Source organism: Trachemys scripta, chromosome 4 (genome assembly GCF_013100865.1).
Source record: "Trachemys scripta elegans isolate TJP31775 chromosome 4, CAS_Tse_1.0, whole genome shotgun sequence".
NCBI lineage: Eukaryota > Metazoa > Chordata > Testudines > Emydidae > Trachemys > Trachemys scripta.
In genome coordinates this window covers 105,956,728-106,028,816 of record NC_048301.1, presented here as the reverse complement: position 1 = coordinate 106,028,816, position 72,089 = coordinate 105,956,728, and the positions used below count along the sequence as shown (strand labels likewise).

General features: G+C 43.3%; 1 protein-coding gene and 1 non-coding gene across 3 annotated transcripts; both read right to left on the bottom strand.

Moving 5' to 3' along the window:
• Positions 1-31,458: 31,458 nt before the first annotated feature.
• Positions 31,459-31,566, bottom strand: LOC117877502. Its single transcript, XR_004645727.1, has one exon. It is a non-coding gene; the product is annotated as a U6 spliceosomal RNA (small nuclear RNA).
• An 11,942-nt stretch (positions 31,567-43,508) lies between these two features.
• Positions 43,509-46,354, bottom strand: ASCL2 (achaete-scute family bHLH transcription factor 2). 2 transcript variants are annotated; one of them, XM_034770433.1, is made up of 2 exons: positions 45,069-46,354; positions 43,509-44,362 (listed from the first exon to the last, which is right to left on the bottom strand). In XM_034770433.1, exon 1 carries the CDS (start codon positions 45,820-45,822, stop codon positions 45,094-45,096), a length of 729 nt encoding a protein of 242 aa, XP_034626324.1. In that variant the 5' UTR covers positions 45,823-46,354; the 3' UTR covers positions 43,509-44,362; positions 45,069-45,093. The 2 variants fall into 2 exon arrangements, with proteins under 2 accessions (XP_034626324.1, XP_034626323.1); XM_034770432.1 differs by having other exon boundaries at positions 43,509-44,365; positions 45,069-46,353.
• Positions 46,355-72,089: the final 25,735 nt, after the last annotated feature.

Below are 72,089 nucleotides of genomic sequence, written 5' to 3'. Positions count from 1 at the left end.
TGATTCTCAATGAATTATTCAGCCTGCTCTAACTGTAACCAGCCTGGCTGAGCACTAGACTGGGACTCAATAAACCTGAGTAAACTCAGGGTTCTTCCTGGTTCTGCCACCAGCCTGCTGGATGACCTTGACCAAATTGCTTCACCTCTCTGTGCCTCTGTTTCTCAATTTATAAAATGGGGATATTGATAGTGACCTCCCTTCGTAAAGCACTTTGGGACCTATTCATGAAGGAGCTAGGTATTATTAATAAAGCCAATTTGGTCAAAGCATCACCCCTACTTTTTCCTCTTGATTATAAGCCACCTTTCTCTATAGTCCCCATGGGCTCCATGTGGAAAGGGGAGAGAGCATTTGAGGTCACCCCTTACATGCTGCGATCTCTGCTTTGCCAGGGCTCCCTTGCCAGCAAGCACTACTAATTTGGTCATTGTTGGTTTTTTGGAGTCTGAGCACCTAAGGAGCCACATACCAGCTGGGAATGGAGAGAAATTATAGCAGTGCTCTGCCCTTGAAATGGCCATTCCCAACCCAGCACTGTGTTGGGGATGGGAAGCAGTTGGCACAAGACCTATCTACGCCAACTTTATGGGGAATTCTCAGCTAGCTAGCTACAGCCAGATTCCAGCTCCGATGCGCTACCTGGGAGTAAGAATCTGGCTCCACTTATTACACCCCAGAGGAGTGACTATAATAAAGCCTTCTCACTGAGCTTTCTTTTTGTGTAGGCTTTGATTAATTTTAAGAGCAGATGGCAATATGAAGGGACATGACTGGTGAAGACATGGCTATAGAATAATCCAGGGACAGTTGGAGAATTCTGACTGGTTCTTATGGATGTTGTGCAGCTTCTAGGTGTATAATTTCATGGGTCTGGCTATTTTTCTTATTTTTAGATATGTTTCATTTCCTAATCGCAACAAAACCCTCCAGGCTGTACGTTTGAAGAGGATTACTGCATGTCTCAGATGGTAAAGTCACCCCCGTTGGCCTTATGCCTTATAACACCACCTGAGGCATGGTATAATCATCCAGCAATGCACTGCTTGTCAAGTCGTATTGCTTACACACAACATGCTGTGTTTTACACATCATGAGCGAATTTCCTTTAGCGAGATCAATGGTGTTCTAAAACACTGCACTCAGAAACAAAATCTTTTCTCACACTGGAAGCGTGAAGCCAAAGCTCCTTTCAATACATAACATTTTTAAATAAGGTCAAAACTCATGTCATGGAGTGAGTTTCATCAGGACTGTAGCAACATAGAATTGCTTTGGCCAATCAGAAGTCACCTACGGGGACTTTCTGGTAGCATTCAATTAACCATGCAGGGTTCTGTTGTGTCTTCAAGGTACAGTCCCACACTGGAGGAGATATGGAGGCACAATCTCCAGTAAGATGCCTGAAAGGCATTATTCTTGAAACTAGCACAATGCCTCCCAGGGCTCCAGGGAGCACAGAAAAAGTGCAGCCCCTGTGTATCTGTTCCCATCTCTACCCAGTTGGTTGAGTGCAAAGGGAAGGTGAGGGCCCCGAAGACCTGCAGCTGTGCCTGCCCGTTGTGCAAGGGCCCAAGGGAAAGGAGGATCCTTTCAAGCTTCTTCTTCCCCCTCATTGCACATCTGGGTGGGACCTAATCTGGTCTTCTGTGTGCCAGAGCTAGCACACTGACTGGCTAACTATGTGTTGGTTTCAGTCCAAACAATGTGTACAGTCACACACTGATCAGCTACCTGCCCTCAGAGCTGACCATAAATATGCACACAATCAGCCTGATCCCATAAGGTGCTTCTGGGACAAGTAGCCGTTTGACTCCTTTTCTGGGTACACGCCTTTCGAGGAGAGATGTCTCTCTCTGCTTTTGCACTGTGGGTGGACAATGCTGTGAGGCATTTCAAGGTGGTTGCTCTTTCATACGGAGAGACTCACACCATGCTCTCTCCTGGAGAACTTGCATTTGTTCTTTCTTGCCTGGTTGTTTTTCCTTAACACAAAAAGCCATTCAGAGTGAAATTTCATATAGCTTTGTATGTAGAAAACAGACCATGCTGAAGACCCTCCACTGACACTGAAGTCAGGATCAGGCCTACTGTTTTAAAGCCAATTGTATCCAAATACCATGTTGTCATTAGATAAATAATTCGGTATGATAATATTAGCTGTAACATCCATTACTCTGTGAAACTGTATCCAAGGTATAAATGCCTCAGCTTTCAGTACTGAAGCTTTAATAGTCCAGGTTACAGTCATTATCTTGTAAACAGGAAGCATCCTAGTCACCTTCAGAGTATTTCCATCCTTTTCACAGCACACCTAAGGAAGGTGGATATATAACCCCTGCTGCAGAGACTGCCAGTGTAGGAAGCCATCTTGTAGTAATTGCCCACTCAAAAGCCTCATTGAATTTAATGGGGATTTTGAGTAGCAAGGAATATGGGGTCAGGGTGAAATTGCCCAAAAAGAAATTTGGACTTGGAATAAGAGATGGGAGAGCACGAATATCGTCTGAACTCCCTCCCCATCCTGCCCTGAATCTGTTCTCCTGCCCAGTGGTGATGATGCCTACAGCAGTAAAGAGAGGAGGGAACAGCAGGACCTTTATTCTGTCTGCCTACAAACAGAGAAAGAAAAGGGGAGATTTTTCCTTCTACTAAAGCCCCTGAGGTCATTGTACTACAAGAAGCTAAGGGATTAGAACCCTCCTCTCTAAAGCCTGCACTAACTAACATTCCCCACATCACCACCAAGAGGCTATGTAAACCCTAGCCAAGGACCACTGTGGCTATTAGGCACTGCAGGAAGTCCACCCAAGTGGTCAAGAGTGACACCACCCTGTGGCCCTCTGATTGGCCGTGCATACTATTTAACCCTGGAATGTGGCCCAGGAAGTTATTTAAGCACCCACATAGATTTTGGCTTGTTGTGACACCAGACCATACCTTGCATCTGATACCCAATCTCTGACCCCAGCCTGCCTCCCACCCTGATTCTTGCCTCCTGATTCCAGCCTGATATTACCTCTGACCCTGACTCTTGCTTATCAATCCCAGCTCTAGCGATTGCTCTGATCCCTGCTCGCTGACTACCACTTGGTGGCTTTCCTTGACTGGTGGACACCAGCCCAGCTGTGACTGCTAAGCCAGACCACTTATGCCCCAGTTCCTTACATACAGGAACCATTAACTCCCTGTAGACAGCTGGGGTGAAATTCCCTCAGGGGCATAGGCAGTGCATGGGACAGCTTATGGCTACACCGGCCTCCCTGCAAGCTGCAGCACAGCGGGCGATCCAGGAGTGGGACCAGGGGCAGTACAGAAGTCCCCATAATGGATGCCCCTACAGGGATTCTGGGTTGCTCTGAGCTGTGGAGTAGCCCATAGGTAGCCTTAAATAACAGTCTCTGGCTATGCTAACTTATGCTGAGAACAGACTGCATCGGTCCCTGGAGCTGCCAGAATCCTGGCACTCCCAGGATGGCATAAAGCTGCTGTAGCTCACCTAACAATCCCCTCCCATCCCTGGGCTGTACTTTTCTGTGCTCTGCATCCTAGAGATACTGTACAGAACTGCACCCAAGGCATCCAATAGCTGTTACCATGTCCATCCAGGTGCCCTCACATGCTCTCAAACCCCACCCCACCTGCTGGGGGAAATTTTGCTCCTTTGTTTTCTCTCTTTCTTGTTTCTCAAGTGCTTGCTTCTCCCCTTCTGAATCCCCTGGGAGATGAAGCTGCTGGATGGCAGATGGCGGCAGGCCAACACCATCCCTGCAGTGAGATGTGCATCCCAGTTCTCCTTTCCTTAGAGCCAGAGCTGCTGAGGGAGGCTTCTCCACACCCCATCACCTCTTGATTATTCCTCTTGTTTTTAGGCTCACATTCTCCTAATTCGATGTTTTCTGACTGGTCTGCTTATATTAGAAACGCCCTATCTGGAAGCAGAGAGCAAGGGAAACAGTTTATATTAGGGAAATGGAGGCAGTATGTTTTCCTGGTTTTTCCTTGGCTGCTATTTGCTACGCTCTGTGCTGGGGCCTTTGCAGAGGGTAAGGTTATTTCCGCAGTCCTTCAGAGTGGCAGATATTTTCTCTAGAGATTAGAAAGAGGTTCATAAAAAATATCCCAACAAATAAATACACCTTGCACACAGGGCCAGGCTGTTTCTTCTCATCTTCATTATGAGCCTGATCCAAGGGCCTCTGAAGTTTAACAGAAGAGCCTCTACTGACGTCAGTGGATACTGGATCAGACCCTGTTTTAGAGCCAGCTTGTGTAAACTGCACCTTCTGCTGACTGAGAATCAGTGTGTACCTGCACCATGAATGGTTTCAGCTGCCTTGCGTATCCTTCTGGTCTGATTCTCTATATCAGGAGTTCTCAACCCTTGGACTGCTGGCTGCTGTATATGGGCAATGGGTCAAGTTGCTGGTATAGGGTTGGTGGGGGTTGCTGATGCTATAGAAGAGCTAGCTGCTAGGAGGCTGGCAGTGGAGTCTGAATGGAGGCCAGTGCTAAGTTGGAGCTGGTGTGTGAGGTGGTTATTGGTAACAGCATGGAGCTGGGGGCTGGAAGTTCTAGACAATGATTGAGTCGGGCTAATATTAATCACAATTTCCAATTTTAGTGGAAAGGATATTTTGTCAGAGTTTGGAAATTCTCTGAGCCGCTCTCACCACAGTCTACCCAGGGTGGGCAGCACACAACACATTTCTGGGCTGTACCCCCATAAGTTAGGCTATACTGCTCCACACACAAAGTGCAGAGAGCAATCTGTAATGACTGCAAAATTCATACTTCTATTAATATGTGCCTATACCCTCTCTCCTCCCCCCATCTCCTTGTTCCACTGGGGGAAGGGAGGGAGAGAGGAGAAGAAGACAACAATGCCCATGATGTGATATAGGGCTCCAAAAGAGGGAAATGATTGAGGCATATCCATAAATGATTTTCTTTTGAAGCCAAAGAAAGGGCAGTTTAACTAATCTCTCCCTCTCCATGTGCAAGGTGGACAAAAAACAACAAAGCAAAACAGAAAAACAACCCTGCAACAGACAATTGAGACAGTTGGACAGATGTTAGCTGAGCACACTTTACCAGATGAAGGCGGCTTTGCAAAGGACTTTAACTCGCAGAGTCCTAAGCATTCCATGTAAAAGGTTGCCAGGCTTGTTGCGACCTGTTCCAGGTGTGTAAGTGATGCCCTGCTTTATGCCTTTCACAGCTCAAAGCCCGAGGCTTAGGGGCGAGCGGGAAGGAGAAGAGAGAGGGAGAGGTTAGTGTGCTCAAATTAAATGGAGCAGAAAGAGAGAGCTGGAATCCGCACTGCCTCAGGCCCCTCTACCGAACAGGTTCAACCTGATACCAAGACAGCAGAGGCACTGGGAGAAGCCAGAGTGATCTTCCGATATCTAGACACAGTGTTGTGCTAATATTCAAGAGCATGCAGAGGGAGGCTCAGGAAATCAAGTTTGAGAAGCCAGCATTAAATTAATAAGGAACTGATAAAAGGGAGATTGGCGGTGGGAGAGCATTTCAAATGAAGGGACAAATTCACTCTTAATAAGACTCAGAGGCTATTGAAACCTGCCAGGGTCCAGCCCAGAATAGGGGAATCACAAAAGTGGCAAAAGTCACCTATTATTAGTATTATTATTTATTTGTATTGAAATAGGCTCTAGGAGCCCCAACAAGGGCCAGAACTCTACTGTGCTAGGATCTGTACAAATACAGAACAAAAAGATGGTTCCTGAGCCAGAGAGTTTACAATCTAAGTGTTAGCTTCCTCCCCCTCTCCCTCCACATCCCACCCTTGGGTCCTCTGCTAAACTGATCTTGGATGCGATGATGACTTGGCCCCCATATCTTTACTTTCAGGATGCACAATAATACACCACTGCAATAAGGGTTAGCCAAAAACAGGATTTAGAGAGATCCGCTCTAGGGAGGATCCTTGGGCATTCTTTCTCCCAGAAAGCTTTAGATAAGCAATGGGGGAAATAAAAAAGTCTTTGCCACTTTCTTTCTTTTTTTCAATGAGACTTCATACACAATCCACAGCTTTCCATACTCCCCTGTAGATTAGGACTCGCTTCATCTCTGAGAATATCCAGCAAGCAAAAGGATTATTTGCTCTTTTTTGAATCTAGTTACTGAGGAAAGAGAACACAACATTTCCCTGCCCTTGTTGATTTTGAGAATTAGAGTCAGGGCTAGAGTGAAGAATTCTGGTCCTTTGGGGAGAATACATTTGTATTTGTCTCAAAGCGGAAAATTATTATCACTTTTTACCATTTAATATGTGGTGCTAGCCTCATTCATGATGCCATCCTATTTTGCAGCTGCAATTCCCATTGGTTTGGATGAGATGTTCCTCTCTGCACTTCCAGAATGAATGTTAAGTGGATAAGATGGTTCTTCTCCTATGATCTTAACATTTGTTGCTGTGTCTCAGCAAGATGCAGGGTAGCAAACTGGTGGCGGGTGTATGCTAGTGAGTTAAATAGTGACACCCATAGAATTCAGTCCCCATTGTGGCTCTGTTTTGGTCCGTTGCTTAATTGCAATGTCTTAGGATTGTTATTTCTTGTTGTCTCCACTCACTGTGAAATTGCAAATTGACATCCTGCTTCTGGTCCTACTACCAGGCTGTGTCTTCTCAAAAGCTGCCGCTGGTGGTATCAAATCACTGCCTTAAGTAGCTTCACATTCCTAGGTCTCCATTTGAACATGGGGTGTAGGGATTTTGGAACCCCTTTGAAAGCATCTGGATGCCACCAGCATTCCAAGGAGAGCATTCCTGAAAAGCATGAGATGCCTCCTTGTCCCTCACCACTCTCTCATGAATAGAATGCCTGCACTTGGGCGCTTGCTTCTCCTTAATCTTCCAGCAGGAGAGGCCTCTCTTTCAACTTACAGAAATACTATATTCCCACCCCAAGACGAGCGCTGGTATCCAGCGATGTCAGCTATTTGATCTGAAATGGTCTCCTGGAATGCTGGAGCTTGCTTCAATTCCCCAGCCTCAAGCTGAATTTAGTCCTCACTGCTAGTACTTAGTGTCCTTGACTGTGACCAATGCATAGAATTTCAGCGTTTTTTTCCCTCTATGAGCACCACAAACTACATGTGATCAAAGTGAAGACCTCTGTGGTGCATCTAAAGAGTGATGTGGCATCAAGCAATGTAATTTCACTCCTTTGGGAAGTGCTGTTAGAGAATCAATTGGACTGCAATGAAAGGTCTCCTCTCCTAGTGGCAGCTTACAGTGTTTTTAGCTGGTAAGCTCTTCAGGGCAATGACTGTGTCCTTGGATACACTTATTCAACATCTATCACAATGGAGCCCCAGACCTGGGCATAACTGCAATATAAATGTGAAATAGCCATAATAATTAACCCACATGCCACAACAAAACTTTCTCCTCATTATGTTAATTTTGTTTTTTCACAACTTTAACTCCTGTATGCTGCAACTTTCTCAGCTCTTCTTCCTCAGACCCATATTTTACCCTCTGCACTGAGGATTGCAAATCCTTCCCATGCTACTTTGAAAGTCTCTCTTGATGCAGTTTCCCATCAAACGAATGGTGGTCAACCGCTTGCAGACTGCACTTACGCCTGCCTTAAAAAAAATAACACCTCTCTGTGCATTCTCTAGAGTGTATGGATCTGTAGCTGGCACAGGCAACCAAGAAATAACCAAGCCTTTCTGGAGAGGCTCATATGGAAAACTAAAAAGAGATTAGCAACATTGGTAGGGGGGAAAAGACAGAAAGTCATTAACCTGCTCGATTAGTTTCTGGACTGCAAAACAAAATTTTAGACAGAGATGACTACCAACAGCAAGACCTTGTGCAATTGTCCTGTATGTTTGTTCACCAGACTGGGACTCAAAGACACATGCCCCAGCTGTATTGGTGTATGACCCAGAGCCGTCTGGGTGAAAAGTGGCATATGGGAGAAAGACAGGCTTCTGTTCAGGATACTAATGCCATGAGATCAGGTGTAACTACTTCTTAACTTTGAACCTAATCCTGTTCCAGATCTGAATGGTGTAGTTTCTCCTGCAGAGTACTAAGAACCCCCTAAACATGTAACACAACCCTGCCATATGGATCAACAACCTATTTTGGAGCATCACCTGAAAAAGAGACATTCAACTGTTGTTTAATACAGCTCGTCATCTTCAAGATGGGGATGAAGTTGGGATAATGTATCTTGGTCAAAAGTTTCATACTTACCTATTTATGGGTTTAGGCACCTAAATCCATACTTAGACTCCAAAATAAGTGGTCTGATTCCAGAGATCCTGAGCACACTCAGCTCACACTTAAATCAATGGGAGTTTATGGGTACTAAATTCAGAATGCATATGTTCATAGGTTCCCTTTCTAACATTTTCTGCAGAGCGCTAAACCCAAGACAGCTTTCAGCAGACATGCAGTAGCAGAGTAGTTTTCTCCACATTTAAAAAAGAAACCTGTAGAATTAACATGAGTTTAGAAAACGTAATAGCCATACTGGGTCAGACCAATGGTCCATCTAGCCCAGTATCCTGTCTTCTGACAATGGCCAGTGCCAGATGCTTCAGAGGGAATGAACAGAGTTATCCATCTCCTGTCATCAAATCCCACCTTCTAGTAGTCAGAGGATTAGGGACACCCAGAGCATGTAGCTGCATCCCTGACCATCTTGGCTAATAGCCATGGATAGATAACTGATGAAAATTTATTAGTCACAGAAAAAGAGAGTGAAACAGTAGGATTATTTTGGTTCAAAGAAAAGACAGAGGGACCGTGACAGAGTTATATAAAATGCTGAGTGGGATCAAGATGGGTAATCTGGCCCTCTTTTTTACTTTTTCTTACAATACATGAAAGGGACAACCAGTGAAATTGAAAAGCCACGCATTTTAATATGGTAAAAGAAACAATACTTTTTTACACAATGTATAATTAACCCATGGAATTCAGTGCTGCAAAATATAACTGAAGCCAAGTGCTTAATGGCATTCAGAAATGGATTAGTCATTAGACAATGAGTACATCCACAGTTGCTTTATGATATCGGGTAATCATTTGCTTTTAAAAGGGGATACAAACCCTCATTCTTCAAGGCATAAGCCTGCGACAAACTGATGGGATTTAGGAAGAAGAAAGTTATTCCATAATTGTCCCTTAGAAGTTCCTTGCATCTGCTGCTGGCCACTGTTGGAGACTGGACTAGACAGACCATTGGGCTGAGCCAGCATGACACATCCTATGTTCTTCTGTTCCTAATCTTGCATTGCTCTCCTGGCATCTCTAATACTTATAGCTGGGACTTTCAAAGGAGCCTAAAGGAATCAGGCATCCAACCCCACTGGCTTTCAACAGGCGGCACCTAACTCCTTTGGGCCACTTTGAAAGTCCCAGCCTATGCATCTTTAGTGGTTGGCACTCACACAAATTTCTCTTTCTGGCTGTTTCAGGTGACTATTACAAACTAATTATGGCTGTGCTAGTGTGAAGACACCTTCAGTCTTTTCATTTACAAAGATCTGAACTGGATCTAAGCCTGTTTGTCTGTTTTTATAAGATCACCCATTACCATGCTATCTGATCACTTTCCTTGAAAAGTAAACACCAGCATGTGCTCTCCCTGGAGAGGAAAAGAGCTGGAACTGGATTTCTGTACCACTTTGCTAGCGCCACTGTGGAGCTCTTGGGGCTGCTTTTCACAAGGATTTCCCAGATGTAATGTTTAATGGTCTCCAACCCGCACATGCCTAACTGGTTCTCCTCTGCCCACCCTGTCTCATAACTCGCTGGTCGGGTATGGACGGAGTCTGTAACTTCCCAAGGGAGTAGCAGTGAAAGTGGAAAAGCAAACAATGAAACCTCACCCAAGTGGCTACAGTGAAATGATGGCACAATGCATCAGTGTGAGAGAGCCTCAACCATCAAGACTCGCTGGCAACCCCAGCTCTGCTTGATGAACACGTGAGCAGACAGTTTCCTCCTGGCTCGTCTTCTTAACAAAGGCTCACCCTGGGATCTGCCCAGAATAGGGTGACCAGATGTCCCGATTTTATAGAGACAGTCCTGATTTTGGGGGCTTTTTCTAAGGGTACGTCTACACTACCCACCGGATCGGCGGGTAGCAATTGATCTATCGGGGATCGATTTATCACGTGTAGTGTAGACGCGATAAATCGATCCCCGATCGCTCTCCCGTCGACTGCTGAACTCCAGCTCGGCGAGAGGTGGAAGCAAAGTCGATGGGGAACGGCGGCCGTCAATCCCGCACTGTGAGGACGCGAAGTAAGTAATTCTAAGTCGATCTAAGATACATCGACTTCAGCTACGCTATTCTCGTAGCTGAAGTTGCGTATCTTAGATCGATCCCTCCCCCGCCCTGTGTAGACGAGGCCTTATATAGGCACCTATTAGCCCCCGCCCCGTCCCAATTTTTTACATTTGCTATCTGGTCACCCTAGCCCAGAGCCAGGCCTGGCAGACAGATAACTGCACTAAGGGAGAGGAAGATCTCTCTTTTACATCCTCAGCAGTATTCTTTCCACCCTCTTCTCCCAGCACCTTCCTACCCAGCTGTCTGAATGGTTCATCCCCTCTCCACCAGTACTAATCTGGTCGTTTAAAAGAAGACTCTGAATTCTTACACTGAGGCCGTAAGGGCCTGAGGCCTTTGTTTACTTCTATTTAATCTCATTTATCCGCAAATTCCCCACTATACTCAAGGCTAACCTTTCACATATACACCCCACTTTAGAGCTGGATTTGCTAAGGGGATCTATTCAGGTTGAGGTGTTAGTGTGTGGATTATTGATGCATGCCCCTCTGTACGTTCAGCATAGGTGAAAGCTCCGTGTCTTTATTAAGGGCTGAGTAATTGTGTGTGTGGTTGAGCCGTAAGTCTAAGCTCTTTATCCATGACAACCCTGTATTGCTCCTAAATTGTGCACTGCATGCCGTGTGTGTCTATGGGGGCTCCCTGTGCTTTCCACATAACGGAGCATTCTCTTGATCAGGTTGTGATCTCCATTACACAAATAAACATTCAGAACATCTCCACTGAAGTCGGTGGCAGGACACTGTATTTACAACAGTACAACTGAGATCAGAATCTGGCCAAGGGATCAGTATCTGTGTTTGCCAGCTATGGCACACAGTGTATCGCTGTGTAACAGTGCGCTTGGCACCTGTGATAACTTCATGGCCTCTAGCATATCAGGCGCAATGTCCACATGGTCTAGGTCAGTGGTTCTCTCTGGGGATACTCAGAGGTCTTCGAGGCATTACTCAACTCATCTAGATCAATGTTTCTCAACCTGGGGGTTGCAGCCCCATGGGGGTCATGGGACAGGTTTAGCGGGGAGGTTGCAAATGCAGGGCCAGCATTAGGGGTTGGCAACCAGGGCAATTGCCCGGGGTTCCACACCACAGGGCGCTCCACAAAGCTAAGTTACATGCTTCAGCCCTGCCTCCTGGGACTCGGACTTCAGACAAGGCTCACAAGTGAAAAACAGGCTCAAGTCTCACGCTGAAATATAAGTACAATCTTTATATCCCAATTGATTTATTTTATAGTTATATGGTCAAAATGACAAAGTCAGCAATTTCTCAGTAATAGTGTGTTGTGACACTTCTGTATTTTTATGTCTGATTTTGTAAGCAAGTAGTTTTTAAGTGAGGTGAAACTTGGGGGTACACAAGACAAAACAGACTCCTGAGAGGGGTACAGTAGTCAGGAAAGGTTGAGAACCCATGGCCTAGGGTGACAGCAATGTGTTCTCCAAAACCGAGCAGGTAGGAGTTACGCTCCCACATAATGACAATTCTCCGTAGGTGTAATATCTCTTTGGCCCTCGCTGTCAATGCTGGACCCGACCCAGGCCATAATGGCACCCTGGGTTAACTCCCCCACAAGTGAAGAGGAAGCAGACCATCATGCCCCTATGCACTTGCTACCTATGTGCATTGTCCCCACATCTTGTCTTTAGGTGCATGCTACTGGGACTGCAACTGCCACGGTACAGATTTACTCTGAGCCTGGAACGGAGTGTTCGTTGTGCTGTCGGGTGTGTGTTTTGGGAGATGAACAAAGTTCAGTTTTATTTGAAGCATTTAATAAGCACCAGCCTCGCTAATGACTCCCTCCCACTCTATTAATCGCATGTATGAAGGCCCAGCCCTTGACCCTTCATGAGCAGATGGATCTGAAAGGCATCTCTGTGCTTCCGCACAGCCCTAGTGAGGGAGGGTGGGTGCGCGATTTCCCCACACTCCAATCTCTGCTGCTTTGAAGAAGTACATCTGTAATCTTTACAAGGCCTTGGAGATATGGGAGCTCTGGGTACACACACAGCAATGCTAGCCAGCTGTTGTGATTTTTTTAATGTTCTTTCCCGCCAAATCCCCACCCCCTCCTAGAGACCCAATCCAAGTTAAAGTAATTTCCTTCGCAGTAAAGATTTACAGAGTTTACCTGCAGCCAGAAAGCCAGCGAAACTCAAGGTCCTGGGTTCCTTCCAAAAGCAATCGGAAGAGAGCTAACAAAAGAGAGAGAGAGCGGCGCTATTGTTCTGGTTCCCTATAAAGTCCACTTTCAAAATGAAACAGGAATTGCTAACTGGAGAAGTGAGGACAAGAAACTGGCCCTTGGAGCAGAGAGAGAGAGAGAGGGGAGACTCCCCAGATTATTATTATTTATTATCATTCCACTAAGACCCGAAAGCCTCAACAGAGATCAGGGCCCCTTGGCTATTCATTGCAGGAACACAGAGTAAGAGGCAGTCCCTGCCCTGGTATGTCATCAAAGCTGACCGCAGTGGCCTCTTCCACAACTAGTCACTGAAATGTCTCTTTATTACACAGCAGAATGGTGATATGAAGGCATCTTAGGTGCCAACCCATAGCATGAGTCATGGAAGGCTGAGTGGGGAGGTAAGAATTTAGCAGAAAACTAGGGATCTCTACCCAACACCATGTGCACACTCACATTCGAGATGGGGCCTGAATCAGAAACCCCAGGCTGAAGACTGCAGTCCCAAATGCTGGCACTTGTTCCTGTCACTCCAATTGGCCGAACACCCATTAAATGTAAGGAAATTGGAACCTTATCTTGTGGATACATTCATATGTATCCAAAACACATCCAAACACATAGGTACCATACACACATCTACAGGCATTTATACTCTTTGGGACAATGGTGACAGCAGAAAGCCTCCTGATTGTGGAACTAGTGTGGGACAAAGGAACGGTCATTGCAGAGTTGTGGAGCGGATGTCACTGCACAGAATCTTTGGAGTAGGGGCACACAAGAGGGGCAGAGCAGCTCAGCAGGCCTGGGGGGAAGGATCCCATTCCTGCTGATCCCCTGCTCATTTTAGCTCCCAGCCCAACTAGTCAGGCTAGAAGCTGGCAGGAGGGATTGCTATACACATATATGTACACTAAATATAAAGCATACATGCACACACTTGCATGTTGGTTTTGCCTTGGCATCATTCTTTCTAATTGTTATTCTGAAATCTTCCCAGGATACTTGGAATGGGGGATTATTATTGTTTAGTTAACTGCTTTACTTCTATGGAAGCTGTAATAGAAGATCTGATATATTGGGTTTTCTCACAAAAGCAGGAAATTGTCTGTAACCTGAAATAGTACAGTCAAATGCTGTAAGAGAATCTCCTCCATGCACACACCTCTGACTGCCTGGCCTCAAATCCCACAGCTGACCCTCTCTGCAGGAAGGTGCCTGGTTTTATGCTGGCCCTTTAAGAACGTTGTACCTGTGCCCAGCCAGTAATGCAGGAATGATAGCAGAGGTGCAAAAGTCCCTTCTGATGATTAATACACCTTGTGTACAAAGAAGCTCTGTGGTGAATGGAGGCCGGAGCCGGGATTAATTGCATACCTTGGAGTGGAAAGATTTATGTAAGGAAACAGATTTGGCAGGCTGCCATACCAAAGGCTGTGTCTACCTGACAAAGTCTCCACACCTGTCGTGCTCCAGCAGCAAAAATATTATTTCATAACATTTGAAGGGAGATTTTTAATAGTTAGGCTCTCCCTCACCCCCACCCCCTTCCACTGTGCTATGTCAAAGCACAGCTTTTTTTTTTCAGTTTCTTTGTAGGTTTCTTTGCGTGTGCCTTTGAGATGAGTCAGCAGGCTTCATCAAAGAAGTTTTGATAACTTTGGAGGTATCCACCCACTCACCTGGAGGTCAGGTATCTGACTGCCTGGTGTATGGCAACTGCTGTATGGCACAAAATGGGTGTATCTAACATTTTTAATGTTGCCACTATAGAAATGTAGGCTATTTTCAAAGACATCTAAGGGATTTAGATGACCAGGTCCCATTAACTGAGTGTCCAAATCCCCTATAAGGCTTTGAAAATCTCCACACAACCCCGTAAGAAGGCTGCTGCCAGGAACCTTGTCATCACCGTGAAAGACATTGATTGGCTAACACAGCAACCTCGTTTATGGAATTATCTCCGTCATAGGGGTGTTGTGCATGGAGTCAGTGTAATTAAAGTGTCCGGAGGCAAGCTGGTGGGGAAAATAACAATTGAGTTTATTAAAAGATGAAAGAGTCTGAACATAATTGAAATTGCATGAGCAGACAAGAGCTATCTCCTGTATTGCCTGACTCCACCCATGAAACCACACAAACCAGGTTTTAGGGTGCCAGTATCCTGTCATCAGTAAGCACTCACGCCAAAACACTGGCAGAGCATAACCTGAGGGCATGTCACACTGTTGCCAGTTGTCTGGGAGAGAAATAGCCACCCACAAAGACTTGCATATTGTCCCTGGTCTTGTATACGCATGTGCTGAAGTGGGGAAAATAAGGAACTTCCCCCACTTACAAACACAGAAGAGGTCACCCTTGTATTGTCCCACAGAGCTCTCTGGCCACTGGTAGGGAATTAGGCAGCACCATACCAAAGGATGATAGATCCTGCTATGTCCAGCCCTGAATTCCCCAGGAAGATCCACTCCATCCCTGTGGCTACCTGGTCCCTGCCACAATCTAATGCTTTTCATGGGTGCTATTTACAAAACAAGCTGGTAACTTCTGTCAGGAAGCCATCATCTGAGATGTCAACCCAGGTACCTTTCTGATTTCTACACAGGCTAGAGATGCTTAGTGAGATACAGTACCCACAGGTAGCTGTGTGGGTTGATTTTCCTGTCCCTCATCTCTTTTTCCCTGCCGCTTAACTGGCATGGTTAGTGGCAGGTGTAAAGCACCACATTAGAGGAGGCATTAGAACTGCCACTCTTTTTCCACATGGTGGTAGATTTGACAAAGTGAGGGATGGACGTTTGAAGGGAATTCTGCAAAAATGTGAGTGGAAACTTGGCCTTTGTCCTTCTCTCACACTCACAGTTCTCCCTACTTGTCTCCTTTTCAACCCTCATCATCTATTTTGGGCTCAGTTCAGCTTCCTCATCCTGCATGAACAGGTGAATGAGCCAATCAAAATCAATGGGACCAGCTCGAGAGGAAGTCAAGCAGGATTTGGCCCTCCATGCGTAATACCTATTGTGGCTGTGTATGGGACAGACTGTCAATCACTGGTAAAGGTTCAAGGAGAAAGGTATCAGATTTCACCTTAAATGTGAATTTTGTTTTCTGCCACCCTCATTTCCTATCCACCCCTCCTCCTTTTTTCACCTTTTATGATTTTCAGCTTGTTCTGTTTGCTGTGTCTTTCTTATATTATGGCTGGACTATCGACTAGACTATGGTTTTCAGTGCGCATCCTGGAAACAGGACAGGCAGTGTCTATGCAGAGAAATTGTCTCTTCACAGGAAGCACTTTGTGGAGTGCATCTATGGTACTGAAGGGCTCTGCAAGGGCCCACCTATAATTGTCCCTGCCCCAGAAAAGCCCATTAGCCACCTCAAGGAGCCATTTTTACCTCACAAAGGGCCTGATTGGAAACTCATTGGCTCCAATGGAAATGGGATCAGGCCCTAGAGTCCTTGAAAGACTCTTGGGTTGTTTGAGAAAGAGAAATAAAAAACAGTTCTGTTTAACCCTAGACATTGAAAAAGCTCAGCTCTGTATACCACCCCTTCCATGAATGGGTCTCTGTGTCATACAAAGGGTCAGCATGTGTATGTACACCACAATGTGCAGTAGTAAAATAGGCTTACCCTAGGGATGAAGGGTCAAAGGGTGATTTCTGTAGTATAGTCTAGCAGATAGGGCACTGAACTGAGACTCAGGAGACCTGGATTCTAGTCCTACCTCTGCCACAGACCTGCTGTGTGTCTTTGGGCAAGTCATTTTAGGTGCGTCTTCACTGCAGAGTTAACCTGGGTGATTGACACCCAGGTGCAAGTAGCCGTACTATAAAGCCCTAGCTGAGGTATTGTATCCTCACTGGAGCTGCACTTCCCTGTGTGTATTGTAGTACTTCTCAGAGCATGTCCCATGGTTCTTTGAGTGGCTCCATGATTCTTGCCCAGTGAATTTTGGGACTTCTGGGCATATGGGGGGAATTGTGGGAAGATGTTGGAGGACTAATGGCACCCACATGATTTAGCCTGTGTCTTCATTGTGCAAAGCTGGCAAAACTGACAGTGAAGAATTACAAAGGGATCTCACTAAACTGGGTGACTGGGCAACAAAATGGCTGATGAAATTCAGTGCTGATAAATGCAAAGTAATGCACATTGGAAAACATAATCCCAACTATGCATAAAAAATGGTGGGGTCTTAGTCAGCTGTTACCACTCAAGACCGAGATCTTGAAGTCATTATGGATAGTTCTCTGAAAACATCCACTCAATGTGCAGCAGCAGCCAAAAAAGCGAACAGAACGTTAGGAACCATTAGGAAAGGGATAGATAATAAGACAGAAAATATCATAATGCAACTATATAAATCCATGGTGCATCCACACCTTGAATATTGCATACAGTTCTGGTTGCCCCATCTCAAAAAAGATACATTAGAATTGGGAAAAGTACAATGAAGGGCAACAAAAATGGTTAGGGGTATGGAACAGCTTCCATATGAGGACAGATTAAAAAGACTGGGAATTTTGCAGAGTTGTTCAGAGCACTCATCAAAGAGAAGCTATTAATAATCTCTGGATTCTGTTTTCTCCTCTGAGGAGTGTATCCAGAATCAAGTTCAGATGGGCACAGAAATTCTGGTGTATGACCCAGAGAATAGAAGGGATTGTTCCAGACCAGAATGAAGATCCTTTGCCTGAACTGAGATGCACTGACTATTTCAAGTCAGGATCAAGATTTGTCAGAGAACTGAGTGGAACCCAGTCTTCGACTATTATAGCAAAGATGTGAGGTTGATTTAATAGAATTATTAGGGGAAAAGAAAATGAGAGAGACTAAAATTATGGACAGATTCTCTACTGGTCTGAACTAGCATAGCTCCATCAGAGGCAGTGGAGCTATTACAATTCACAGCAGCAGAGGATCTGGCCCTTTGTTAATTTTAAAACACAAACACACACACAGCAATATACACCTCAATGTATGCAATAGTGACTGTGAACACATTTATGGCACAGTTCAAAATGCTCTGAACGCCCAGGGTAAACACAAGGCATTCAAATAAGAGAGAAATATTTGAGACTGATAAAAACACAGTTCAGAAACGATGGCGTGTTCAGACATTGGGGCGGTGATTTTAATCGATTTGGATATTAATTGGATTTCGTTTGATAATTTGCATACTGATGAATGAAGTACAAGACTGAAAAGAACTCCATGGGCACACAAAGCAAGCACATAAAACTTCATTTCTTATATGAGACAAAGCATTTCAGTGATTATAAGCAAATGAGAGGGGGCAGGGAGAAAAAAGACATTTATAGAGGGCAGAGTGTAAAACTGCTCTTCTACCTATGTAGCAAAATCTCTCCAGCCAGTAACAGCAAAGGCGTCACTCCGATTAAAACAATCCCATGGCTTGATCTGTATTGAAAATATTTGCAGTTTCACAAGCTCCTCTGGTGCTATGATTGGATACTTGAACTGCTCAGACAATCAGGCAAAACCAATCAGGTTGCCTGCCTGTTTAAAGGAGAAATTCAAAAAATGACAATGGACTGAAGACAAACACAAGAAAGAAAGAAAGAAAGAAAGAAAGAATTTTGTTTAGCAGAGATGTAAACTTTGGCCCTATTCACTTAACAGTTGAAAATGTGTTAGGCAAAAACTGAGTTTAATAGCAACAAGCCTTGTTGAAATACAATTGTTGCTCACACATTCTAGCATGCTTTCCCTGACGGGTGTAGTCAGGGAATTTTTCTGAACCATGATATAAAACTGCTACATAAGTAAGGCCCTTTGTTTTCTGTTTTTACCAAAAATTTCCTGAGTTTTACAAAGCTATTACTTGGTTTTTACTGATTTTCATCAGAATTTTGCACCACTCAAGTACTTGAAAATACTGATTATGTTTTAAAAAATCCAAAATATGACATAGGTACAGGTGTTTATGTTAATATTAAGTTAGCCTAAATGTAAATGCAAGGCTGCCTGTTAAAGTAAGGCAATGTACTGAAAGGTACACACCCATGCCCATGTGCATGAATATGTACATACTGTTAATGTACAGTTCGTGAAACAAACCACAGCATTAAACTGCTTTTACTTTCAATACTATTACTTTTCTCTATTTGTTGCTCTTCTCTGTCCTCCCATCCCCGAGTATTAAACCTGGAATTTACCCAGAAAACTGTTATCTTTTCTGCCAATTTTCACCCATATTTTAATTTTTGTAATAAACATTGATAAATTCCTGGAAATTTTTAAACAAAATAAAAACTGAAAATGAAGGGCCTTGTCTATAGGCTGTTGGCTTTGTATCCAGGGAGCATAAGGATAATGGGGAAGAAAAGAATAAGAATCTTCCAGGGTTTATCCTTATTAATGTTTATTATTTGCATTGTGGTAGTGCCTAGAGGTACCCACCCCATTCTGCTAAGTGTTGTACACACCAACAGTGAGACCCTGCCCCAAACTGCTTACAATTAGGGCTAGGAAGAAAATGGTTTCCCATCCCATGAAAATTTTCAAAATACCGACAACGACAAAAAATTCCCGTCCCAAATTGGGACAAAAAGTCAAAATCTTGAGAATTTCCATGAACCAAAAATTTGAAAAATCATTTGGGTAGGGTCAGCTAAAACATTTTATTTCAGATTTGACCCTTTTTTTTTAAACAAAACATTTTTGTATTATCCTAAGCTTACATTTCAAAACCAAACGTCATTTCAAATCAGAAAACCAGATTTTTTTGTTTTAAAAATGTTGAAAAGAAATATTTTGACAATTTCAAAACTCCTTTCAAAATATCTTTAAGTTGAAAAGCTTTGTCTAAACTGAGTCTTTCCCACAAAATTGTTTTGTTTTGATGAATTAGCATTTTCCAACCAAATAAATTTTCATCAAAAACTTCCAACTAGCTCTAGTTACAATCCAAATAGACAGGATAGACGAAGCATGGGAGGGGAAACAAACAGACAAAGAGGTGAAGTGATTTGCCCACAGTCACACAGCAGTCAGTGGCAGAACTAAATCTAGAATGCACATCTACTGGGGCCCACTCCAGTGCCCTACCCACTGAACCATGCTCTGTATTCTCTGGTTAGGATTGCCCTAATAGGGAAAACTTGGCTGGGAATAAATCTTGTGTTATTTATTTCAGCAGTTCTTTCCCTCTTTACAGTATAGGCCCTGGGGAAAAGACCATTGGGAGAACCTATATTATTAACTATTATTTGTATTGCAGTAGTGCCTAGGAGTGCCATTTGTGCACCAGGACCCCACTATGCTAAGCATTATACCAAAGCAGAACAAAAAGATGGTCCCCGCACTTTCTATACTCCCCTTCCATTGTGAACCTTGTTGATACTATGAGCCTGCCTGATCTACAAGAACCACCATGTTCGGGAACCAAGTTACAGTTTGGCATAATTCCTGGCACATTTGAAACAGCCCCATCTTGTAATACAGACGAGTCCTAACAGTGTTATAACTGTGTCCCCAAACTACGCCAAAGCCTTGGACCATACCAAAGACCAATAGGTCCCATTATGGAACCCTATTTTTACTTTGTGGAGAGATAACTGTATAATAAGGAGGTCTCCCAGCACTGGTGTTCTTGCAGTGTACATGGACCAGTGGTTGAAACCAGGGACAGCAACAGCCATTTTACACTTATGATTCCCTAATGAATGAGGACAGGAAGTTATTAATAAAAGAACCATGCTTGACAAAAAATGTTATGAACTAACTCATAGGTAATCCTCACCATTGGTCCAGCCAGAGTCCCTGTTCTAACCAGGGGATAAAATACCTAACAAAATCTCATGAGATTTTTATCCACCCATCTTTAACTTGGTAGCCCAATTTTAGTCCCAGCGAGAGACTGGACTGAACTGAGGTGTTAACTAGATTAGGGAAATTTGCACCTGTGTAACTACATCAATGTGGGTACAGCAAGGTAAGCCCCTCACATAGACGTACTGGACCAGTGCAAATTGAAGCTTGTGCTAGTCAGAGGTGAAAGTCAGCCAGTACGGGCCGGTACACCGTACTAGTAAGAAGTGTGGCGGCATACCGGTAAGAAAGTGGCGGAAGCATTCAGCACTGGCTTACTCTCATCTCTGCTTAGCTTTTCACTTAAATTTGAAGTATCTTTTTTGAGAGATCCATACATATATATACATTTAGAACACATATGGATCAGAGAAATAAACAGATATATAGATCTGTCAAGCAAGAAGATTTTGTTTTTACGTATGTCCGTTTTTCAAGCTCAAGTCTTTAAACAAATTCCAGCCAAGACTTGGGACAGATTTTCTCATGCCTCCTTAACAAGAGCAGTCACTGATTTAATAAGCACTTTTGCTTTTCTGGCTTAGTGTAGTGTCCGCTTTTCAGCACTACTTTCCTTGGCGTTTCAATGTTCAAACCCTGACCAGTCTCGTCCTTTCCCTAGGGCTCACAGCACTGAGCCAGTCCAATGCTGGGGCTCCCATTACAACTCTGTTCATTAGTAACTTGGTTGGGGGGAGAGAGAACCCTTATTAGCAACCCAGAGCCATACCCCAGCCATCCCTTCCCTACTGCTGAAGCCAATCCCAGGAAGCGATTACCGCGAGGAGCAGTTTCTCAAAGGCTAATACACAAATTCCTAGCGAACACCTCAATAAGCAAGGTTCAGGAACAAACACCCAATTAAGAAATATGGCTACTGTTTTGTTTTTTTTGTGACAGTGGAAACAAGCTGGTATAGAAAAGGGGCTATTCAGCAAGGGCTCTAACTTCTAAGAGGTCTGTTTGTAACCAGGCATTGTTGTCAGAGGCCAAATAAAAGTTCAGCTGGGGGGAGGAGGGGGAAGAGTGATTTAAAAACATTTCCCAGTGTCTCTCTCTCTCCCAATATACTATAAGCGGTCATTGAAGAGCAATATATTTGTCTCCAAACGCTGCTGAGTGCCTTTTTTCTATGCAGCAATTTTTTTGTTAAATGTAAGTTTCCAAATTATGTTAATGAACCGATTAACCAGTTTCCTGTTGCTTAATATGCCCCCTATGACCAATGGTTGTCTGACTCACTGGTAAAAGACATCGAACAAGAAGCATTTTACTTCAGTAGTGAAGAGGGCAACAAAATGCTCCCCTTCTGTTTTCAGTTTTTACTTCTCGTCATGTGGAAGCCGTTCACGTGGTTGTTCTGAACGTTAGCTTTTGAGCGCCATACCGCCATCATGGTAACTGCGCTGGCTTCTTATTGGTCAAGTCTGTCTTGTCAGACACGCAATTTACATTAGGACAGTAAGTGGAAAAAAATGCCACCTAAGAAGATACACATTCAACAGACCCTAACGGGTATGTTTAAACATAAAAGTGAGGAAATGTGGGATTGTCAGTCAAAAAGAAGAGCAACAAATGAAGAAGCTGAAAGTCATCCACAGGGAAAAAATGCTGACACTTTTACACCTTTGTCATGTGGTGAGCCGCAGCAGCCACAAAGAGAGGACACAAATGAAACTGCTGAATTCCTGGGTAAGAGAAGTGAGACTCAACCATCGCATGCTGTGTGGTCCAAAATGCAATTTGAGGAGTTCAAAAATAAAAGCTACTGGCTTTTTGCTTTGGGCGGTAAACTTGGGTGCACAGTTTGTCATGACATTTCCAATTTGAAGCTGCATTCTGCAAGAGGAGTTAACATCTCTCTAAACTGGGCCTCTTGTGAAATATCCTCCTACGGAAAGAATAAAGAGATAGAGCTGTCCTCCCATCGCAAAAAAATAAATGAACATAAGAAATCTGCAGCTCACATGGAGGCTGAAAAAATTCAAGCCAGAGCTAAAAAGGAAACTCTTCTTAATCTGAATGCTAAAAGTGAAAAAGCAGCATTTGAAACTACTGCACGTGTATTCCGAACAGCCTACTACATTGCCAAAACAAATCGACCACTAAGTGACCACGAGAGCCTCACTGACCTACAGCAAATCAACAGAATTAAAATGGGGCATTTATGTCTACACAAACTGTTCTACTATGCAACAATCAATCATATATCCACTGAAATGAAAAAGAGAATTGTCAACAAAATCATCAAAAATAAATAAAAAATTACTGTTCCTGTCAATGAATTGACTACTCTCTCTGGAAACTCAACTCTCATCGTTTTTTTGAAAGCCAGTACAGATGGAATTATGAGGCCACTTACGTTTCCTTTGGACTCGATTGAGCTGCAAAGCACAAGAGCAGCAACCATTAAAGGAGAAATTTTAAAATGCTTGCTGCATTGTGGGTTCACTAAAGAACTATTATTGGAAGTGTTGATCAGCTTTTGTAGCGATGGCACGAATGTGATGTTAGGATTCAAAGCTGGTGTTAGAAAACTACTACAAATGGACTTTCCTAACATGATATTATGGCATTGCCTCCACCATAGACTGGAACTTGATGATGATGAAGCTTTAGAAGTCACCCGAGGTAGAAATGATTTTAAGTCTTTTTTGGATGCATTATATTCCTTGTACAGTCAATCACCAAAAAACTCTCATGAATTGAGTACTCATGCCAATGAATTACACATCGTACTTCAAAAAATCGGCAAAGTGTTCAATTTCAGGTGGGTTGCATCAACATGGAGAGCCATCAATGCAGTTTGGCAAAACACTTTGAGATGGCCTCACAAGACCGGTCGAGAGTCAGATGCAAAGGTCTTAAATTTCAATAACTACACTCAAAGCTGTGTTCTGCAAATTTTATCAGAAACCTTTCTTTAATGCTGGATGTGCTGACAGAACTGAAGAACTTGTCTGAGATGTTACAAGAACGAGACATGACCATTCCAAAAGCAGACAACCTAATGAAAATATGTATCAAGAGAATCGAAAATCTAAAAACAGACCCAGGAGTTCCCTCTGAACAAGTCAGAAGGCTGAACAATCCATGATATTCAAAAACAGCAAACTCAATGGTGCTGGAAAACCCTGCAGAATCAACTCGTCTCAATTCCTTCAAGCAGTCGTTGACAACATGAGGACAAAACTATTCACAACTGCCTCAAACAAAGCCGATCAAAGCACACGCGAAGAAAGGGCTTCTGATTATAAGAACTTAATTAACAATTTGTCGGTTTTGAATCCTGAAAAATGGCAAGAGAATCCAGAGAATCCTCACTTTGGAGAAAAGGAAATAAGAGCATTGGCTGATCAACTGAGAATCAATCAACAGGAAACACACTTGGGATTTGTGGAATTCAAGGCTTCTGGAGGAAAAAACATTCCTGGAAAACTTAAAAAACTCATCCCTGCAGTGGACACCCTTGCTGCAAACAACGCTGATTGCGAAAGGGGATTCAGTGTGATGAACAACATCATTACAGTGAAATGGACCGCACTTATCACTCATCATGTAGCAGACTTGCTATTCATTTCATATGTGGGACCTCCTTATACTCAGTGGAATCATATACCGTATGTGAAATTGTGGCTTGGAAAGGGCCGACGTGCAGCACATTCATCTCAAGGCATGGCATGACAACAGGGAGAGCAGCTGTACGGGCCAATGTGGGAGTTTCTATAAGGTTGCTACAGTCCCTCCCCTGGATGCCCCTGCTCACACCTTCCATGCGCCAGGACAGAGCTACTGGAGGGGGGCTGGGGCGGCTTTGCTGAGGGTTCCCCTTAGAGCTGGAACCACCACCCCCCATTGCTGTGTGTGTTGCTGCTGCCCCCGGACCCTCGTCCCCTTCTCTCCTCTCCCTCCCGGGCAGCTCCAGTGCATGACTCACTCCTTCAGCCTGGCAGAGCAGCAGCTGCTGAGGCTGGAAGTTTTCCTGGCAGCGCTGGGCTTCTCCATCAGCCAGTCTCCCTCCTCCCTGCCACAAGCTGGAGAGGAATCGCAGCCGCTGCTGAGTGCAAGGCAGGGGTGAAGCGCCAAGCCTAGCAGCCTTCTGCAGCCTGGCTGAAGTCCTGGCATGCTGGAACAAAGTCGCCATGCCCTCCTCATCCTCCCTCCAACTCCTCGACCACGGGCAGGGCAGGGGGCGCGGTGCCGAATTGCTGGATCGACGGCTCCAACAAAGACACCCTGGCTGCTGGCCCATTACTTCGAGCTGGAATCAGAGCTGGGACAGTAAGGGACAGGCTGCTGCCCTGGGCCAGGGAACATTTCCTGGGCATCCTCCTGCAGCTAGCCCGGCTCTGTCCTACAGCTGCGTGGGGCAGGGGAGCTGGTGGCTTTGGCTTGTGGCCGCAATCGGAAAGGGCTGGGGCAGGGAGGACTGGTGCAGGATCCCACGCTGTGCAAACCAGCGTCAGAGCCTGCGGGGACTTTTGTCTTGCACCTGCGGAGCTCGGTGGGGTTGGCTGAGGCTCCCTCCCCTTCCCTCTGCCTGCTGCATTTCCTTTGAGTCTGGTCATACATATATTTTCTCCCCCTCCCACCTATGCAGTCTTCTCTCCATTGGGACTCCCTTACATTGGAGGAAAGGAGAGAAATGTGACAGTGAGTTCAGGCTTTTATTCCAATATTAAAATTTTATTCTAGAGACAGTATTGGGGTAGCTTTAAATTCTGTATCAAAGTCATGCAAAGAGATCCATGAAGTTAAGTGTGTAGGAGTGGAGGTGGGTTGTGATATGACTGTACCGATAAAAAAATTAAGTTACTTTCACCACTGGTGCTAGTGCAACATAGCCCAAATAACTACACCAGTGTGAATTCTAATCTAGAATCTCGGTAGACCCTAAATGAATAATGACCCAATGATTTCTACTCAACCATCTCTGCTCCATTATCCTTATGCTCAAACAGATTCAAAACCAGTGAAAGAAATTCTGAGATGGATCGTCTTTCTCTCTCCCTGATATTTCATGATTATTAGTACAGTGGGGGCCCAATCTTGGTTAAGACCTCTAGGCAGGATTGTAATACAATTAATAAGTCATCATCATGATCCTCATAAGCTCTTCAGGGCAAGAACCATCCATTACTCCGTTTGTACAGGGCCTAGCACAATTGGGGTCCCCAGACTCTTCTGTAACACAAATAATCATCATAGTTCAATGAAACACTGAACACTTCAATAGTCCTATGAAGAATTTACACATGCTATTTTCAGTTATAATAAATTCCCTGTTCTATGCAGGGACCTTTAGGCAGGTTAATAAGGTTCCTTATGAGAACACAATTCCCTGTAACTCAAACTGTGCCGTTACTGGTTCTCTTCCACGTTATCCAAAGACAATATTTTTGCCCTGTGGAACCAACTTCAAAGGAGCTATTGATACCTCCCCATTTCAATATGAAAAGAACAGGAGACCTGTTCTCCAGACACCCTGAATGAATCCTGGTTTATTTCATGCGATAATCTCAGCATGAGGTTTTAAAAGGGGAAAGGCAGGGGGAGCAGGGCTTTTAAAGGTTTATCGCAAACTGCCTATTGCATTTGTTTCAGGAATGGTTGATTGATGGTCACCATTAATCACTGACCAAAGGAGCTGGAGGTAACTCAGAAGCACCAGGGGGCCTGAGGGAACAGAGCGAGGGTTCTGGGACGCGAGCCAGGACCCAATCAGAAGCAACTCTGAACCTTAGCTGACAAAGAGACACGTGGCTACCGCATCTGCGCTCTGCTGGAAACTCTGAGATGCTGAGTAGTATATTTTTCATATGGCATTTTCTTTTCTTTTCTTTTCTTTTTTTCACTTCTGATGCCATATACATGATTGCTTTCAATGCAAAGGATAGATGGATAGGCAAATAGAAGCAGCCTTATCTTGCATTTGGAAATCCATTATATACATGTGGAGAACATGTGGATTTTAAATCTGGGGCTATGGCTGTGTGGGATATTGGGTTGTGGTGGTGGTGATTTTGTTTTGTTTTTTGTCTTTCAGGATTAAGGCAATTAAAAGAGTTTCCATTTAGTGTGTTGAATGAAATACACTTGAGTTTTTATAGGAACAATGAGGGCAGTAAAAGCCACCCAAGTGAGGTCAGGTGATGTGTCTGGGTGGGCTAGTGGGTCAATGTGGAAATTGGAATACAAGCATGTGTATTTTATCTCTTTCCTGAGGATTTAATCCACTTTTCCCATATTCTGGCCCAGCCCTGAGATTTTCCCATATTCTGGCCCAGCCCTGAGATTAAGCCCTATCTGCACTTGAGAAATCTGCACTGGGGTAGCTACCACAGTGTTATTACACCACTGCAAACCCCAGAGGCAAATAGGTGAACCAATATAAAACAGAGTTTACCCTAGATGTAATGTAATTTGGTATGTTACAGAAGAAAACCATTCTTTACATTGGGGTGACTCATCTACATCAGAGGTTTGTATTTTGCACCAGGGTAGCGACGTTAATGTAGTTACACAGTGCACATTTCTCAGGTTCATTGGTTCTCAGGTTGTTCAGGTCCACTGAATTATATATGAATCCTGACGTTCCTTTCACTTACCCCTCTGTAAATCAGAAGTGACTCCACTGTCGTCAATAGTTACCCTGGCGTAACACCAGTGTAAAGGCCAGAACCCCAGCTGGTGCAAATGGGAATTCAATGAAGTCATGGAACAACACCAATTTACATTAACTGGGAATCTGGCCCAAAGGAAGGGGAGATGTAGTGTTTTTAATATAATGGGTCTAATTCATCCCTTATGCAACCTATATAAGCATCAGCGGAGTTGCACAAGGGATTGATTTGGTCCATTGTGTTTGACTTTGTATCACGTGCAACACTCTACTTTGTCTCAAGAACACTCTTAAAAAATCCACTATCAAGCTTTCCACTTCCTCCTGCCCTGTCCCCCAACCTTCCCCACTCCTTAATATCCGCCTTCCAGGCCCACTTCAGCCATCACTCACTATTCAGCAAAGAACTTAAGCATGGATACAAGTCTCATTAACCTCAGTGTTCCCTTGGCCATGGAGCAGGAACGGGTCGCATAAAGTCGGCCACACCAGCTTTACACCATTCAGGGATTTCCCTAGTCAAGGGGAATCCTTAGCTGCCTGCTTAGGGGAGCTTTCCAGCTATTTAATGCAGCTTGAATAATCAGCCAGACTGTAGTCCAAGGCTCTGGCCTATGGCTTTTAATCCCACCTCACTTGGCAACCTTTTCCCATGACCCTTCTTTCCCTAAACTCAAGGTACTAGGCTCTCAGAGTCCTGTGCACTAACAGTCCTCTTGAGCAGATCTTGGTCCTTTTGCTAAATGTTTTGCACAATGCAATGAGAAGAGAGGTTTAATTTAAAAGAGCTAATATCCTGAAGCGTTGCTTTTCAAATTGTTACACATAGATGATTGTGTTACGCTTCCCGGTCTTACAGCTCTGCTGTCAACGTAATGGGATTTGAGTTTAATATGACCGCCAGAGGGAAAGACACGGCAATGCAGTTCTGGAACACATTTTCCCTCTTTTACTAAGGGAATTTAGTGCTTGTGAGAGGTGCGGGATTGACACCCGTGGAGACTGAAGTCCTCCATTTATCCACAGAACAGATACAGCACCAGGCAGCAATAAAGCAAGGTGCCTTTGGACCGCCTTTCAGAATGCCTCATTATGGGCTTGATCCAAAGCTCTTTGAAATCTATGGAAATGTGGGCTTCAAAAGATTTTGGATCAGGTCCCTACAATTTGTAGACACCAGCTCTAGAGCAGAAGGGTGGTTCACTCTCCATATCCTTTCAATCAGTTAAGGCCGTTTGTAATGGGGATTATTTCATGGCAGTTCTGCCCAGTAGTAAATGGATTACAGCAACAAGCTATTATTTTGCCATTGCCAACCACTTTATCCTTTTAAGAGGAAGCTGCTGTGACATCCATTATTAGGAACAAATCTAAATTAATTATTAAAATCTCCTGGTTTAGATTGATTTTCCAATATTTTTCCAGTAGTCAATATTGTAAATGTATATAAGGGGTACAGTTTGCTTTCCCTCAGTGGAGTGAATCCTATATTCTTGCAACAAGCTTGTGTTTCTCTGCCTGGTATTTGTTTAAGTGGGTTCCAGTGTGGATTAGTGTGTGTGTGTGTGTGTGTTCACTTAGGGACTGATCCAGCTCTCACTGAAATCAGTAGAAAGACTCCCATTGATTCAATGGGCTTTGGAGCCAGTGCACATTGGTGTGATCAAATGGCCTGATCCTGTCAGGTACTGACTGCTTCCTGAAATATATTGAGTGCCCTCTATTCCCATGGAAGCCAATGGAAGGGGGTGGTGCCCAGCACTTTGCTAGATCGGGGGCCAACACAGGGTCTTTTACATGCTTTGAAACTAGTTTTTATACATGCTTGGTATACGAATCAGGTAAATCCTTCTTAGACTGGAACCTGTCTTGACCAGATCAGTTTGCCTTATAAAGAGGTCATCTTTTCAGCACTGCTTTCTGTGTACCTTTGGATATTGTTCCTGCCTTTTGATATTTGTATGTTGAAATTAATTAATAGGGATGGGAGGAGTTGGGGTTCTCTGAGCAGGGCAACCACTGTATATAAAGGACTAAGGCACAGTTCTTGGGCACGGAATCAGCTTAAGTAAAGATTGTTTTGCCATTCTGGATGCATGTTTCACCTGTAACATTATCGTAAAACAGTTTTGTGTTTACTTTCTGTACAGAAAAGATAAAATCAGCATTTATATGCAAACATGAACCAACAAGGTATTTCAAAATCCTGCTATTTCACTCCTCTTAGAAAGAGGGCCAGGGTTATTGTGTAACCAGGACTGTCTGAAGGGAGGGAATTTTGTGGGTCTAAATTCAATTTTGATTATAAGTGCCTAAATTCGGTTCTGATTCTGTATCCCTTGGGCACCCAAAATGAGATTATAAACTCCTTCAGGAGAGGAATATTTTCTATATAAATAATAATAATAATGGATAGATATATTTCTGAAAAAAAAAACTGGTCCAGCTCCTCAGCTAGCATAAATCAAAAAAGCAGTATTGGAGGTATGCTAATGTACACCAAAGGAGGAACTGGACCAATGTGTTTGTTTGTGCCATTAAGAAAAAACAGCACAAAATGCCTATGTCACTATTCTTCTGTTGGAGATTTTGGTGTTTTTTAAGTACCCTGGAGAAGAGTCATGAGGTCTTGAACTTGTAACATTTATTTCATGTAAAGCCCTCATTTTTAGATATGAATTCAGTTTTATAAATAGTCAGGTTAATAATGTCACTGAAATAAGAAGAAACTCATATGTGTCTCTGTACCCCCAATATAAATAATATTATATTTAAATAACACCTGTCATCTCTAAGGATCCCAAAATGCTTTCTTAAAACTATATATGGGAATTGTGTCCTTCATGACTGTAGTTCAGACCCTATTTGGGATAAAAAATAACACAACCGGTGAGGGCAATTCCAAAGTAGGTAAATTTTGTTATTTTGTTTATAGCTGTGTAACTGAACTTGGTATTTGAGTTGACCTGCCTTCTATCCAAATGGATATCTGCAGGCAATTAGCACCAGTCGCCTATGGATAGGGGGTTGCCTAGGGCAGCAAAGCGGTTAGTGACTGTTTATTGCCGGAGTAACGGCAGAGCCCTGGGAGGACAGCATGTTTCAGAGGCAGCTAAAGCTCTTGTGCTGGCACTGTTGGGTAGTAAAGAATTGCTGTGTTCCTCCATGGAACGCCTCTCCCACAGCACCTGCTGCATGGGAAATGAAGTAGGATCCATTGTCATTTTTCTTAGAGCAGCACTGGCCATGGGCAAAGCACTGTGAGGTAGAAATATGGCCCAGGGTTCTACTGCAGATGATGGGGATCTGCAAAAGAAGTAAATAGAGACCAGAAAGAGAGACAGACAGGAATTAGAGGGAATCAACGAACAGAGAGAGAAAATGGAAGGGGACAAAGAGGCACAAGGACATTACAGGGACAACTCTAGGTGTCTTGCTGCTGTAGACAGCCCAGCAAATGTCCATCCAGTCTGCAATCACCTGCTCAAACAGCTGCAGAATGCTTTGCTACTTTAGGCTATAGGAGACTCTAGTCATGGTCCATAAATGTTTGTGACAACCTAGTTAACAAGCATTGGTTTTGTACCTACATGATTGTCACCCTAAGGAGAAGGCTTCTGCCAGTGTTTACAATAAACAAAGTTGGGCTTTGTTTTGGGGCCAAATTTGCAAAACACATCAGCAGCCTACATCTCCCACTGTTCCCATGGGGACCTGCAAGTACTGAGTACATTTGAAAATGTGGCCACTTATCTAGGTGGCCTAAATGGGAGCTGTTGAAAATCTGGGCTAATGTGCCTAAATTGAGATGTGGGACAGTTTTGTTTTGTTTAAAAAAACAACAAGGAGTCTGGTGGCACCTTAAAGACTAACAGATTTATTTGGGCATAAGCTTTCGTGGGTAAAAACCTCACTTCTTCAGGCTGCTGATGTGTTTTGCAAATTTGGCCCCAAAACAAAGCCCAACTTTGTTTATTGTAAACACTGGCAGAAGCCTTCTCCTTAGGGTGACAATCATGTAGGTGCAAAACCAATGCTTGTTAACTAGGTTGTCACAAACATTTATGGACCATGACTAGAGTCTCCTATAGCCTAAAGTAGCAAAGCATTCTGCAGCTGTTTGAGCAGGTGATTGCAGACTGGATGGACATTTGCTGGGCTGTCTACAGCAGCAAGACACTTAGAGTTGTCCCTGTAATGTCCTTGTGCCTCTTTGTTCCCTTCCATTTTCTATCTCTTTTGTTTGTTTGTTAAATATGGAGATATACCTATCTCATAGAACTGGAAGGGACCTTGAAAGGTCATTGAGTTGAGTGCAGTCCCCTGCCTTCACAGCAGGATCAAGTACTGTCCCTGACAGATTTTTGCCCTGATCCCTAAATGGCCCCCTCAAGATTGAACTCATAACCCTGGGTTTAGCAGGGCAATGCTCAACCCACTGAGCTATCCCTCCCCCCAAATAGGGAATACTTCACAAATTTTGTGTGTCATCCTTGTGCAGGGACCATGCTAATCTTCTCTGTATCATTCCAATTTTAGTATATGTGCTGCCGAATTAAGTTCTGTTCCATGGTGAGTGCTTTGAATTTATTATGGTTCCCAAGTTGGTCCTGACCCCTTGCCAGGAAATGGCTGCCCTTGGGCCATTGGAAAGTGCTCCACTGCCTGTCGCTGAGATTGCAGATAGCCACAGCACAGGGCATGTTTGCAAACACACACACACAGAGCTTTGTTATTATGTCCTGGACTGGTCCTCCCTGTACTTCCCTCCCTCTCCTCCCTTCTCATGTGTATTTGTTCCTCGCTTTCTATTGCTGTTTGCCTAAATGATAGGTGGGGGCAAAAAAAAAGGCAAATCCCCCACCCTTCTCCTCCCAGCATCCCCGCCTCTCCCCTCCCCTTCCCATTCTCCCTGCCTTTCACTATAGAGTTTATTTACCAGAGGCGGGGCGGAATAATGGGGAACCCACAATGAGGATAATGAGGTGCAAAAGGCCACAGCAATGGCTTCCACAAAAGGCTGCATTGTGCTATGCTGAAGGGGGAAGGGGAGCTGTAAGAAAGGGTAGGGGAGTGACTGGGGGGCACTTTGATCCATCTTGAAAAAGACAACTGGGGGTGGGGGGTGGTGATGACAACAAAAAACAAAACACAACAAAACTTCTCCCAGCTGGGACACAAGTCAGGATTTTCCCTTCATTTAGATGGATAAGAGCCTGGCACAATGAATATGCTGACCTGCTTCTATTGTTCCTCAGCTTGCTCTGAACTCTTTCAAACTCTTCTCCTTCTCCTCCAAAGAGTCTCTCCCCTCCTCCCTGCTTTTCCCCCCTCCCTTCCCCTCTCTCTCTTGATTTGTGAAAGGAAAAGAAAGAAAGAGAAAGGGGGATGTGTTGGGAGTGAGGGGCGAAGGGTGATATATTATGTGAAATAAATTTAAAGGTGTGGGGGAGGAGGAGATGGAAGGCATCAGTGGCAAAAAATGGGATCTCAGAGGGAGAGCCAATAAAAGAGATCCCCTTTGCACATATAAGCCACCGCTGCTATTGTGGAGTCCTTCAGAAAAGGCCTGGGACTTCATTGTGATCACAAGGGCTTTTCTTTAGGGCACAGAAAATCAACAGCTCCTGTCTGGTTGTTGTTGTTTTTAGATATATTCCTATAAAGGATTCATTGTTGTAAAAATATATATATTATATGAGCCCTGTCAGGCTATGCAAAAGGGAAGCCAGGAATGGAGGCAGGTGTTGTGCATGCAAAAGGGGGCAGAAAGAGGGTAGAGAGACAGAATGGAAAACAGGGTACCTCATGGAAGTGTGCTGCCAGTCAAGAGGGAAAGATACATGTAGGGGACAAAAGCAATAGGACAGACTGTGTTGCAGGCAACGGGTCTGATCCCAAGGCCACTGAAGTCAATGACAATGAGAATCTTCTAAGCTCTGGATCAGGCTTTAGATCTAAGACTCACCTGCTGGAACCCACTAGCATTTTTCAGTACAACAGGCGGAGTCAAATTCAGCTTACACCAGATCTGAACTTGGCCCATACATTTTTTCACCAACAGATCAGTATGTTTGACCCTAATCAATAGTGACTTCACGTTATCATCAGCAATGGCTTTTCAGTAGTGTATATATGTTAAATGAATTTTGTGGTTTTAGTCCAGTTCCCAGCAAATGGGCACCCACATCTCAAAAACCACCATCACTGTTGGCACCAATTAGTATCCTTGCTTGCTAGCTCTGTAGCAAGACCAATGAGTGAATGGGCATCAAATATTTCAGCATTCTACTGTAATGGTCCAACACACTGCAATAACATCAGTGTAAAATGTTTGGGACCATTAATTTACAATGCTGGAGTGTTTTCTTCTGTTTTAAATTATTTATGATTTCAAAAACTTACAAGGCACGTGTTACCATATTATGGTGTAGGCTTTACAATGGCGCAAAACAACATCTTCCCCAGGACAAGATACATTGAAACCCTCTGCAGAAACCAACCTAATGTCCCTGGGAGGATCCATCACCCCAATTCAGCAAGCTACTGAAGCATGTCTCACTTTAAGCATAGAGAGACAAGGTGGGCGAGAGACAAGCTTTCTTACCAATAGATATTAGTCCAATAAAAGATATTTACCTCACCCATCTTGACTTTCTAATATCCTGGGACCCACACGGCTACAGCTTCACTTTAAGCATGTAAGTAATTCCATTGAAACCAATAGGCCCATGACAGGAGAGAGCGGCTAGTAGACTAAATGAATTTTTTACATTTAATGTGTTGCTTAGGATAGAGCAGACGGGATTGTATCTACAAATACTTCTTTGATGTATGTTATTAATCTATGGGCAGCACCTGCTTTTGTTATAAATCATTTTGCCAAAGGGAATTTAAGTCCTTCATAAAATCTTTAGGGAACTGTGTGTGTGTGTGTGTGTGTGTACACGTGCTAACGTGAAACCCCTTTCGGCAGATGTTATCTCTTTTAAACAATACAAAAGTGATTAGACAACATTCTCTTGCCAAATTAATTCCTTTTATTGTTTTTTTTAAAAGGTTGATACTGTTTTGTGTTGTATGTGTGTTAACATTTCACCTATGAACTGGCCAGCTTGTGGCAGGGACTTTGAAGGAAAAAAACTCACCTGGGGGCTATAGTAACCATACATACTGTGGGTTTGTTTCTAGAGAAAGCCAAAGTTAAAAAGAAAGTACAATTTACTGTGTCCTATGATTGGATAATTATTATACTTATAACTTTTAAATAGCTGAAGCTCAGTCCCTGAGGGAAAAGAGAATGAGGAGGAGAAAGAAATAAGGATGCAAGAATGTTAAGGTAGATGCACAGAAGGTCGCGGCTTTTCTATAATTAAATCACAGACAATGTTCTTGTAAAGTAGTTCTTGCATCATGAGAACCAGAGTGTCTCTTCTTTCAGCACTTTGGACACATACATGCTTATGTATCAGAGGGGTAGCCATGTTAGTCTGGATCTGTAAAAAGCAACAGAGAGTCCTGTGGCACCTTTAAGACTAACAGATGTATTTGCGCATAAGCTTTCGTGGGTGAATGCATCTGACGAAGTGGGTATTCACCCACGAAAGCTTATGCTCCAATACATCTCTTAGTTTTAAAGGTGCCACAGGACTCTCTATTGCTTTATACATGCTTATGTACTCCCATTGTCTCGGCTCTAATCCTACAAATACATGTATCCTTAAACAAGTGTGTAAGTGATTGGAGCATCAGGGTTTAGGGTTCTTTTCTTCCAACCCTCTACTTGTTCCCCTGGTTTCTGCCCTCCCCGTTCCAAACTACTGAAACAGCACTAGTCAAGGTCACTAGGACATCCTTCTAGCTAGTTCAAAGGGTTTACAACCATTTTTTCCTCCACTCCCATCCCTCTTTTAACTCCAGTGACTTTCTGCACTCCTCCATCTCCTCCTGCCTTGCTGCATGATCCTTTAGTGTCTACTTTGGTGGCTCCAACCTTCTTTTCCTGTACCTGTTGGAGTGAACACTTCCTACAACAATGGAGGGGTTTTTTCTGTCCATGTAGGTAATCCACCTCCCCAAGCAGCAGTAGCTAGGTTGATGGAAGAATTCTTCCATCAACCTAGCCATGTCTACACTGGAGGTTAGGTCAGTTTAACTATAGTTTATTAAAATTTTCACACCTCTGAGAGCTGTCGCTATGCCCAGTTAACATTTAAGTGTAGAGGAGGCCTCAGTTTTTCCAGAACTGGGGTGCTTATCTATCTTCCTAATCTTTGTCCACTGCCCCCCTTCTATAATGCCTTTGACAATTCCACCCTTTTTCCCATTTCCCATGTTTTCAGCCTCAAAAGTGTCATCCTTGATGCTCTTTTTCACAACCTAACTCTCATGTAACTTAGTCCCAAAACGTAGGTGTTTTTAACATTATTTTACAGAACCCATTTCAAACAGAATCACTCCAAAAAAAAAAGTGTATATGTGTGGGAATAAATAATGAAGATTTTTTTCAAATTATTTTTATGGCCTTTTTTCAAATTTTGAATTTTTGTCAAAATTTCAAATGATTTCATCCTGTACTCTAGTAAGAAAAAAATTGTTTAGAAAACTTAGTCACTTTTTTACAAATTTTGAAATTCCTAAATTAAAATGGCATCAAACTTTCAAAATTCAAGATCTCTAATTAGAAATCTTTTCATGATTTTTTTTCATTTCAATTTAAAACTTTTTTTTTTTGTTACCTCAGTACTGCAAGGGAGTGCTTGCAACACAAAAGCAATGACAATAGGTGACATCAGGAAAACTAGAAAGAGAAAATGTTTATAAATCAAAGTGAAAATGACCTGTCTCGTTTGACTGTCTAAGCTGAGTGAAATGCAAAAAGTAAAACATATCCACACAGGAAAATAAATTAGAACATTTAATTTTTTTTCTCTTTAACTCTTGGTCACACAGGTAGGGATATACTTTAATATACAATCATAGACCCCAATCCTACAATCAGATCTGTAGGAATGGGCCTTTCTGATCATGTGACGGCATGCTGAAGGATCAAGGGGTCAGCAGCCTGAATTGGGCTCTAGGACTAGGACCTGAATAGGTTGCAGTGCAAGCTTGTGGTGGCAGCTATGGTCCCGTGCATCATGTATAGTATGGGGACTTGAAAAACCTAGGTTCTAATCTCAGCAAAGACCTTGAGCAAAGTCAGTTCATAAGATCTTTTTTTCCCCTATAAAGCCATCTCTAACCCAATCTGCTTCGCCCCCGTTACAAATTAAAAATCATCTTCCTTTTGTGCTTTTTTTCTTTAATAAAATTGGATCTAAAATGTCCACCTCACTTTGCTGGTGTTTCCCACCAGCTGTCTGTGGCTTCCTTGAACATCCCTGTTGCCTGCTACAGCTGTACTAGGTCCCTCAATTGCACCACTTCACTAATAGCTATATTTATTTATTTATTCTGTGACAATGGTGATGCCCCAGGTGGAAGAGGAGTGGGAACAGAGACATGAGATTATCAAACAGCTCTCAAATAAAGGTTGAGTAAATTTTATTCATGAAGATCCACATCTACAGGACTTACATAGCACAGCGTAGTCTGGTGGGTTGCTCTAACTTCTCAAGACCAGAGAAGACTCTCCATCCAACATCCTGTGACAGACCCAGACCAGTGGGGTACAGGAGTCTGGTAGAGGGCAAATATGCTGGTCACTGGATGAGTAGTTTTCTGTTCCCTGAGTGACCAGAGCAGGGGCTGCACTAGAGTAATCAGGAACCTGCTAGAACCAGTTAAGGCAGGCAGGCTAATTAGGACACCTGGAGCCAATTAAGAAGAAGCTTCTAGAATCAATTAAGGCAGGCTAATCAGGGCACCTGGGTTTTAAAAAGGAGCTCACTTCAGTTTGTAGTGTGAGGAGCTGGGAGCAAGAGGTGCAAGGAACTGAGAGGGTATGCTGCTGGAGGACTGAGGAGCACAAGCATTATTAGACACCAGGAGGAAGGTCCTGTTGTGAGAATAAGGAAGGTGTTGGAGGAGGCCATGGGGAAGTAGCCCAGGGAGTTGTAGCTGTCATACAGCTGTTACAAAAGGTACTATAGACAGCTGCAGTCCACAGGGCCCTCGGCTGGAACCTGGAGTAGAGGGTGGGCCTGGGTTTCCCCCCAAACCTCCCAATTGACCTGGACTGTGGGTTCTTCCAGAGGGGAAGGTCTCTGGGCTGTTCCCCAACCCACATGGTGAATCTCTGAGGCAAGAAAATCTGCCAATAAGCGCAGGACCCTCCAAGATAGAGGAGGAACTTTGTCACAATCCATATAGACTAAGACAGATATACCAGCCTCTAGTGACCCTTTCCTATAGCCCTTATGTTAGCTAAGGATGGAACACAGGTGCTTTCCTTGTAGCTCTGCCTCTTGTCAGCCATAATAAAGGGGTAAAGCAGACTCCCTCCCTCTCCCGAAGAGAAGATGTAGTGCTGGTTATATTGTTGCCATGACAGAGTTCTCACCTTTCTCTCTCAAGTAAGGCTTGAGCCTTTTTGCTATGACAAGTAAGTTGGAAGAAATTTTTTAAACCTGTTTTATTTATATATATCTAGATAGATAGATATGGACTGCTGGTCACTTGGAGGGAGGGGGTATAAATAGACCACATCCTTACTACCAACTAAAGGGGTAGTATCAGTTTCTCATAAAGGAATAAAAATTCCCAATGAAATATTCAAACTGAATTGAGCTAAGGGGCTGCTGAATTCAGTCTGAACATACCCTGCAGGGAACTCTTTATCCACAGCTGTACTGTGGGTATTATAGGCAATCTAAAATGAGCCTTCGGACAGCATCTCCAGAAGCTTTTCAACTAGTTAATTTCTTTGTCACCTTGTTGTATGCTAGACTGTTAAGAATCCTTTTTCCCCTAAAGATCATAGTTTGTGGTCACACTCATTTCTGTTGTAATGTAATTTGCATTTCTATGTATAATTAACATACCCACTACTAAAATTTCCTTTGGTACCAGAGCTAGAATATTATGGGTTGCTAGGAAGAAAAACAAATCCCCAGTTTCTGCTGATACCAACAAAACCATTGGGAGAGTGCTCAAAATCAAATCTAATTTTACTTAATCTTGACCGTTCCAGGGAGTGGATAGCCCAGAGGATTAGTAACAAAATATATTTCTAGTCTCCCTGCTTAAATCCAGCCCAGATAAGTAGTGATTGAAAATTGTTATCAACAGCCTATGTGAAAAGAATTAATGACCTCTGGTCTGTTCCTAGCAAACTGGTGTCCATGTCCCACAAACCACCACCATAACTGAAAGTCCTCAGCAGACACACCATTAATCTCCTATAGGCCATTTCTTTGAGGCTGGAATAGAGGTAGAGGCAAAGTGGTGTGTGGGATCTTGTGTTGCTGCTTCCGGTGCTATGCCTGGTCTGTAAGGAGATCTTTATGAGGTGTTATATAAATGGAAGTCATTGTAAATTGAAACCAAGAGTTAATCATTCTCTGCAACAGACTCATTTATAAACCAAATATTTACTACTTTGCAATCTGATCGGGATATGAGGAATACTATAAATCCCTCCTATTCTGGAACCTTTCTGGAAAGTTTTTCCAGGAAAGCTCTATACTGAAAGCTGTTGTCAGAATCTTGGTCTCCTGTGGCACTCCATTCCACTTTAAAAATCTGAGGTTCTGCAGGGGATTGCACTTTGTGCGTATTTGTTGTGGGGTAAAACCACGTGATTGTCTGAAATGTTCTTTGGATGGTAAATCTTTGGAATAGCCTATATATCCTTTTCTTACAAAGTCATTACTTTTCACTGGACATAGAAATAGTATTTATGGATTTTTCTCCTCTAAAAGGCTTTTTGGAGGGAGGGAAGCAGGCAATGGAGCCTGACAGCAAGTTGCCCATGATATGTTGTAGCAGAACTCCAGAATTACAGTGAAGTACAGTCTGCTGTGAAGGTATTTTTAACATTTATTAGGATTAATTTGCTTTGGGGAGCAAGAACAAAGCCTCACGCTGAGCAACTCAAAATGCCAAAGGAGAAGAATATGGGTGGAAAAATAGATGTTTTCTCAGACCAGGAAGCCCAAGCTGGATCTGACAATATGTTCCTGCCTCATTCCTCATTAGAAATGACTGAGACATGTGAAATGCTATGGAGTGGTGGGAGGATGGGAACTTTAAACAACTTTTTGAAGTAGTATCAGGCGTGGAGAAGACTAGACGGCACTTCTGTAAAAATGACTACTCTATAACTCACACTGAACAGAAGGAACAATATTGAGACCAACGCAGCAGAATATAAAATTGATTGTTTTGATATCCCATTCCCAATTGCTAATTCCTGGTCTGCACACAGTTTTCATTTGGTATAACTACGTTTGTTAAGGATGTGAATTGTTTTTTACCAGTGTAGTTATACCAGTACAACCCTTAATGTGGACACAATTGTATTGGTACAAAGGTGCCTTATACTGGTATAGCTTAGTTATTTCCCTTCCTGTATGGGAATAAGCTGTACTGGTAAAACTGAGTCTAGACTATTGGGGTTGTACTACTTTAACAATGCCAGTACAATTGAAGCAGCACCATATTTTTGTGCGTAGACAAGGACTAAGCCTTCCTGGACTCTTCTGTTCAATTCTCTTGCTTGAATCTGATTGCCTAAAAATCAATCCTTTACCCTGGTGCTGTATTTCCTTGGTATGAGCTCTGAGCATTGAGTGCCTCAAGTTTGGCATCTATATTCCTATTTAGAAACTTAAATAACAGTGACCTGCTAGTCAGAGAGGCACAATGCCCACAATTCCCATTGCAGTCCATGAGATTTGAGGGTGCTCATGGCGGTTATTTAGGAGTCTAGTTTTAGGCTCTTACATCTCAGAATTCATAGAAGCCCCAACCAAGAGACTCAAGTATTGAGACAAAGGATTGAGATTCTGAGCAACTGGATTTCAAAGAATTATTATTTGTATAGGAGCCCAGTCATGACCCAGGACCGCACTATGCTAGATGTTGTACAAACACAGAACGAAACGACTGTCCCACCCCAAAAAGCTTACAGTCTTACAAAACAGAGGAGGTTGGAAGACTCATGGCTTTGCTGATCGGAACATCTAGTCTCATCTCTACATTGTCAGTTCAAGTCCAGCCCAGATCCATAGTGACCAAAAGTTGTTTCCATGTGAGTGCTGTCTGGGCCATTGCTATTTCAAATATTTTAATGATCACAATTCTATTTACAATGGACACAATACACACAAGCACTGTACAGTTGGCACTAACTGGCACCCTTGATGACAGTTTCAAGAGAAAAGCCAAATATTGAACTAACATGGAGACCGAATTACCCCTTCACCAACAGAGATGAGACCTCCAGACTGGTGAGGGTGGGAGATTTTGTGCTGCTGCTGCCTTTGCCATGGGTCTCCAGTTTTTTCATTCTGGCACCTTTCACTTAACATATGGAACTTTCAGGACCTGTGGTGATTTTTAAAGTCTAGAACACTCTGGGTAGGCAGAGTTTCAAAGACTTTCTAGTTGGCAGCAGAGACTGAAATGTAGACTCAAGTGTGGTTGTACATAGCTAACAAAGTCCCTTCCGTTGTCCAGTTTACATATAAATGCCATACTGTCTTTTTGCCCCTGCCTCAGAGAACAAGAAATATATTTTGTTCCCTCTCCTATGAGACATAACTGATGACCCATGTCTTTTCAGTGCCTACATAAAAGATGGCAGATACAATGTACGGGACTTTTACATGAAAGTATAAAGCTGTTAACACTAGAGTGAAGTCATCTTACTACTTTGGTGCTTTTATAATATTTCCTGTATGTTTTGTGAATTTAAACTAAAAAGTACCTTTAGGTCTCATTTGAGATTAAAATGGCTGGCAGGAAGAAGGCTTATTCCATCTTATTTCTTCAAAAAGCTTATAAATAAAAGCATTCTTTAAAATCTTTGTACTACCCATAGTTCTTTCAAAATCAGTATCTGATCTTTCCGTTCTTTCTTCTAATGCTGTTTTCTCAGCTTGCTACACTGGGAAGTAAACTATATCCTCTTCTAATGATTCACATACTCTGAGGCTGGGAAGAGAAATCTTTTCTCAATTCCCTAAAACTTTTTCTAAGCCAGCATCAATATATTTTCCAATATATTTTCCCCATCAGCAGAAAGACTTAGAACTATTTAGTTTGTTCAAGTAGCTTTATCTGGAGTTTTTTTATAGTAGCCAACCCTAGAGGGACCCTTCTCAAATTCAAATTCTGGCTCTTCCTTCTGCTTTTTATTTATGTTCAATATTCTCTTCAAGATGATTCTGTTGGATCATCTTGGAAAATTACACGGGATGGTTCTTGAGTAGATTCAATCATAGCTTAGTAGTTATTAAAATATTGGCTGATGGTATAAAATTGCATGGGAAGTTGACCATGGGCTCCATTCATAATCGAGGCCATTGAACAGCTACAGACCACTTAAATATTTCATCATTTTAGCATCTCACCAGTTATAGTTAATAAACGTTGCTATCGTTACAGTTGATACAGCTTTAATATAGCTGCAGCCATATCTCAGTGATCTAGTGTTCTAGAAGCAATAAATGACTTAATACTAAATTAACAATTCAAATGTAGCTTTTTGGTATCAATCACTTTAATGGCTGCATATTTTCCTTCTTTAAACGGTATTAAAGTTGTCTAGACCAGTTGTTATCCACCTTTTCCATGCTGGGACCCCAGCCAAGGATCTAGCTGGGACTCACCTCCCATTTAAGTAATATGAGGAGAGCAGGGTGTCTGTGATCCCCCTAAACCTGTCTTGGAGCTATTATTTCAGGCTGTTTGCAGGGATACCTGTAAACAGCCTGAAACATCAGTTTATGCGTGGCTCATATTTTTGCAGTAACTATAAGAGCTAGAAATAAAATTCTTTTTAAATGAAAGGGACAAAAAGAGATGGAAGTTGTAAACCCTCTGCCCTAAAATTGATTCACAACCCCCAGGTCTAGTTATGGGATTGGCGTGCCAGGCAAAGCTCTCTTCTCAATTCTAGCACTGGTGTGCTGTGTGGTGCTGACAAGTCACAGGGGAAAAATTTCAAAAGTGCTTTATGGATACAAGTCCCATTATATTTCCATGGAACTTAGTCTCCTAAGAGACTAAAATGCTTTTGAAAATTTTACATTAGGACCGGTTTGCTGTTTTGTTTATAAAAGATGCTAAAATGCCCTGATCTGTTAACTTCAAAGGGAGTTGTGGGTGCTCTGGCCTTCTGAAAGTCTAACCCTTAACCTCACTGGGCTTTCATCTATTAGGACTGAGGATAAAAGCACACATACTTTGTATCATACAGTGTATCATCCAAGGGTATCCTAGTTAGTGCTTTGAAATAAAATAGGGGAGAGGTGGAATTGTATCCTCCCATTGCTTTTTCCTTGAATCACAAGACGTATGCACTACTTACTCCAATGGAGTAAGGAGGGTCTATACACATGGCCTTTGGAAAGTAAGTTAGTTTAATTTTTTGTAGTTTGTTCTATGTTCACTCAGCATATCCTGTTCCATTTTGCTACAGTTCACTGAATTAAATTAGCTACCAACATATTTGGAAAATAAGGTCCTTTGTTTTCCCATTCATAGTCTCCTTTGCTTCTTATTTTGTCATTGTGATTCATAGTAATCTTCCCCAACAGCTGAAGGGAGCTGTAGCATGCTTCCACTGAAACATGCCTTCAGCATAAACCTAGAAGTAATAAACCTCTTAAATGAGGTTAAGAACCTGTACTACTTACTCATTTGAAACTCTTAAATAATGATTTTTATTACCTCTGAATAAGAGTATTAAGTAAATGGTATACTCATCCTTTCACATATCTTCAGTTAACATTGGCCAGATTTGGATACCCCCACCCATCCTGGGCAGGGATTTCAAAGTACGAATCAACTTGAGTAAGGGTATCAATCTAATCAGGGCCAGGACAAATGGAGACCTCAGAAAACCATTGTCTCCAGTAGTTGCTTAGAGCTGTATTGTGCCTTTAGGCCAAACACCGCAATGAAGGCTGGGCAGAGCTGCACCACTACATCTTGGGGAGATGGAAGGCATCCCAGGAAGAACCCCCTTTGCATCACTCCTTAAAAGGGTGGAGCATGCTGGTCCCTTCATGATCTCACTTCCTTTCCATGCATTTTTGGGTAGCTAGTTCTCCTAGCAGTACTAGTCACATGCAACGTTCTTACACTCAGCTAAGCATAAGGACTGTGAATATGTCTGGCCATAGTGTGGGAAAAATAGCGGAGAAGCAGTTTCCTTGTTTTACCCTCATTCCCCTTCTGCATGCGCAATCTGGCCCCATATAATGATTTGCTACATAGAAGTGTTCTCATGATTAACCATTCTTCCCATGTCTTCCGTATGCAAAATGGGAAGTATCTGTAAGTAGACATGGTTGAAGTGTGCATCCTATAACTAGAGAAGCCATTTATAAATAGATTTTATTTATAAAGTCAATTTACATAAAATACTCTTCAAAAACTGCATATGTACAACTTAAGAATCCCTTGCAAGTGCATACAAAATGCCTTCAAAACATTAAACTTCAGTTTTCAAATAAGTGAACCTTCACACCAGACAAGACTTGGACACCACATTTAAGACAAAACATAATTTTTACAGTCCTTAGTAAAGTGTTGGAAAAATATTATCTAAATTGTATAAGTTCTCAAAACATTCTAGCTGGCAGTGTTAAGGAACAAGGAGATTGGATTTACTAGAACAACTCCTCCTCCCTTTCCCCTTTTCTAAAGTTTCTTGTACAAAAATAAGTCTTCATATTTATAGCGTTCCCATAGGCAGTTCAAGTTACATATAAAATAGAATCTTTGACATTACAAAAATTCCCTCCCACTTCAGAAAAAGGAAGCATCAAGTGTTAATTTTTCACCCCTCCCAAATAAAAAAAGTACATGTGTGTTAAAAGTCGGAAGCCTGGTAGATTTCAATCTATCACTTGAAACATGAGCATACCAAACCATTTCATTGGCAATTAAAGCCTTGGAGGGCACCATAAACTCCTGTACAACAGCAGTTAAAGATATTGGTCCCTATAACCTATTTACATAATTGCACTTTAAAAAAAAAATTAAGAGCCACAGTCTTTTGTTCCAAGTAAGAACCCTGCTAGGTAGGTTCCAAAGCCCACTCCCTTAAAGACCTTGGCAACAGGGCTCTTTGAAGGTAGAAAACATGTTGTAGTAAGAAGAGTCCGTTTTGCTCTTCTGCTGCATCATAATAGGCATCAAGGACAATGAGGTACTGAGGTCCTGCACATCTCTGCTTTCAAGGCTGCTACAAAGAAAAAGAGAAAAGGGCCATTAGCAGTGCAGCATGTGACTAACAGACTCTGCCCAGCTCCTGGGAGAGATGCATCGCTTCCTCTCTGGCCACATGTCCACACTAATCAATATCAGTGCAGTTTAAATCTCTTCCACAAAGCGATGTGCCAATGATTTATTGTCTTTATAAAGTACTAGTAGCACTTGCCCCACATGCCCATGTAGCCTCTCCACTCCACCCTTCCCTCCGAAAATGACTGCTATAAATTTAAGTTTCCTCATTTATTTTGGGTTTTTGCCACCCAAATCTGAAAGTTTTTATTCTCTACTCCACCCCCATTTTCAAAACCAACCACATGTCTTATTCAGGTTGCAGCTATTCCCAGTGGTGACTCACCTGGGACCTAAAAGTTGGGGGAAAGTTTTTTATGCAGTCGAACTCAAGGACCGCATTTCATTAAACTTGACTCCAACGTTTTCCCTGTCTTCGTGTTAATGGAGATGGGTGAAAGGCCAAGTTCATTCACTTTTGGGAGGAAACCTTTTTTTTATTTTTGGCAATGCAGCCCAATAGCTAAATTAGATCATTCAGCCAGTGCAACTCTGACCAGTGTAGGGCAACTGATTCTTGCAAGCGCGTAGGGCTGCACCTATTGCAATGCTCGGGGGAGGGGGAAAGAGGGGGTACATGGCAGGTCCCACACCGGCCGCTTTACCTGAGGCTAGGGGACGCGGCGGAGGTCAGTAGCTCCCGATCCAGCTAGTGAAGTCCAGCAGGTCCCGCTCCTCGGGACTCAGCGCCCCCTCGTAGCCGCTCTCATCCGAGGAATAAGCCGAGTGCGGGGACCCCGGCACGGAGCTGCCCTCCCGGCCGCCGGAGGAGGAAGAGGAGGCGAAGGAGGGCGACGCGGAGGAGTAGGAGCAGCCGCCGCCGGGGGCGGCCCGCGCGGGAGGCAGGAGGCCGTCGTGGAAGGCGGCGCTGACGGCGTCGTGCTCGTCCAGCAGCTGCTGCAGGGCTCGGATGTACTCCACGGCCGAGCGCAGCGTCTCCACCTTGCTCATCTTCTTGCTGGCGGCGCCGTTGGGCACGTGCTGGCGCAGGGTCTGGAAGCCCAGGTTCACCAGCTTCACCCGGTTCCTCTCACGCTCGTTGCGCCGGGCCACGGCCGCTGCTCCCCCCGCCGTCTGCGGCTGCCCGGCCAGCCCGGGGAAAGCCAGGCGCCTCTTGCACCGCAGCAGCTCGGGCGAGCCGGAGCGCCGCTTGGAGCCTTTGCAGCGCGCCGCGGACGAGCTGGGGTTCTGAGCCGGGCCCTTAGCGGCCACCAGCTGCTGCTGCACCGACGAGGAGACGGCACCTGGCATCGGCTGGAACTTCATCCCCAAGGAACCGGCGCCGCACCCGTGCAAGGGAAAACTTGGGCAAGGCGGGGGTGGCTGTTGCATGGCAGCTGCTATTGGCCCACCGTTCATCTTGGGGCATTTACCCTACCTCAGCCTCCGGGGGGCAGGTGACCGGGGCAGGGCTGCAAGTGGGGGAAAGTTTGCAAGGGAAAAAAAACTTGCAAAAATAGTTTTTTTTTGGGGGGGGAGAAAAAACCCCCTGCCAAATATTTTCCCCTCCTCCTTAATTGCAAACAGTGGGAGCGTGCCCAGCGCGTGGAGCCTGGCGCTGCTCCGCTCAGCCACAACCCCGGCTGCTGCTGCTTCAGTAACCCACCCCCTCCCCTTCTTTCCAGCCCTGCTCCCTTGCGCGCTGTCAATGCGCCTCTGCAGCAGGTTCCTCCCAGCGCTGCCCCTTATCAACACGCGCTGCTGCTGCCGCCGCTCGCGAGCCCCCGGGAACAGCACGCGACGCGCCGCGCGCCACACACACAACAGCCCCCCCTCGCTGCTCCCGAGCCTCCTCCCACCCAATGGGGAATTCGCTTGGCAGCTTCGTACGCCCGGCGCGTGGCTCCCGGCGGAGGTTCCATAAACAATCCCTCCCCCCGGAGAGGAGCACGCGCTCCGCCTTATTTGCATCCCAATGCAGGCCGCTTGGGGCCTAGGAAAGCTCCAGCTCTTGCACCTGTGAGCAGCAGACATAGAGGGAGACCTTCCTTTCCTTCTGTCCCTGCACGCTTGCACTGAGTGGAGTGTATCTCTCTCCCACACTGTTGCCTCGGAGCGAGAGACAGGGGAAGACCCTCCCTCACCCTCAACTCCACCTCGCCCATGAAGGGACCCGCTCCCTTACTTTCCACCACACTCCACCTGCACTGTGAGTCTCAGGACTGCGAAGCACTTAATCTCTCACCGTCCCTGCCAAACACATGCGCTGCTAAGCCACAAATATGCACATAACGCACCACAGCTTTATTTTCTATACACAGCAATGTTGTTTTTACAACACACTCCGTTTTGCAGCAGTTTCATAATAAACCCCCTGCCCCTCCCCATGAGCTGTGTAAATTTAAATGCTACAATATAAGATTATTTTGTATACCTATGTTTGTAGAATAACCAACACTGTAATATGTTACCTGATTAACTGTCCTGTATAAACTTTCCACCCAAACATCACCTTTGGCCTGAGACCAAGCGTGGAAAATGTCAGCTCAGAAGAAATTTGAAAAAGGTATGAGGAAAAGAAGAGGTGGTCATGGGAGTTAGACTGTATTGCCAACCCCAAGCACTGGGAAATCATGCGTCAGCCCTCAGATAATCCTAATATTAACAGTGAAAATCATGAGAAATTATTTTAAATACTTCTTTATTTCTTTTTGTCTTTTGCATCTGGTTTCTGAGCTTTTCAGGTGTATGCACTTTATGTTTTCAAGCTTTTCTCTGCAACCGTGAAGGCTAGAAATCATTTTTAATGACCACTGAGACTCTCACTCTCTAAGACTAGATCTTGCAAAATCCAAATATTGCTAGACTTGGAATAAAATTGTGAGAACTGGCAATACTGTTTGGCACACAGCCTTGATCGCCGCATGTGCTAGCTGTGTCTGTTTAGTAAGTGTTTCTATAGAATCAACTATATTTTCCCAACACGCTTGGCAGACAGATTTAAATGATACAATAAAACCTTTTGTATTCATAATGCATTCATAACCTATGTAATGGTATAGCTATAATAAGCTACCATACCATAGTTATAACAAAATGTATCCCTCAATTTTTTGCAGCATTAAAATGATACAATAGAAATTATTTTCTATACATAACTTAAGAAATTGATGATATGGCAGTTATATAAACAAATTGCATATTGAACTCATATGCTATATAATAAACTGCATTTCCCGCAAGATGCATTTTGCAGAATTGCATGATAGTTTCAGAAATAAACCATGCAGGGAGAGAAAAATGAAGTCCCTGGCAGTGCAAAGACCTATGCTCCTGTTTAACATTAAACCTGGCAGTAGTCCCTTTTGACTTCAAGTTAAGCATGTGTGTAAGTGATTGGAGGATAAGGGCAGGAGGGGAAATATGATTTCAGAGAGCTGAAATTAAAAGGTGGAGCTGATAAAATAGAGCTAAAGAAAAGCATTTCTAGGTTCATTGGAGCTTCTGACAAGAACGTCCTTGCACTATCAGTATCAAGATTGTGTAGAGGGATAGAAGACTAGACAAGTAGTCTATAACAGAAAATAATTTTATGATTAGGGAACTGGATTGGAAGAGCGGAGATCATGGTTCTGTCTCCAGCTCTTCCACAGACTGAGATCTTGAGCAAATCACTTAATCTCTCTGTGCTTCGGTTCCCCCTTTAAAAAAGAGAGAGAGAATAGAAACTTCCCTACCTCACAGGGCTGAGGATAAATTAAGATGCTTGAGTCATATACCAAAGGAAAAGCATTATATATAAAAGAAGCTTCATGAGCTATGTTGGAGCAAGAGTATGGAAGGGGTAAGTGATTTGGAATTGGGCCCTGAAATGAAGGGGAAAGAAAACAGCAGTGGCTGAGAAGTGTGATATGATTAGTCCTATTCTTCACGTAGTGGAATTATGATAGTTTTGGACGAAGGGGAAAGCCTTCAGGGCAGAAGGCAATGACTCCCCTCTCCCTTCCTTCTTTTCCCATATATGCATGCTTTCTCTCAAAACAGTCTTAATATTTAATATTTTTGTACTGAAGTTACTTAAGTAAAACCCAGTAGCCTCAATCCAAGCTGCAACATTGACAGCTTGGCAAATTTCAGAAAGATCATTATTTCCTGCAGTGTCTAAAGAATATGAGCTTAAAGGGGAAGAATTCAAAAAGTGTTAAAATTAGTATGCTAATACTCTTTAATACAGTAAGTGACTTTTATGGAGAAACTCTTCTGTTCTGGTTTAAAACATAGTACTTAAATAAAAGCATTTTTTCCCCAATCCTAGCTTCCACTGGTTGAGAATAAGGAATTTTAAATAATTAGTGTATGCTCATTAATAGAACTAGATAAGTAACTTTATTCCATTTCACAATAGTCATATATAGTGTCCGCTTCCCTCTTTGTGATGTCATCAGAATGTTTTGCTTGATAGAGATGTGAGCACTACACTTCCATCTCACAGGCCATGGAAACCTGATTCAATGCAATTGCAACAAAACTAGTTTATAGCTTTGACTTTTATACTCTGTTTGGCTGCCCTGTGTGGAGAGGGCCCACATTAAGGTCCATGTTAAAAAAGCAAGGTTTGAGATTAGGTCTTCCATCATTTACCTGTGAATGATTAGAAACACTAGCACTATGATCCATATTTAGTTCAGAAAACATGGAGGATGCTCGTTCTTTGGGAGGAGGAGCCAAGAGATCAGGGATGGTTCTGTTCCCATTACTGGAGTCAAGTATCAGAGGGGTAGCCGTGTTAGTCTGAATCTGTAAAAAGCAACAGAGGGTCCTGTGGCACCTTTAAGACTAACAGAAGTATTGAGAGCATAAGCTTTCGTGGGTAAGAACCTCACTTCTTCAGATGCATTACTGGAGTGTGCCCCTTTGTCCAAGAGATTCACAATTTGGGGGTCCTTTTGGTACCTCATTTGCTTATAGAACTACAGGTGGCAATGTACTTTTAACATGTATATGAGGCTAACTACTTCAGACTTTTTTCAGATCTGCACCTGGCCATGTTAATCTTTGCTTTTACCTTCCAGATTGGATTACTGGAATGTGGTCTAGATGGGACTACACTTAAAGACCACTCAGAACAAGTGAAAGCTGGTGCAAAATTCTGCTGCCTGTTTCCCAGTGTTAGATGCAGGGAACATGTTGCACCTGTTTGACAACTGCAATGGTTTTCAGTGGCAATTCAGGTGCTGACTTTGAGTGGTAAGGCCTTCTGAGCGCAATAGAAAGCCCACTGAAGTTTATGGGAGCTCTTAGATTGACTTCTATGGGAATTGCTTAGATGCTTTTTAAGGTTTTTAAGGTCAGGCTTGACAAAGCCCTGGCTGGGATGATTTAGTTGGGGATTGGTCCTGCTTTGAGCAGGGGGTTGGATTAGATGACCTCCTGAGGTCCCTTTCAACCCTGATATTCCATGATTCTATGCTGTCTGTCTGGTTCCTAGCTGTCTCATAGAGCTTTTTCCATATGCCATCATAGCAACTGAGTTGGGATGCTTGAATTAATGGTGCCTAGATTTAGGCACATGGGAGATGGTTTCATTGGGACAATGCTCATCCGTTTTAGGGGTTTGTTCTGCTATCCATCACTGTAGTATCTGAACACCATCCATGTAAAACTATTAATGTTGTTTTCCTCACTGGTCCAAATTCACTCTTGTTGTTGACCTTCCTAGCATGGCGCAGTACTTGTCTTGTTTGCCAGAGTTGGAGTGATGGAATTCAATACTGGGTTCTATTGTTTTGGATAGGCCTTTTATTTGCTGTAGAAAGGTACTCAAGATCGTGTTATAGTAGATTTTGTATGTGCTCCCTGGAGCGTGATGTCTGTGGGATATACTTCTATAAATATTTGCTGTGAAGTTTTTTTTTGAGGGGGGGAAGGAAGGTGGTGGTGGGGGAGGGGGTTAAGAAGAACTGTGAAGGAGCCAGATATTGAAATGTGTCTTTCTTTACCCTTACACACTAGCCTGAAAATCTTAGGGAGGCACATTCTAAAGTTGATTTAAGGTCCTGATTTGCCACTGCCTCACACCTTATGTCTTCATTCACACCTGTGTAAAGTGGGTGCACAATGCTGCCAAATCACAGCAGCAGCATTTTACACCCATTTGGCAGAGGGGTAAACAAAAACACGAAGTGCAAGGCAGTGGTGAATCAGGCCACAGTTTTCACATACTGTCATTCCGGTGCCCTCTTTCCCACTTGTGTCCCTTACATGTATTTCTTTATTTACAACATGCTGGGATACATTACATATTAAAGATATAATGCAATGTATTTTGTAGGCTCTACAGGTCAGAGACCATCTTTGTTCTGTGTTTGTGCAGTTGCTAGTAGTGTGGAGTCCCTAGTCCAGACACGGGGCTCCTAGACACTGCCATAGTAAAAATAATAATTTTATCTTGTTCTTCATTATTATTTATGATTTGTATTGCAGTAGCACTTAAGAACTCTAGTCATACACCAGGATCCAGAACCTAGCTGTAAAAAAAAAAACCAAAAAACCCCCCAAAAAACCCAAAACAAAACATATTTTCTTTCACATCCTCTGTTAACTATTCACTAATACATCCTACAAAGGGGTATTCATAGGCATTATGGACATCTAGGCCAAATGCTTCAAAAGTGGCCACAGAATTTGGATGCTGAATCTGACACACCCTGTGCTTGAGCTTTGGAATTGCTAAGCACCAGCAGTCTGTCCGTTGTAACTGCCAATGCACAGCATTTCTGACAATCAGAGGCAAGCTGTGTCAGGTTCAGCGCCCAAACTCAGTGGCCACTTACGGCCATTCCCTGCATCTTGAAGAACCAATGAAAGAAATATCACATGTGTTTAAGAGATTGGGTACTGTGGGCCAAGTGAACAGCCCCCACTTACAGCCCAATCTTGCAAATGCTAATGCATATGAGTAACTTACTTATATAAATTAAGGCTACGCTTATGTCACAGAGTTGATGGAAGTCACATAATCTGTGACTTCCAGAGATCTCCGTGACATTCTCTGCTTCGGCCCCAGGAAGTGCGGGGACTCTAGCAGGCAGCCAGCGGGGCCCTGGCAGGGTTGCGGGGACAGGCCCCCCCTGCAAGGTTCCAGTAAGAGGTAACAGACTCCTGAGGGGGCCCTCCTCAGGGTTCCGAGGATGGTCGACAGCCTCGTACAGGGAGAAAGGAGGACGCCGTGGCGAGTGGCTGTGGGGGGTGTCCCATTTTTTCTTTGGGAAATATGGTCACTCTGCAGCTCTCAGCCACCGTTGGCAGATGCCCCCCACCCTGCAGCTTCCAGTTGCCCTGGGCAGAGGGGGAACCCCACAGCTCCCAGCCATCAGGGTGGCAGGGGAAATCATAGAGCTGCAGCAGTAAAAGTCACGGACAGGTCACAGCTTCTGTGAATGTTTGTTTATTGCCTGTGACCTGTCTGTGACTTTTACTAAAAATAACCCTGACAAAATCTTAGCCTTTCTCATCAATAGTCCAACTGACTTCAGTGGATTTACTTGCATTTGTAAAGTTACTCATGTGCATAAGTGTTTGCAGGATCAGTCCCTTAGACCAAGCTGTTTGGAGCAGGGACCCATTCTCTTACATGTTTGCAAAGCTCCTAGCATGCTGTAAATAATTTTTGCTAATGTAGGGAGCTACAGGACTAAGTAGCGTTATAGCTAGTATTTGCATAGAAAAGTTTGCAGTATAGCAAAGCTTTATTTTAAAGTGTATTTCAATGCAAACACAGAGCTTGTTTTGAAAACTTTAGCTCTTTAGGAAAGAGGAAGGTCCTTTTTCCTGCACTCTGCAAAAGAGGCCTTGTATATGAAAATTAATAATTCTAGATTTTTTTATGGTTTCCACAGGGAAATTAACATTAAGAATGTATATATTCAAAAGTCAGTAAATAGAGTGTTAAGGGAAGATCAGGCAACCTTAGGCCCAAATGTTGCAAATCCTAATGTCCGTGCTTAGCGCTACACACAAGTAGATCCATTGACGTCAATCCTATTGCTCACAGAAGGTAAAGTTAAACAGATGTGTAAGTCTTTGCAGGATTTGGATCTAAGTGGGTACAAGTAAATTCAGTACACATTCTTATAGTAGTGAAGTTACTTTCACAGTACCTTTAAGAAAGTACTTCCAGTGCTCTGAAACTTTTCAATTTTAAATCTCTTTATAAAGTTGTTTTATGAAAAATAAATTCGTTGCACTGCAATGTAAGATATAGTAAAACAAGAAATCATAAAATATAGTATATTCTTATAATACAACTCCCTTGAATAATTAGCTGGAAAGACTGTTCAGAGATGTACTCTGTCTCCAAATGGGGAAAATATTTTCCTTAAATAAACAGCAGATGGAAGATAAAATTAATAATTATCACTTGTATTACACTACACCTGGAGGTCACAAATAAATCAGGAGCTTATTGTTTACTCAGTGATTGTATAGTGCCTAGTACAATTGTGTACCTTATAGAGAGGGAAACTTATCTAGTAGAGCAGGGGTTGGCAACCTATGGCACGTGTGCCAAAGACGGCATGTGAGCCGATTTTTAATGGCACGCTGCTGCCTGTCGGGGTCCCAGCCGCCGGCCCTGCTCAGCCCAATGCTGAACCCAGGCTGGCAGCGGGCTGGGCGGGGATGGCGGCCGGGACCCCGACAGGCAGCAGCGTGCCATTAAAAGTCCTGCCCGGCCCAGCCTGCTCTTCTCTGCCCCCTGCCCACCGCTCTCTCCTGTGGGGGCAGGGGGCAGAAGCTTGATCCTGCTGGCTGCTGCTGTAGGGCAGCCTCCACCGGCAGCCAAGCTCCCTTCTTCCCTGCCTCTTCCCCCAGCGTGCTGGGTTCCTGCCCCTCCTCCTCTCTCTCCCTGCGAGCAGCTGATGGCCCTGGAGTGGGAGGGGGAGAAGCAGAGCCGGAACCGCAGCCGCAGTGTGCTCGCTGCTCCAGAGAAGAGGTGGGGATAGGGCCTTGGGGAAGAAGGGTGGAATCAGGGCATATCCCCTCCAGCCCCCTGCCGTGAGCCACTCAGGGCAGGGGGCTGGGAGCATCCCCACGACTCCAGCCCACACCCCCAGCCCCCTGCCCTGACTCCTGAACCCCCAACATCCCCCCCTGCCCTGACTCCTGGACCCCCCCCACATACCCAGCCCCCCCACACCCCATGCCCTGACTCTTGCATCCCCCTCATCCCCACCCCACCCTGAGCACCAAATGGAAACTCCTGCAACCCCACCCCCCCACATTCCCACCTGCACCCCTCACACCAAATGAGAGCTGCCCAGATAAGCGCTCCACACCCAAACCTCCTGCCCCAACCCTGAGCCCCCTCCCTCATTCTAGCTCATGGCCAGACCCTACATCCCAACCCCCAGCCTGCTCCTTCACCCCCAACCCTGTGCTCAGTGCACTCCCACCCTCAGCTCAGTGCAGAGAGAGAGAGAGAGGAAGAGAATGGGCTAAAATCAAGGAGAAGGTAGGTACCCACTCTGTGTGGGCAGGGCCAGGACCCCAGACCGGCAGCGGGTTGAGCGGGGCCGGCAGCCAGGAGCCGGCAGATGGAACCCCAGACCGGCAGCGGGCTGAGCTGCTCAGCCCACTGCCAGTCTGGGGTCCCGGCTGTCGGTCCCACTCAGCCCGCTGCTGGTCTAGGGTTCTGGGTGCCAGCCCCTTGCCAGCCGGGGACCTGGCCACAGGCCCCGCTCAGCCCACTGCCAGCCTAGGTGAATGGAACCCCAGGCTGGGAGCGGGCTGAGCAGGCCAGCGGCGTAAGATCAGCATTTTAATTTAATTTTAAATGAAGCTGCTTAAACATTTTGAAAACCTTGTTTACTTTACATATGACAATAGTTTAGTTATATAATATATAGACTTATAGAGAGACCTTCTAAAAACATTAAAATGTTTCGCGTGCCAGTAATACCTTAAATTAGAGTGAATAAATGAAGACTAAGCACACCACTTCTGAAAGGTTGCCGACCCCTGTAGTAGAAGGACTGATTCTCCATGAGCTTTCACTTTGTGTCATTATTTCCACCTGTCCAAAGTGAATGCACAACGCCACCACATCATTTCGCACAAGTGCAAATGACAACATGCTGGGGAAGAGATCATGGGGAATCAGACTTGCAATGACCTGATCATTATTATTTGTATTATGGTAGCACATAGGAGCCCCAGTCTTCATGTAATACAAGCTCCCAAGAGTAATCCAGTTCACTTCAGCGGGGATCACTAGCATGAGAATTATTTGAGTTACTAAGGGCTGTAGAACCTGACATGACATCAGTAATAATGTACTGGATCATTCTGATGAGACATTAATTTAAGTGTCCAGGAATGAAAACAAATATAGTGCATGCTGTCAATGGGACTGTCGTCATGCTCAAAGTTAAACACATGCGTAAATGTTGTAGTATTGAAGCCTATATTTCATGGTGCATTCTTTTGAGGGAGCAGAGTTAAAATTGTGCTTTCAAGTCTATCATTTGCATTTCTTGACTTTTGAGCAATTACATTTGTAACCTTAATGTTACTTGAATGTTTATGTATTTTAACAGGTGCTTGTGTTGTCTTTTTCATAGAATCTTGGAATGTCAGGGTTGGAAGGGACCTCAGGAGGTCATCTAGTCCAACCCCCTGCTCAAAGCAGAACCAATCCCCAGACAGATTTTTACCCCAGATTCCTAAATGGCCCCTTCAAACATTGAACTCACAACCCTAGGTTTAGCAGGCCAATGCTCAAACCACTGAGCTATCCCTCCCTCCTCCTTCTGATTATATGTTTGTCCTTTACAATTTCAGCAAAAAAAAAGGTTTGTTTGTTTTTTTTAATTACCCCCAAAAAAGAGAGAGAGCGAGAGAGCGATTGAGAAACATGGTTTGTTGTTCCACAGATTATGGTATCTGAAGTTGGTGAGGCATTTAGCCATTTCCCTAGCACCCTTCTTACTCATTTTAAATTCATTTGAAAATGCCTGAGACTCAGTTTAGGGTTTCTAAGACACGTTTTGGAAATTAAAAAAAAAAATCCTTTTGGAGGTTTTGTGGTTTCTCTTTGGTTTTGTTTCTTTTAAGACAGCTACAGGCAAACTTTGTTTCCATTCACTGCAGAGTCGCATCGTGAATTTTAAGCTTGGCAAACGCAACGCTCTCCTCCTTCCCTTCCTGAAAAGAGACAGCCTGGGTTTAAAAGTTTATTTTAGCTTTGATTGTGTGTATGTTATATGCATGTTAATCAGCCTTCACAATGCATCCTTCTGATGAGCCAAAGAATGCAGACTTTGGCTGTGGGGTTTCTTTGTGTTTTTGTTCTCAGGTAATTGTGATGGGTGAAGGAGAGCTTGCTCTAATTAATTTAGCTTGTGTGTGTTTTGGTGAGGTCAGAGTTGGGTGATTTACAGTGTGGTGCTTTTTATTTACAAGCAAGTTCTAAAGGGAATATAACCGTATTATAGGCAGTAGGTGAAAGACTGACTGAGTTGAGCCAGAGCCAGCACCCTCTGTAATTCTGTCACATTTTGGGGCTAGTTTCTACAGCAAGGAGAAAGTATTTTGAGGAAACAATGCACTGGTTATTTGGCTGCCTGCTCTTCTGCATACAGAGCATCTCATAATGACCATGAAATTATTTTTCTCCTTGTTTTCACTCCTGAAAGAAAGCCTAAGAGTTTCAAGCTCATGTTGGCCCCATAAGTAGTGGTTGTTCCCACTGGCAGCAAAATACCTCATTTGGGGGTGATGCCTCTACCCCCACAAAAGCAAATCATTAAAGGAATGGGAGTTGTGTGTTTGAGGAGACAGGAGGCTGTAATCTCTTAATCACCCTGTTTGCTGCCTATAGTAGGGGCAGCTTGACATTGGCCTTGATTATGCAGAGAAAGGTTCAACAAGCCATCTTCCTCTCCTGCATGAGGACTGTTCCCTCCATGCACTCCAGGTGCTGCAGCTGCACATCTCCTCCTCTATCACCAGCTCACAGAGTGGCCAAGAAGCCACAGGGAGCTCTGTTTCACTCTCCCTGCATCCCAGAGAGCTTGGTGAGGGATTGTGCCTCTCTGAAGTCCAGTCCCTTCCCGAGCTTGCCTTGGGATGGCGTGGCTCCTCATTGTTCCCTATTGAGAGCAGTGCCCATGAGGCAGGATTTACCTCATAATGTTAGATGACATTGCTCTGGGTGACTGAGCTTTGTTTACAGAAGGTGATGGCTGTGCCATTCATGCTTAGCCTGTTGGATGTATTACATGACCATGCCTCAAACTTTCCCCCACACGTATGCATGCAGTTCTTATCTGTGACGCCCTCTTTCTTGGCCAGCCTCCCTGCAGAGCATGAGCTGTCCTATCCTAACTTGGCATTGCCATTCAGCAAGCCACAAGGAACCAGAATTCTATCATGTGCCTTTTGACCTTATCTCTAGTTACCAGTCTGAGCGGCACCATTCTAAGTGCCAGAGGCTAAAATTGCTACGAGGATCCTCCAGCTGCTCTTTCACTGTGCCTTGGACAGGACAATGGCAGCAGCCATTTTTCTGTTGAACCACCATTTGTATAGAAGTGCATTCCTGGTAAGGCCACCTGCACTGGAGTTGGAAGTATCTGCAACAGTCTCCAGCACTGAAGATCTAATTGTCTTTTGGTGTGCTGGTAACCTTTGAGTCTCCTGTTAAGTGTGTGAAGAACAGACACTGCCCGGACTGATGAGGTGCTAGAAAATGCCAGTACAAAAGGAGGTTTAGTATTTGAGATACTAATGCTGTGTTGGGGGAAGTGAGCCTCACTGACAATACAGGCCTTTTAAATGAAGTTGGCTGCATATACTGACCTTTAATATCTTTTAATTTCCAGTTATACTTTTGCCTGTACAGTAAACCGTGACACACTAGAAGTGGCAGAAGCACCATCCATTGAGTCATTTAAAGCTAAATTGCACCACAGGCTGGAGAATATAGTGTAGGGAAGAACCCTACCTTGACAGTGGGATGGACAGGATAACCTCTACTCCTGCAATATTGGTAGCCATTCTTCAGTAGTCCAAGACACTGTCAGCAACTCCTCACTAGGGTCCAGTCTCATTTAAACGCTATGTTGCTCAGATCGTCCTCTGGTGGTTTATCAAAGAGATCAATAGGTGACTTATGGTGTGTTAGTACAGTGGTTTTCAACCTGGGGGTCTGCGGACTGTGTCTGAGGTTTCCAAAGGGTTCCACGCAGGGCCGGCTCCAGGCACCAGCTTGGCAAGCTGGTGCTTGGGGCGGCCACTCCGGACAGGGGCGGCAGGTCCAGCTATTCGGCGGACGGTCCCTCACTCCCGCTAGGAGCGAAGGACCTTCCGCCGAATTGCCGCTGCAGATCGTGATCGCGGCTTTTTTGTGGCTGCTTGGGGCGGCCAAATCCCTGGAGCCGGCCCTGGTTCCACGCCTCCTTTTGAAAATGTTTAGGGGTCCACAAATGAAAAGAGGTTGAAAACCACTGTGTTAGAACCTTCAGGGAGTGAAAATACTGGGTACTAAAGGGCATAGAGAGGCATAACAAGAACCAATGGCTGTAAGCTGAAGCTAGACTAATTCCAATTAGAAATTAGTCACACAGTTTTAACACCGAGGTGCTTTAACCATTGTAATAAACTACCAAGGGAAGTGGTGGAGTCTTATCCCTTTATGTCTTCAAAAAGACTGGATGTTTTCTGGAATAGATGACTGAGTCACACAAATTATTGGGCTCACTACAGGAGTAGTGGGTGAAATTCTATGGCCTGTGCTATGCAGCTGGTCAGTCTAGATGATCGAATGGTCCCTTCTGGGCTTAAAATCTATTAATCCAGGCTACATATGATAACTGGGGAAGATGTTACTTTTTATGTTTCCTCTTTAGCTTGAATGACTGAAGATGAAATTTGATAATGTGTTGGGAGAACAGCTCCTATTGCTTTACAAACTGGAGCTACTTGTATTCTTACAAATTGCACCATGTAAGTAAAGCATAGCTCTAAGCCATAAGGGGCATCCATATTTTACAGTTAACCTGCAGGCCACGTCTTTCTGCAGCCCCACCCTCACCCGTGTCTCTGCTTGCATTTGAATAAGATGTGGTGCAGCTTTTTTTTTTAATGGCGAATGAAGCACATTATGCAAATGAAGCACCAGGAGTTCCCCAAAACTGAAAACCAAGTTAAGTAGCAGTAGATGTTTCAGATGCATTTGAGGAAATAATTGTAACTTTTTCTATGCACACTTTTGAGGGTACGTCTGTACAGCAGATGCTGTGCATGGGCTGGAGTACCCAACCTAGCTTGAATCCATTTAGCACAGGGAACAATAGCAGTGAAGACAGCACAGCTCAGGCTTCAGAGCAGGTAGTACAAGCCCAGCAAGAATCCTGGGTATGTATTTGGCTTCTTGTCTGCCCTGAAGCTCATGCTGCTCTGTCTTCACTGCTGCTGTTACCCATGCTAGCTGGATTCAAGCAAGCTGCGGGAGGCTAGCCCATGCACAGCTTTTTCTGTACAGACATCCCAGAGAGCCTAATACCCCCAGTGTGAACTCTAACTGTTGGAGTGCTTTTGCATTGGAGCTAAGAGTTGTTTTCCGTGCACAGACTACAGGATTGGGTTGTAGGCAGCTGATGAAATATCGCTATGCCACTGAGGCTAAGCATATCACCTCCTTGCTGTGATCCCATCAGCTATAAACTGAGCAAGTTCATACTTGGTTTTCTTTGGAGGTCTTCATCCTAGATACTACAGGAAGCAGCATTGAAACAAGAGACACATTTTCCTTGTAATCTGGTTCTAGGTTGCTAAATTATATTGTGCTCAGGAAGGTGCCATCTCAATTGTAAAATCAAGATCCTTTCCACTGTGGCAATAAAAAATCCATGGCACTTATTACAAGACTTGTGCTGTTTACACTAATGTCCAGACCAACATTGCAGCTCTGATCATTACAATTCATTCTGCTCTTTTTAAAGATGACACAAAAAGATTTCTTGAAAAATGGGTTTTGCCCCTGTTTTGCCTTTATGATGTCTAAAGAATGCCTGGAAAATTTACTTTAGTGTTGGTTTAGGTTTAAAGTAGAAACAACTAATCATCTGTTTTCTGTGCTGCTTTTGCAGAAGAACTTTTTGGGTTGTATTGTGGAAGTCTAAAAATATATGTTGTGGGCTCTAATACTTAATTCAAGGTGCAGAAGGTCTGGATCTTTAACAGAACTCTTTCCCCTGGAATCTGCATGCAGTGTTGGAGTTAAATAAGTGTTGTAAAAGTCTGAGTAAAAATCCCTTCCCTTATCAATTGTTCCAGTTAAATCCAGCTCATATGCTTAAATCCTATTGACTTCAATGGGATTTCTGCATGTGCTTCAATGTTTTCCTAAATCCGGGCTCAGTCGTTTGCGGTGTTACAATTTCACTAGTTCTCTAGTCACTAAAGTCTCGTCCAGAATAGACATGAATTTGTAATTTAAAAACAACCAGTAGGAAAAGCTTCTTGGACAAAAGCCTTTCTAGAGAAGATGGGGAGGAAAAAAGGAAGTAGCCTAATCATTTTTTATTTTATTTATATATAAATATATATGCACACTTTGGAGATCACCTTTAAAGTTAGTGGAACAACTGATCAAGATAGCAAACATGGGGTTCATGCCAAACATGAAAAACAGCTACCTATGGTTCTTATATAGCAGAATCCCTGGTGTAAGAGTTCAATTATTGATACCTACTAGCACACCTAGATTCCTTCTTAAAGGCTTGAACTGATAGGCACATAAATGCCAATTTTTACATAGATCTGGCAAGGTGTCTACATCTGGAAGTCTGATTCAAAATATTTGATTGGTAGTAGCTACTCTTTTAATAGCCTTTATTTTTTTTTAAATAATACACATGCATACAGTACAGATGTGTTTGCTAAGTTCTGGTGCCTCTTGTAGGAATAGCCCATGAAAGAACAATACAAAATGATGTAGACAAAATATGGATATTTCTGTTCAATAATTTAATCCCCACATGCCCTATTTGCAGTGGGAGAAAAATCACATGTGAAGCAAAAGAGAGGGACAAGAGGCAATCTACACTAGAATCACCATTTGCAAAAAAACCCAAATTATAGATTAAATAAATGGGGGTGTTTGAAGCTCCGTCACTGTAGAGTGTTCTGAGGAACCCTGTGAGGAGTGTTCATGTGATTGTTTTAATGCGTGGAGATGAAAAGAGATGGAGCATCTTCTCTGAAGAGACAAGGAATGCATCAAAGGCAGGAACATAGAAGTGATTTAGTGGCCTCTCAGGGGGCCTTTCAGTAAGTTATACACTCCCAGATGAACACAAACCTAGGTGGAAGGGAGACAAACAGATGTATGATGATGTGGGAGCAGCGGGAAAGAGTTTTCAATCTATTCTATGTAGGTTCTTATACTATGTTCATTACTGTAATATCTAAGCATCTTCCAATTGTGCATTAAGCATTGTGGCTAACATCTGTCTTGTGTGTGTTCTCTCATCCTCTCCCCAGGAGGAGAAGTGTGTCATGTGTTTTGTTTTTTGATATTTTATAATACACACACACACACACACACACACACACACACTGCTATGTTTCTTAGCAAAGGCAAGTCAAAGGAAGTGCACTTGGCGTTTGGAGTTGTAGCCTTATTTAGGGTGTACTGATAATATTAATTTGGATAATATGGGAATTTAATTTATTTAATAATTATTAATAATATTAATTAGTATGGGTGTAGGCTCGCCAATCTGTTTGATCAGAAGATAAAAGTTCTTGTTCTGAATCAGGTTTCACAGAATTTATAAAGGACCCTTGGGGGTATGACAGGAAGCTTACACTGAGACAGATATAGTCTTAAAGACTTTTTATATTAAAATTCATAATAGTAAGTAAATGGTAAAATATCCAGAGTTACAAAGTTACAACTGCATTACTGCTATTTAAAAGATACATATGATAATATAGTATTATATGTAACAAAGCTTTGGTTAATATACTCACACCCTTTTTTGATAACCTGGTGGTAAGAGACACAGGAACAGCCTTGTGGTTCAGGTTTTTCAATTTTTGAGTGAGGGATGCAGTGCTTAGAAAATGCTAAGAGCTATCCAAGCTGACTAGGGTTTATTTGACTAACTTAAACTTAAACCAAAACCTAATAATCAAACTAAGAATAAAACTTAGGGGAACTAAGCTTAGCCTAGTTTCCTTGAAACTTAAAGTTTAAGAAGAACAAGTATAGCGTACAAATAGTAGCAGTCAATGTAGATAGATAGAGTGGAGGAAATAAATGAGAATAGAGTAAAGTGAGAATGGAGATAGTGAGAGGTAGAGATGGAGTAAAGTAAGAACGGAGAAAATGGAGATAATAGAGAACGGAGCGAGAGCCTCTATTGAGGTGGGTTACCTCTTTTATAGGGCAAATGTTGGACCTCCTTCTTATGCCCAAATTTTATTCCTCACCCACAGAAATGTTAGGGTACACTTACGCACATACATACCAGCCTATGGGGGTATTGATGACAGGTATGTATGCACATCAGTTTTTTGGGGTGTACTTGTTAAGTCTGTGGAAAACCCCCCTGTTTTCACCCTTTAAGGCTATTGGTTCAGGTAAAGGTCTCTAGACATCTGCGTGGGTGTTTTGTTTAATTTTACTTTTCTGGGTGAGGGTCTCAAAAGGTGTTAACTTCACATTAGCTTAACATACAGAGTTTTGGCCTGTAGGTAGATCTTGCATTACAGCCAAACTTACTTTTAATATAAATCTATAAACCTATTACAATACACTAAATTCTTAAACTATAAGAAAAGATTATATATATATAATCTTTTCTTATAGTTTAAGAATTTAGTGTATTGTAATAGGTTATACACACACACACACACACACACACACACGCAAGCAAGCAAGCAGGTTAATCTTATAGGCTACACGCCCCCCTTTGACGGGGTGGTTTGCACCAATAAACCCCATCACACAGGTAGGATGTAGGTGGTTAAGCATTTATGGGAACAGTTTTAACATCATTTTCATAAAGATCGGCTGGGTTAGACTGTTTTGTTTTCAAAACAAAAAGACTGTATTGTTTTCAAAAGTGGGAATTGGTGAAATAACTTAATTTCCTATTAAATAAAACAAAAATTTGGTTCTGTGACAGGACACTTAAAGGGACCATATTGGTACCTCTTTTGCTTGGTAACCATGCAAAACTGGTTATTTTCAGCATAGGTCACTCTCTCCATCGGAGTCTTTCATGTGGTCAGCCTCATTAGGCATGACGATGATGAATTCCATACTCTCTCCCTATAATCCACATAGAACAGTGTTTGTTTCGAACACGTTACACCTACAGATGTACTGAGGCTCTTTTTAGAGCAACATTTGTGGCACTTTCCTAGTTTGAGTTGGAGTGTGATAGACCACCAGGGGAGGTGCATTAATGCATTCCCTATAGATGTTGTCTTTGAGGTGACCTATAGAATGGACAGCAACCAGTTGCCTGTACACATCCTTGTCTGGGTCAAACACTGGTAAGAAGACTGTGAATGAGACATACAAGAATTTTGCCAATTTTTTGAAAGAAAACAACTGTCTCAGTTGGGGTGAGGTGTCACAGATCCCATTTTTTTTATAGCATCCATTGATAAATGCTAGCATGAATCCAAACATGTGGATTGTTCCTTTTCCAGCTTTTGAAAACACTTGGGAAAGTACCAACTTAATAGTTGCTTATTTTTAATTAAGTTAGAAACCTTTTCCAATTTTAAGGATTATAATGCATTAGTGATGGAAAATGTGGTAAATGCAATATGCAAAGCATATAATTTACCTTAATGTTGATCCCTGTGCTGATTATTGTTTAAAGTGATCAGCTGATTACCTTTATGTTGTGTTTCATTAAACAATTGGGTTATGTTATACATATTATAAACAGTACATTGTTCTTTTTGTGGATAAGTTCTGAGTTAAATATAATAGTTTATTTTTTTGTGTTATGTTCTGTTTCACATGCTTAGGAAATTGAGCACAACTGTGTCATCTGCTTTTCTGGGGTTGTAACAGTTTAGTTCCAAATTTGTGATTTTTGGCTTAGTTTTACCCTTAGAGCAACAATAAGGGTGTAGCAAATTAGAAATATTAATGTCCATTTTGTGGTTTCAATTTGCTGGGCTTCAATTGTTTCAATTCTGTTGGATGCTGTTTACGTAAGTTCTGAGGAGGAAGTTGCTTCTGCGACCTGGATGATTTATACAACTTTAACAGATTAATGATAGATTTTGTTTTTATTATACTTGCCTTTTGTTAGTTTAATTTTATGCACTGCTGAACTGAGTTTATTAATGATTTGGAAGGGTCCAATTCATTGGTTACACAGCCTATGTTTGGGTGATTTATACAATATCAACATAAATAACATTACTTGGTTTTTAACTTTTCAAGTATTCTCTCTTTTTGGTTTTTGTTAAAGTATGGTTTTGCCTTTTGTTTGGATTTTTTCATTTTGGCTGCTACCTGCAAGTGGATTTGATTTACATATTTTTGCATATTTTGCAGGTAGGTATTCATTTTAATTTCCTCTAATTGAGTGCCACTGGTGTGCCAAATTAGATGTTTTGGTAATTGCATCAAAGTGTGTTTTATTAGTAGATGCAGCCGGTGTTGCTTTCAACGCCATTAAAATTAGAGACATGAGAGTGTCCCAGTTACGTTTATTAGCATTAACCAGTTTCCTTAACATTTACTTTTATAGTCTGATTGGTTTGTTTCACCATCCCAGATGACTATGGTCTGTGTGGGATGTGTAGTTTTTGCATGACTTCCATTAATTTAAGACAGTTTCTAAAGTGAAACTGTGATCCCTGGTTTAATTCCTTTGCAGGGAATACTTGCTCTACTAGGACTTTGGTGGTGGCTTTTGCAGTATTAGCTTTAAGAGGAAATGCCTCTACCCCACTTTGAAAAAGGAATTGGTAACCACTAATAGGTATTGGTTACCTCTTTGAGTCCTTGGCAAAGAACCTACAAAGTCAATCTGCAAAACCATCCAAGGACCTTTATACACCTGAGATTTTAGTGGTGCATATCTTTTGTACGAAGGATTTATTGTTAGCAATCCTTTTCTTTCTGTTTTGGAAAGCTTTAGGATTACTTTTACTATTTTTTTTATTTTTATATTTCTTTTAAATTCGGTATGAGGTTTACCTTGATGGTAATAACTAGAACCGTTAATAAAGAAATGATACCTATTAACAGAATTTGTTTTCTGGATTAATGGTTGGAAAAGCTTTTGTTTTTCCTCCCCCCTTAGATTCAGTTGATTAAAATAGGGACGCACATAGGGCTCCCCTTGGTATGGTAGGGCAGTTGGTAACAAAGATGTTGTCCTAATAGGTTTTACTGCAAATTTTTTTTTTTTTTTTTTTTTTTTTGCAGCAATAATGTCCAGTGGGCTAGGCGAGCATTTGAGACTTGCCCATCTTTTACCCTATTGGACAGTAAGAACTGAAGGGGATTATGCAATGAGTGTAATATGATCGGGCTGAGGCCAATTAGAAAATAAAAGTATTGTATGGCCTATTTTACAATTGTTATACATAAGTTTAGTTGATGACATTATACATGAGGCATAGGCCACAGGTTTGATTTTTCCATGCCTTTCTTGTGAAGCCACAGTTGCTAATGGATTAACACTTACCGCTACTTTAGATGATAGGGTATTTTAGGATTTGGAGTGATCAACACCGGAGCCTTAACAATGGCCTGTTTTAGCTGTGATACTGCTTTCGTGTGTTGCTCAGTCCATTTTTGTCGGACACCTTTTTTTTTTTTTCTCCCCGTTAGCTGGTACAAGGGACTTGCAATGGAAGCAAAATTGAAAATGAAATCCCTGTGGTACCCGGTTAAACCCAAAGAGGATTTTAAAGGGTCCTGTGATAAAGGCAATCTTTAGATTGCATCTACTTTCTGTTGTGCTGGAGTTTTACCCCATTTTTGTTAGGGTGAGGCCCAAGAAAGAGACACAATTGGCCATTAGCTGTGCCTTGGCCAGATTGCACTTTAGCCCTGCTTCCTTTAGGATTTGTAGGAGCTTATTAAGCCTTTTTAAAAGCTCCTTTTTAGTCTGTTGTGTGACAAAGTTCCTCCTCTATCTTGGTGGGTCCTGCGCTTATTGGCGGATTTTCTTGCCTCAGAGATTCACCATGTGGGTTGGGGAACAGCCCAGAGACCTTCCCCTCTGGAAGAACCCACAGTCCAGGTCAATTGGGAGGTTTGAGGGGAACACGGGCCTGCCCTCTACTCCGGGTTCCAGCACAGGGCCCTGTGGACTGTGGCTGTCTATAGTGCTTCCTGTAACAGCTGCATGACAGCTACAACTCTCTGGGCTACTTTCCCCATGGCCTCCTCCAACACCTTTCTTATTCTCACCACAGAACCTTCCTCCTGGTGTCTGATAACGCTTGTGCTCCTCAGTCCTCCAGCAGCACACCCTCTCACTCTCAGTTTCTTGCGCCTCTTGCTCCCAGCTCCTCACACTCACACCACAAACTGAAGTGAGTTCCTTTTTAAAACCCAGGTGCCCTGATTATCCTGCCTTATTGATTCTAGAAGCTTCTTCTTAATTGGCTCCAGGTGTCCTAATTAGCCTGCCTGCCCTAATTGGTTCTAGCAGGTTCCTGATTACTCTAGTGCAGCCCCTGCTGTGGTCACTCAGGGAACAGAAAACTACTCATCCAGTGACCAGTATATTTGCCCTCTACCAGACTCCTGTATCCCACTGGTGTGGGTCTGTCACATATCCCTCCCCCTTGCTCAACGCCAAGGGGTTGGGCAGCTTGGGACGCCAGACAGTGCACACGTGACAAGCCATCGGCATTGCCATGACGGCTCCCTGCTCTGTGTTGCACACGGAACTGGAAAGGTTGGAGGGATAAGAACCATCTGATCACCCTTGTGTTCTTCTCCTTGTTCCGCTGCATCCATTGAAGAGGGGCGTGGTCAGTCACGAGGATAAATCTGCGCCTGAGCAGGTAGTAGCGCAATGTTTCCATGGCCCATTTTACAGTGAGGCATTCTCTCTCCACCACTACATATTTTTGTTCCCTTGGAAGGAGTTTCCGACTGAGGTATAGAATTGGGTGTTCCTCCTCCCCGACCATCTGTGATAGAACGGCCCCCAACCCTACTTCTGATGCATCCATCTGCAGGATAAACTCCTTGGTGAAATCAGGGGCTATCAGTACGGGGTTACTGCAGAGGGCAGTCCATAGATCTGTGAATGCTTCCTCTGCTGCGTCAGACCATCTCACTAGATCAGGTCCATGGGCTTTCACTAGGTCTGTCAGGGGGCTTGCCCTTGTGGCAAAGTGGGGGATAAATCATTGGTAATACCCCACCACACCTAGGAACATTGGTCGGGGCCAATTTTGGATGGCCTCTAACTTGTTCACTTGGGGTTTTACCAGACCTTTTCCCACAATGTAGCCAAGATATTTGGCCTCTGTAAACCCCACAGCGCACTTGGCAGGGTTTGCTGTAAGGCCAGCTCGCCTGAAGGTATCCAGGACTGCCTCCACCTTCTCCAGGTGGGTTTCCCAGTCTGGGGTATGAATGACCACATTGTCCAAGTAGGCAGCAGCATAACTGTTATGCGGGCGTAATAGCTTGTCCATGAGGTGCTGGAAGGTAGCTGGAGTCCCATGTAGTCCAAAAGGGAGGACAGTATATTGAAAAAGACCTTCTGCTGTAGAGAACGCAGTCTTTTACTTTGCGTCTTCTGCAAGGGGAATCTGCCAGTACCCCTTTGTCAAGTCTAGGTTAGTCAAGTCCTGGGCATTACCCAGACGGTCCACTAGTTCATCTATGCGAGGTATGGGGTACACGTCGAACTGGGATACTTCGTTTAGTCTCCAGAAGTCGTTGCAAAATCTTGTGGTGCCATCAGGTTTGGGCACCAGCACGATTGGGCTGGACCACTGACTGTGGGATTCTTCGATGATCCCCAACTCCAGCATTTTTTTTTACTTCTGCTTTTATTTCCTCCCTTTTTGCCGCTGGCACCCAATAGGGCCTCATTGTTACTCTGGCCCCAGGGTTCGTGACGATGTGGTGATGTCTCGGTTGTTCGACCCGGTTTTGTCGAACACATCTTGGTTCTGGAAGATCATCTCAGACACCTCATTCTTCTGGTCTGGTGTTAAATTGGGAGATACTCTCACCTGTTTGGAAGGCTTGTTTTCCTGGGTTAGGACTTTTTGGACCATTGTGCGTGCCTCTTGTGCATGCCAGGGTTTCAGAAGGTTAACGTGATAAATCTGTTCTTGTTTTCTGCATCCTGGCTGCCGCACCTTGTAGGTTACTTCCCCCACAGGTTCAACCACCTCATAGGGCCCCTTCCATTGGGCCAGAAGCTTGCTTTCTGCCGTGGGTACCAATACCATAACCCAATTCCCTGGTTGGAACTGTCGCACTTTTGCCTGGCGATTGTAATGGGTTCACTGGGCCTCCTGTGCCTCTCCCTTGACATGAATCCAGCAAGCTAGAAATGCTGAGCCAGTGACCTCACAGTGGCTTGTGACTTGTCATCACCTTGCAAGGTAGATATACTGAACAGAGGTTAATTAAGGGGGGAAAGTAGGAGTGCTGCTGCTCCTCTTCTGTTAAAGGCAAAGGGAGAGTTCCTTTTCCCTTTCCTAGGCTTAGAGGAGCTCAGCTTCTGCTTTATTAACTGGTGCAATGAGAATTTATCTGGTGAGAGACTATGAAGCAGGAGTACTTGATAGCAGTACTCGACAGCAGAGTTCATGGATCTCTGAACCTTTCCCACCAATAGGCGGAGCAACCTGGGCACCTGATGGGACAAGAAAAAATGTCCAACTAGGATTCCCCTCTCTGTTTCCCATCTACAGGAAGATCTGTTCCCCTGCTGATTTTCCCCTGCTCTCCAAAGAAGCAGAGCCTTCTGCCTCCTATTTTCCTTTACCTCTGGTGGAAAAGGAAGACTCTGCTTTTGGCTTCCCTTCTGCAAGCCAGAATCCAGGGGAAAAAAACAATTTTTTCTGTTCTGTAAGAAAGTGTCTTTCTCCCTTGCTGTCTTGTGCAATAATCTAGTGGACAGGGGATGTAAATAAGGGCAAATACATGCAAACTGTCTTGTACAGGAGCCCCACTAGAGTGGAGATCCAGGATTTGTCTATGCAGAATGCATACAGGATTTGGAATCCATTGTCTACGCAGAGGAAATGGTGAAATTAACTATCTACAGAATGATCTCAAATGCAGAAAGTAAACATTGAAAATAGCAGATAACAGTGTTTTTTCCTCTAATCTCTTCCAGTTGCAGTAATTGTAGGGGGTCCGGGACAATAGAAGGTAAGCTTTTCATACAGGAATGTGACTTTTTTCCTCTCCTCTAAAAGGACACCATCAGTTGAAATGGATTATTTTTATATAATATATTAAAATCCCTGGTCTACAAGCAGCCTGCCCGACAGTCTGTTTTTTTTAACTTTGACATGTGTCTTTTGGCAGGTAAGCATCTCAGGCTCATTTGTTAAAGACCCTGAGAGCATGCAGGTGCAGTGTCGCTTCCTGACCTGGAAAAAGAACGAGGAGTACTTGTGGCACCTTAGAGACTAACACATTTATTTGCGCATAAGCTTTCGTTTAGCCCACGAAAGCTTATGTCCAAATAAATGTATTAGTCTCTAAGGTGCCACAAGTACTCCTCATTCTTTTTGCTGATACCTTCCTAACCTGGGATGCTGCCACCTGCAGGACTTCCACAGAGCGACAGCGAGAGCTGCTGGCTGGGTAAGCCACAGATAAGGAGTCTTCAACTAAGTTAGTGGCTGTTATCAAGAGGATGGTGATCAATTGTTCTCCATGTCCACAGAAGGTAGGACAAGAAGTAATGGGCTTAATCTGCAGCAAGGTAGATTTAGGTTAGTTATTAGGAGAAACTTTCTAGCTGTAAAGATAGATAAGCACTGGAATAAGCTTTCAATGGAGGTTGTAGAATCCCTGTAATTGGAGGGTTTTAAAAACAGGTTAGACAAACTCCTATTGGGGATGGTGTAGGTATGTTTGGCCCTGCCTTAGGCCTGGTCTACACTGGGTGGGGGGGGGGGGCGGACTTCAGCTACGTGAAGATGCTATTGCAGGAGTATAGATGCTATTGCAGGAGACCCTCTACCTCTTTCCCCAAAAGAAAAGGTTTCTTAGGACAGGGCAGCCCCCAAAAGTTGGGCAGACTTTCCCAAAAACAAGCTATTGTGGGGAATCCCCTTGCCGAACAAAGAGCTGTTGCCATAAAATGCTTGATTCATAGTGATCTAGTATAACAGAAAAGCAATCTAATGCCTCTTCTCACCTATCCATCTGCAACACAAAGGCCTTGTCTACACTAGGGTATTTGAGGAAAAATTCCTACCAGTGCTACCAACTATTCAGCCCTAATGTAGACAAAGCTTCATTGGTTTCTAGCATTTTTACCACCTTGTCATCTTGTAATTGAAATGCTGCATAGAACTGTGGTGGCAGCCAGCAAACCTCTTTCTATGCTAGGGCTCCTAGTGTTAATAACACCAGTAGAGCTGAACCAGTGTTAGCAATGGTGAGAAAGCTTTGAGAAATTGACATAGGATAGACAGGACCTCAGAAACACCTTGTAGATAGAAGCAGTGTCTGTGGATAATGGAGGAAAGCAAGCACGTTCTGCGTCAAGAAGTGAACTTGAAACCGTGGTTACTTCAGAATGTCGACCCATTCTCCGAGCCTGTGAGGACCTCTAGTGGGCAATGTGAATTTGCTGCTGGTTTTCTCTTTCTGTACTTAACATGTATTATGGAATTTTGGTTACAGCAGGAAACTAAAGGATAGATAGGAAAAGCAGAGGATCTTTCTTTTTTAAAAGAATACTAAATTTCATTGCTATTTAAAGTGCAGTTGGTTTGAAAAGTCACTGTGTAAAGATGGGGTTGTGTGGTTCCTTATTATCTCTACATATTACTCTGTATTAAATATTTCATGATGTGTTAATCTTTAGCTGCCGTGCCTGTAAATTCAATTGGAGATGTGGCAGTCAGACTGGGTGCTATCCTTCTTATTCGTTGTCACCTGCAATCAAGCTTCTGCTGGCTAGATTACACCAGTGTGGAACTAAGTCTTCCAGTTATGCCCTCAATGACATCTGTTTAACTTCCTTCAGTGGCTTTGCAGTGGTTGTATCATAGTAGCCATTTCTCTTGAAAATGTACAAGAAGGAATTGGAATAAAACTGTCTCTCTTTTGGCCCTACAATACTAAAAGGAATCAATAGCAGTAAAAAATTAAATTTGGGTACCACACGCATCTTGCAAGTTATTATATGTAGAGCTGGGCAAAATTTCCAGCCAAAACTCTTTAACAAAAAAATGCAGATTTGGTGATACCAAAACATTTCACAATTTGATGTCAACTTCGTCAAACTGTGTTGGCGGGGGGGGGGGGGGGAAAAAAAAATTTAAAAAGGGGGGGGATCAATGTTTTATTTCAAAATATTTGAAATGAACTGTTTTGGTTTTTCAGTTCAAAACAACATTGATTCAAAATTAATTTTATTTTAAAAATGTTTTTAAAATGGTCATAATTAAAAGGAAACATTTTTGGTCAAAACAAAATATTTCTTTCAAACTGAAACGATTTTTTCGCTCTTTGATTCACCAAAAATTTCAAACAAACTTTGTTTGCAGTTCAACCCAAAACCAGAATTGCCAGGAAACCAAAAACTTGTATAGTTCTACTTATCTGGTTTCCTCTAGCATAGTATCGGAGCACCAGGCAATCTTTAATGTATTTATTCTCACGCCACTGCTGGTGAGAAAATGTCATCCCCATAGATAGGGAATGAGGCACAGAGAAATTAAGTGACTTGCCCAAAGCAGAGAATTTAACTCAATCTCCCATGTCTCAGTTTAATGGCCTAACCATTGGACTGTCCTTTTTCTTGCTACCGCTGTGATAGGAATATCTTCTGATATTGGAAGTGCCCATATTTTCTCCAAATTTTTTTTCTTTTTCCAAAGATCACCTTCTCACAAACAGTGGGGGTAAATTTAATTCAAATCTTATAAGATTTCCTGGTTGCAAACCCACAAGAAAACTTTCACTTTACTAAATACTGTTGCACTTGAGATGATGTAACATCACGTTGTTTTCCCGTGCAATCATTGTGCAATCTGTTTTCACTTTGATGTTCTTTCTCTTTGTATCATGTGGTTTCTATTCTTTCCCTATTTTGTTTCCTCCTCTCTGTCCCTTTCAGCCTTACCAACCAAAGTAGATATTGTGTTACCTGTAAAACTAATAAGTAGAAAAGGAAGACATTGATTTTTATATTTGTTACCTTCCCTTCTCTTCCATCAGTCTGGCCCTGAAACTAAGGATTAATGTGAGTGTCTGTTAATTAGAAAAGACCCTCTGCACGTGAGTGAATTTCATTCTGAATCTTTGATTCCATCCTCTTCTGGTGTCACACTGCATCTAGATTGTCCTTACGGCTCATTGTGATTTGCTTAGGTTAAAAATAAACTTGGATTTACTGTTTGAAAAGCAGCCCTACTCTGAGAGGTAACTCTGTGAAGTTGGAAGTGTATAGGAGGGAGTCCAT

Excerpts from the sequence above, each read along its gene's own strand:
- ASCL2 (XM_034770433.1), bottom strand. The coding sequence starts at position 45,822 with ATGAACGGTGGGCCAATAGCAGCTGCCATGCAACAGCCACCCCCGCCT.